Source organism: Lissotriton helveticus, chromosome 4_1, assembly GCF_964261635.1.
Source record: "Lissotriton helveticus chromosome 4_1, aLisHel1.1, whole genome shotgun sequence".
Lineage (NCBI taxonomy): Eukaryota > Metazoa > Chordata > Amphibia > Caudata > Salamandridae > Lissotriton > Lissotriton helveticus.
Genome location: NC_136063.1, coordinates 91226214 through 91298302, shown reverse-complemented (window position 1 = coordinate 91298302; position 72089 = coordinate 91226214).

Genomic DNA, 72089 nt, shown 5'->3' with positions numbered 1-72089 from the left:
TATTTATTTTTTTTGCCCCGCGGGGCCCTTTTAAAACCTCCACATCAAACCTAGGGGGTCAGCGAGGATCTACTATGCCCCCTTATGGTCATTTGCCCCTTCGCTTTGGCCTCCTCTTGTCTCTCGATCCTACCGAGAGACAAGATGGCGGCCGCTACGGACTGTTTGGAATGTTTACAGACGCCGGAGAACCAATCAGCTTCGCTTCACAAAGCTCCGTTGCGCGAAAAGTACGCGTACTGGAGCGCTGCCCGGTCCGCTGTTACAGATATATATCTTTTTTTAAACGTTAATTTCTCAAAATCCACTGTAGCACATATATTGAGACCTACAAAAGGCACATCGGGCTACCAGTCCCTACAATTTTGCCAAGTTTCGTGCAAATCCATTCAGCCGTTCGGGCTAAAAGTGAGGCCAACCGCCCTATGGAAAACTCAATGTTAAAAACACGTTTTGGGACCCCCCTTTTTTCTCGACCCCCCTGGACGAACCCCCCCCCCAATTTTCAGGGGCTGCTCAGAAACAAAATGTGCCATTTTCCTGAAAATTTCAGCCAATTCCGTCCACAAACGCCAAAGTTATTTGACATAGAATTTTCAAAAATCCCATAGAGAAAAAATCCTAACTATATGTACCTACTGGCGACCGCCAGTAGGTAATATATATGTATATATATATATATATATATATATATATATATAATTTCCAGGAGTATCCTAGGTCAGATGACTAGGGTTGATTGGCCTTTGTGCCTTTGTGTATTCCTCCACAATGACACAAAGGTAGATTAAGTGTCATCAGGTTGTACAAGCTTGCCAGGATGAGAGGGGTATATATATATCTATCTCAATATATCACCCAGAGCCTCTCCTCATGGAAAGAAATTGAGCCGCACACACCGCAGGTAAGATTCCCTAGTTTATTAAACAATTTGTGAAGCCCCACTGTACTTATGCATTTCAGCCACACTCAGCCTTCTTCAGAGGAGGGGTTTTGAACATCACATGGCCTCCTGCACACACCTAGACCCAATAATTGCTCCAATAATAATTACCCTCAGGTGGGTGCCCGGATGAGCATCAGTGTCGAGCAGTCACGCAGGATGAGTTGACGCTGTGATTTTCTCCTGATAGTGTTAAAATACAACAGGCGACTCGAGACAACCCACAGAAGGGGTGGTCAATACGTTCCATTTGATACCTCAGGGCCGGTATGTGACCTGACCTCAGGACACCCCGCGCCCCACGGCCACCAGCTGTAGCGTGTGTGTCCCCTCGCTGCTGTCCTCAGCCTCGCTGAGCCCGCCCCGTCGACCCCGCCCCCCGCCGTCATATCTTGCGTGTGAATTACTTTTTGAGCTGCTTGTATCGTTTTCCCTTTCTGTACTGTGCCCATATTGTGTGCCTTAGCATTGTTTTGTGCCGTTCTCTGTGCCCCTGTGCCCCCCGACCCGCTCCCCGCTTCCCGCCGCCTGCGTGCGGCCACGCCCCCTTTACCTTCTGTGCCCTCCCCGCTCCCACCTCCCAGCTGCTCCGCCCTGCCTCCCACTTGGCCATAAATGGCGACCGTGCAGCGCAGGTGAGTGTGACCTGACCTCAGGACACCCCCGCGCCGCACGGCCACCAGCTGTAGCGTGTGCGTCCCCTCGCTGCTGTCCTCAGCCTCGCTGGGCCCGCCCCATCGACCCCGCCCCCCGCCGTCATATCTTGCGTGTGAATTACTTTTTGAGCTGCTTGTATCTTTTTCCCTTTCTGTTCTGTGCCCATATTGTGTGCCTTAGCATTGTTTTGTGCTGTTCTCTGTGCCCCTGTGCCCCCCGACCCGCTCCCCGCTTCCCGCCGCCTGCGTGCGGCCATGCCCCCTTTACCTTCTTTGCCCTCCCCGCTCCCACCTCGCAGCTGCTCCGCCCTCCCTCCCACTTGGCCATAAATGGCGACCGTGCAGCGCAGGTGAGTGTGACCTGACCTCAGGACACCCCCGTGCCGCACGCCCACCAGCTGTAGCGTGTGCGTCCCCTCGCTGCTGTCCTCAGCCTCGCTGAGCCCGCCCCGTCGACCCCGCCCCCGCCGTCATATCTTGCGTGTGAATTACTTTTTGAGCTGCTTGTATCGTTTTCCCTTTCTGTTCTGTGCCCATATTGTGTGCCTTAGCATTGTTTTGTGCCGTTCTCTGTGCCCCTGTGCCCCCAACCCGCTCCCCGCTTCCCGCCGCCTACGTGCGGCCACGCCCCCTTTACCTTCTGTGCCCTCCCCGCTCCCACCTCCCAGCTGCTCCGCCCTCCCTCCCACTTCGCCATAAATGGCGACCGTGCATACGCGCAGCGTTGACGCGCAGCGGGCGCGCCGATTGTGCGCCGAAGGCGCGCCAAAGGTAAGCCCGTCCGCGCCCGTCCGTGCCTGGACCGTGCCCAGCGCCAGGACCCCTGGCCCCCACCTACGAAAGACGACCCGACTGACCTACACCACCACCGAACTCAACGCGCTCAACACCCTTCAGCTGCCACCCCTGCAAGTTCACCTGCATCCGGACCTGCACCGCACCCGCCAAGCCGAGCACCAGCAGCAACCACCTGCAGTGCATCCTGCTCAACACCCGCTCCATCCACAGACACGCCGTCGAGCTCTGGAACCTGCTCGACACCACAGCCCCTGACGTCGCCTTCATCACGGAAAGCTGGATGAACGCCTCCTCAGCGCCCGACATCGCCATCGCCATCCCGGACGGCTACAAGATCATCCGGAGGGACCGCGTCAACCAGACAGGAGGAGGCATCGCCATCATCCACAGGAACACCATCCGCGTCACGACCAACACCGACGAAACCCTAGCACCCGCCGAACACCTGCACTTCCAGATCCACATCAACCCCAAGACCACACTCAGAGGCACCCTCATCTACAGACCCCCGTGACCACGCACACAATTCAGCGAAGACATCACCGACTTCATCAGCCCGCACGCTCTCCCCTCCGCTGACTACATACTCCTCGGGGACCTCAACTTCCACCTGGAGAACAACAATGACCGCAACACCACCACCCTGCTGGACAACCTCGCCAACCTCGGTCTCAAGCAGCTGGTGACCACCCCCAACCACTACGCCCAACATACACTCGATCCTGTGTTCTCATCCAGCAAGGACATCACCTTCAGCCACGCCACCGGACTCCACTGGACGGACCACAGCTGCGTCCACTTCAGCTTCAGAAGGACCACGATCCACCACCACCAGCAACAGGTTGCACGCAGAAGCTGGAACAAGATCACAGCCGACCAGCTCGCGACCTCCCTGAGTATGAACCCTCCCACCAGCACAACTAACCCAAGCCAGGCGGCCACCAACCTCGCCCCCCTGAAAACCCCGACTAGCAGACCCTGCAGCAAGAAAGCCCCATGGTTCACCGACGAACTTAAGAGCTCCAAGAAGAACTGCCGAGCACTCGAGAAAGTCTGGCGCAGAGACCCAACACCGAACAACACGACTGCCCTCAAGCTCGCCACCCGAAAACACCACCAACTGATCCACGCCACCAAGAAAACTGCATTCAAGGAACGACTGGACAACAACGCACACAACAGCAAGGAACTCTTCAACATCGTTAAAGAGCTCTCCAACCCCAACGCCGAAAACAACGACATCACCCCCTCGCAAGACCTCTGCAACTCCCTTGCCTCCTACTTCTACAACAAAATCGCAGACATACACAACAGCTTCAGCACTCAACCGACGCACGCCACGACTGAACCTCCGCCCCCCACCACCACCCTCCGCGCCTGGACCCCGATCAGCACCGAAGACACCATCCGCATGATGAACTCCATCCACTCCGGAATTCCGACCGACCCCTGCCCTCACCACGTCTTCAACAAGGCCGACGCTGTCATCGCACCCCACCTGCGGGACATCATCAACACCTCCTTCGACACCGCCACCTTCCCGGAGAGCTGGAAGCACGCCGAACTCAGCGCTCTACTAAAGAAGCCATCAGCCGACCCCACCGACCTCAAAAACTACCGCCCCATCTCGCTGCTCCCGTTTCCTGCAAAAGTCATCGAGAAGACCGTCAACAAGCAGCTGGCCGCCTTCCTCGAGACGAACGGATCTCTCGACCTCTCGCAGTCTGGCTTCCGGGCCAACCACAGCACCGAGACCTCCCTGATCGCTGCCACCGATGACATCCGAGCCCTGCTCGACAACGGAGAAACAGCGGCCCTCATCCTCCTAGACCTCTCCGCGGCCTTCGACACTGTCTGCCACCGTACCCTAGTGCGGCGCCTCAGCAACATCAGAATCCAGGAGAAGGCACTGGAATGGATCGTCTCGTTCCTCGCCGGAAGGACACAGAGAGTCCGCCTCCCCCGTTCAGATCAGAAGCCACCGAAGTCATCTGCGGCGTTCCTCAAGGCTCCTCGCTAAGCCCAACCCTCTTCAACGTCTACATGAGCCCCCTCGCAGCCATCGCACGCCAACACAACCTCAACATCATCTCCTATGCCGACGACACCCAGCTGATCCTCTCCCTCACCAACGACCCCACCACCGCCAGAGCAAACCTACACGAAGGGATGACAGACGTAGCCAAGTGGATGACGAACAGCCGCCTGAAACTGAATTCGGACAAGACGGAAGTCCTCATCCTGGGATCTTCACACTCCGCCTGGGACGACTCCTGGTGGCCCCCCGCCCTGGGCAGCGCACCCAAACCAACAGACCACGCCCGCAACCTGGGCTTCATCCTGGACTCCTCCCTCTCCATGACCAGACAAGTCAACGCCGCCTCCTCGTCGTGCTTCAACATCCTGCGCATGCTACGTAAGATCTTCCGATGGATCCCCACCGAGACCAGAAAGACGGTCACCCAGGCCCTCGTCACCAGTCGTCTGGACTACGGCAACTCCCTCTACGCCGGAACCACCGCCAAACTCCAGAAGAGACTCCAGCGGATTCAAAACGCCTCAGCACGACTCATCCTGGACATCCCCAGACGCAGCCACATCTCCGGACACCTGAGAGATCTGCACTGGCTCCCGGTCAACAAGAGAATCACCTTCCGTCTCCTGACCCACGCACACAAAGCCCTACACAACCAAGGCCCAGGATACCTCAACAGCCGCCTCAACTTCTACGCCCCCACATGCCAGCTACGATCGACCGGCCACGCCCTCGCCTCCGTCCCCCGCATTCGAAGAGCCACCACAGGAGGAAGGTCCTTCTCCTACCTGGCCGCCAAGACTTGGAACTCCCTCCCGACCCACCTCCGCCTGACCCAGGACCACCTTGCCTTCAGGAAGCAGCTCAAGACCTGGCTGTTCGAGCAGTAGCGGACCCCCCTCCCCTAGCGCCTTGAGACCCTCCGGGTGAGTAGTGCGCTATATAAATGCTGTGATTGATTGATTGATTGACATTGGCCGTTTGGGGTCTTGAAGAAAGGTGTGTCCAGCTTGAACGCAGAGGCTAAATAAATAATTAATGCCCTGATGAAATTGCCATTAATTTACATGGCAATGAAACATGTTGGCGAGTGGTGTGTGGCTTTATATGTAACAGCCACGCCCAGCATTTTAATCAGATAAGGCTGCACGAAAGAACAGAATGAAGGTCGCATATACGTGCTGGTTATCTTATATTTTTTGTTTGTGTGTTACACTGTCTGTATTGTATGTTTTACACACTTTTTTTCCACTGCACTTTATTTGTACCGGTGTCCAGGAGCAGGTGAATAATGACAACAGGACACCCAGCATTACAGCGCATCAGCCCACAGGGGTTTTATTTTGTTTTAATTGACTGCTACATTGAAGAACTCACTAGAGACTAATGCTCATGCACTACAGGATCCAGAATGCAGCAGGTTGCCGACACGCCCACAAGGGCAGGCCCTTTCAGTGCATGATAAATCTTCACGCTATGCAAAAGCCATTGAGAAAGGGATTACATTCCCGAAACTGGTCTGGCTAAGGAAAGAGGATGACTGTTTCTTCTGCATCTCCTGCTGCAGCTGTTCCTTAAAAGAAATGGATGCAAATTTCCGATCAAGTGGCTGCTTCCTATCGAGGGCTCAAATCTTCGTTGGGACACTTTATTTGTATATACACATTTATGTTTGTTTGGACACATTTTATTTGAAGCTTGATGACTGCCGATGATGAGAACAGGGCAACTCATTTGAGTACCTACCGAGCTCCCCGTCGGTAGTTCGCCCGTGAGGAGTCATCTTGCTTACACACAATTTTTTTCACTAATACACTTTGTAGTATGGTGTTTAGAGGTCATGACTGTCTGACAAGGAACTGTGGCTCATTTTAAATTTGGCACGATTATGATGTACTTTCTACCCCGGGAATCTTTGAGATTGGGGAGTTATTTGAAAAGAAGAAAACTTTTTTCGAAATATTGTACATCATTTAAAGGAATTAAGAATTTTGCCTCAATTGGACCAGGTCATTGCAGTTTGAATGACTTTGTGAGTGGAGGGCGACCTGGGTCCACTCTTCCCTCTGTGCTCCTTCAATTGCTACCACCAAATTCTGTGCAATACAGAAGCACAAATAAACCCATAAAAGAGGCTGTTCAACCCAGTCACCAGGTCTTCAGTCAGATGTGGCATATTAATGAAGCAGTAATCAAAATTAGACAATGCTATTACTTCTGGTTCTTAAACAAACACTACCGACTCATAGATAGTGGGACTTGTTTCCATATAAATACTATGAAGGGGAGCTTTCAGAACTCACCTTCCGATCTCAGAAATGACCTTTGGCCACAATAATGCGCAGATGCAGGTATGTTACTTTTACTTGCACTTGTACTCGAACACCATGTCAGCTTCGCATAGCTCCTATTCAGGTGCAACAGGTCATTCATGGTTCAGCTGGCAGTATTCTCTGTGAAAATCCATGTATTACTCATCAAACTAATTGTGTGTTAGAATTTAAGTTAAAAGGCTGAAACACAGGACTGGTGTTGAAAAAAGGGATTCTTCCCAATTAGTGCTGGATTGAAAACTCAGCACAGCCCTAGTTGGAGAAGGAGGTAGCCAATGCCCTGGCTGTACAGAGTCTATGGAGAAATACTTTTAAGAGTCAAATTAATGGCATTCTAATTACTTATAGTTTAGTTTATCAGGCGTACAATTGTGCCCACCCATCACAACAATGCACGCGTATCTCCTTGTCAAACAACTGAATTCAGTCCTTGCAACAAAAAAAACAGGACAAACCCAAATGACAAATCAAGGAAGTTGTTTCTTCCTGCTAGCATTGCAATGCTGTTTTGCTTTGGATTTTCTGCTGCAAGTATGAACATCTACTTTGCCCACAAGTTAAACTTAACACACAACATCAACTGTGAAGACATTCATTCGACAATTGCAATATAATGTAAATCGTCTTTCACTTTTGCAACAGACCTTAACGAAAGGCTTTGAGCACATATTACTCAAGATACACCGCATCTGTAGAAATGCCAAGGTTGTCTTTGCCCCTTGTTTTTACCTTCCTTCTGTGCTGCTCAGCTCCTGGCAAAGGTTCCCTACAAGTACACTGTCTGCACACGCTAGTAGGCTGGAGCGCAGAAACACCTGGACTCCTACACCGATTGGTTGCTGCAACACAGACTATGGCCTCTTTGTTCTGTCAGTTTCTATGCCAACAATATATAATAGCAAATAACTATCCAGCCCCCTCATTCTATTTCAAAGAGACATGGTTGGTACTTATGATGTAACAAAGGTGTTCTCCCATATGTGACAAAAGGCCCATCAGCAATTACATTGGCATGCAATATAGTTCCTTCAAAAACGAAGGTCTTATCATCAGATTGTGACCTTCTGAAAATGATTTCATTGCTCAGCCGAACGGCACCTTAGTCAAGGCTTAAAAATGGAACTCAGTAACCAATCAATGGGAAGTGGGAGCTTACCTTAAAATGCTCATGAAGCAGAGGAAAGACCGTGAAGTCAGGTAAGAACTTCTTCCCTCCCCCCCCCTTTCCGGTTTATCTTCCTTATGGATCCTCGCCTGAGACTCGGGCCAGCTCATGAGGGCATAGTCAATAACTGGGTAGTTGTAGGTCTGTAGTACCACATCTGGATCGTACATCATCAGGCAGGTATTTACAAACAGATGAACAAGAGAACAAGTAATCTTACTTACCTGATGAAATCACCAAACAGTAGAGAAGGTCTTCTATCTCATCTGCCCCTCACACCCATATTCATCTACTGTTCTTATCTTTGGTCTCTCACATCAATTGCCTAGGATTGCACCTAGTCAATATTATGGTCTCTGTACTTACTTGAGCACAAATCATGTGTGATATCAGAGACTAAAAAAAAACCTAAGTAGACAGCAGAATTTGTGCACTTAAAATACAATGTTATGTAGCTTCACCTTTACATTGTTTTCTGTAAACATTTGCACTATTAGAGAATTTGTTATTAATATATTTGCTTATATTCTTTTAAATCCAGACATTTGTGGAGATTGGGCCAGGCCAGTTCAGTGTGCTGTTGCGTACTGTAAAGGAACAAATTTAACTCAAGAAAAATATCAAAAGTACTTGCGAAAACAAGTAGAATATATGGTAGCTATGCATTCAGAAATATATCATTTTATAAATCTTGGTGGGAACAACTCGAAAAAATGATGACACTTCCAAAGACACAGCCAATGAAAATGTTACCCACGTCTAGCTTAAATGCATCGGGTGTCAAACTAATGATAACTGATGGCAAACAAGCTTGCTTTTGCAACTGTTCTGGAATGTGTGGATACAAATCAATGACATTATAATTTAGTCTTAGAACCTGCTTACCACTGTAGGTGGTATTTATCGCATGTGCAATAATACCACATGGTATGTTATTTATTGGGTGCGATACATACTATCTATTACTAGTTGGTGGGAAATAACATGGATATTTTTGTGTTTACCACACCAAAATCTGCATTATAAGGTAAATACCATGCGGTTTTCCCCTGTTAAACTTCGGCAGGTTTGAACTGCATTTAAAAAACCTTTGAAATTCACTGAAAAAACAATAGGTTTCAGGTACAATATAGTAAGAAATGAGCATTTAAAAAACCATTGAAATTCACTGAAAAAAAACATAGGTTTCAGGCACCTTATAGTTAGAAATTAGCATTTAAAAAACCTTAGAAATTCACTGAAAAAAACATAGGTTTTAGGGAAAGTTATAGTTAGTTTGACATTTCACTCATACAAAACCAGAGAAATTCCCCCGTTATAGTTAGTTCAGCTGACTATAACTCGTGCCACCCTAATGCACTGCTGATGATGTCACATAATACATCACTCATTAACCCATTGTATTCACCTCGAATGTAAAGCTTTAGCATTTAGAATGCTCACTTTTGTCACTGCCTCTAAGGCAGATACAGGAGTTATGACCATAATGCGCTTCCCCTGTGCTAGAGCTCTTTCTTTTGTTACAGCGGTTTGCACTGCAGAAGTGAATTTCATTTCTGCTTGAGTGTACAAATGTGATTTGTATGCAATTGGTACTTTTTCACCTTTGTTAAAAGTTAAGTAGGTGAATCCACATTGACCCGGAATGATTCAGATCACTAAGTTGCGTACGTTTACGCGTGTTTGTAAATGTTTAGTTGCTAACATGTCTGTTTGGAGTGAACGCAAAATTTCTGTGTGTTCTTTTTCCCAATAAGTGATTTTAAAAATCAGGTTTGATTAATTCATAGAGAGTTTTAACCCTTTCTGCGTAGTTTAGAATGTAAGTTCTTCCAAAATTCAGAAAACCTAGAATGGACTGCAAGTTTTCCAGCGTATTAGGAGGTTGGAGCAGCGCATATTTTTCTAAAAAGTTGGCTGCCAGGCTATTGCCTTCACTTGATAGTTCATGTCCTTAAAAAAGGATGTTGAGATGGGCAATTCTTGATTTTTTAAAGTTGAATAAATACCCCTCAGAGGCTAATCCAAGTATAATGGTGTTCATCCTGTTCAAGTGCCTTTCCAAGTCATCACCTGTCAGATATATATCATCGACGTATGACAATGCCTCGTCATCATAAGTTTGTAGTAACTCTGTTACCCTTGCTGAGATTAACCCAGGACTGTTCTTCAATCCTTGAGGGAGACGACAGAAGTGACTCTGTATCCCCATTATTGAGCAAGCGGTCAAATACCTACTTTCTGGTGCAATGTTTTGACAAAACAAACAATGTGATATGTCCAAAGTGGTTTTATATTTTTTAGGCACAATGTTATTCATTAATGCTGTACTGTGTGCATTTTGCACTGCAAATATTTTGCAACAAGAGTTTAATTGTCTGTAATCCAAAACTAGATGATATGTATTGTCAGGTTTGGAAACAGGAAACAAAGTATTGTTCATTGATGAGGTGCATGTTTCAATCACCCCTTGATATTCCAGTTGATCTAAAATCTCCCTGACCTGTTTTTTAGCTTCTTGCTTAACTGGGTACTGCCTTTGTGTAACTGTATTTTATGGTGAGGAGAATCCTCATCCCATCCTAAATGATTTTTGTATAATGCTGGGGCTTGGGCTACTGCCCATTTCCTGGCATAAGTATATTTTAAATATACTGGAATATGGTTAGAGAAGGCTGGCATGGTGATGTCGGCGCCATTTGGGCACTCCCTGACAAGTTCTGGTGGCCAGTCTTGTTCAGCTAGAAGTACATCATAACCCTTAGAAAATCGCTCCCAAAAGAGTGTTTTCACTTTTATTGGTATGTCCCCCTCCATCTGGAGTGTTATTTCATATACCCTATGTGGAGAGCTAACCCTGGTGTCTGCAGTTTCAAAATGAATGTCTTCATTCAAGTCCACTGTCTCCAGAAGCCCCTTCAGGTTCTGGTGAGCTATTGTTTCTTCTGCTGCACTGTCCAACATTGTCTGAGCCCATTCTCCGTTCTTGAGTTGTGTACTCAAGATCCTCGGCATGTCTGATTTTTAGACATGCTACCTCTTTTTGGTGTACTGAGGTTTTGGTTTGCTTTTCTGAATCGTCTTTGGACTTCACGTGTTCTACCTTGTTGTCTGACCGTCCTCTTCTTTTGTATGTCTGTGATGATATCTGAAAGGTACGAAAGAAAGGAACCTGTTACACTATCTTGATATCTGTCAGGTTTTCTCAAATTATCCCTATTCCTGAGGTTATACCTCCTTTCAGAGGGCTCCTTTTGTGGAGGCCTACCTCTGGAATGAGAACGCTTCTCTTTGGAAGTTAGTTTGCTATTTTCCCACTTCTTTTTAGAAGATGTAGGAGTGTTTTTAGTATAGACCTTTTCAGGACTTTCAGATAGTTTTAATTTCACGAGTTTCCCACCCAGACTGTCTCTGCCTAATTTTTCATAGGATTTTCCAATTATTCTGGCTTGTTCTTGTGGTTGTTCTGTCACATCAAATTCCCTTAATTTCTGGCAGATCGCCATTGATGCTGCTTCTCCTTAATATTAGTTGTAGAGACCTGTATGAAATATTTCAGTAGTTTCATACATAAATTTAGATCAGGCTCTGCCCTGTATTCATTTTGAATCTGTTTCAGGACATCAGGTATTACCGCCATAGACAGAACACCATGTGTTTTAGTGTAGATTACAGCGAAGCATGTAGCCCAAGTGGTGAACTCCTCCACATGTGGCGTGATCCCCATTGGTAAACAGATTGTTAAAATTCTGTGTTTCTCATCAGGGCGAGTATTAGGAAAACTTCTTCCATTTGAGTAATTTTCTGAGCTATCCAGAAGGGTATTTGTTCACGTTTTTGTGTATTCCCCTGGTGAAAGGTTTTTTGTGGAATAACCATTGGAGGTTGGACAGTAAGAGTCGGCATGACATATTGGACCAATTGTCTATAGATTTTGATGAATTCTTCAAGTTGAGGAAGTAAATATACATCTGTCATGTCTTGTATTTCAGGATGAGGTGTGTAACCTGCTAAAACTGGCCATGTTGCTCCTGGTCTACCTAGTGGACCGAGCCTGGTAATGTGATTTAAATGTTTTAGGGCGCATTTAAACCAGAGCTCATGCTCCTGGTATTTGAGTGGAATTTCAATATCCTTGAAAGGAATATACTCATCCTGTGGATAATCTTCTTTATAGAAGGGAAACATACGTATTACTTTATTTGCTTCTGGGAAGACTATCCATGAATAGAATACCTCTGTCTGGTGACATTCATGTACCTCTATCACAAAAACTGCTCTACCAACTCTTGATGATAGGTCATGTTTAATACGTTTTATAGTGATAGCTTTCCTTAAATTTGGAGGAATGATTATAGCATTCTTGTCGGTTTCTTGAAAACCTGTAAAATTAAAAGCTGCTTTGGCGTTGTCGCCTGTAGCTCCACCGTCTTCGGTATTGTTGTCGTTATTAGATATTGTTTAATGAAAATTGCAGAACAAGTTTCAAGGAAACAAAGATAAGGTGCACATAGTTTGGAACACTGTATCCTTCAACGTTGAACAAACCAAAAAGCTTTTATGATTTTTCGTCCTACTCAGCTATGGCGGCTATTATCCCTTACCCACTCCAGACGTCTATAGGAGTATTATGAGTAAAGGGGTTTCTGAGAAAAGCACCACTGAGTTACTTCACTATCTAGTGTTAAATGAGTGCCTTACCAAACCGTTGGGCACCATGTAGTGTGGTTCCTATATCCCTAATAGGCTCTGCGCATTGGAATAATAGACACTATAATTTTGACATAGGACTAAGGTCAGTATGTCTCTATCGAGTACATTAAACTTAATTACTTGTGTGTGCCAGCTAACTCAGAGGTCACTAGAAACTTTCTCAAATGAACAAGAAGGGATTCGTTTCTGACAACCGCATAAACATGATAACGTTGTTTCTCTTGGAGTCGGAACAATATCTTCAGAGTCGTGGAAACAATAGATAACTATTTCACTCTGTCAATCGTGCATGCTTCGTTTCTACAGAGGTGCAGAGAAATAGATAAACTGGCGTTTCAATGAAAGGGGTTTATTGGTAAGTCTTCTTTCTCATGCAAGAGATATGAACTGCTACAATCGTAAGACAGAATGCAAAGTATAATGCGTACAACATAAACAGTAAAATAATACTGTAACAGCATGGTCTGTTGCTATGACATATATAAAAATACATATATAAATAACACAGGCTAAAATACTCAACTGGTGCTTCTAAAATAATCCTACCCCAGTTTATCTAACCTAGGTCAATTACAAGGGAAGAAGTAGGTGCTGTTTTAGCTATAGTTTAGTTTAGTTTTGCCAATAATTGCCAAAGGTTTCTCTAGGTTCTAATCAGCTCCATACCTTAGAATGAGAGAGGTTGGTATTTTCCCAGGACTCGATTCTCTAACACCCTGCAAGGGGGGTCAGAAACACTGGAGCTGGATTCTTGGCAAGAGGATGACAGCGTATGCTCACTGTGTCAGTTGGGGAGATGACTTCCGTCCAGACTTGCTGTTGTGAGCCACGTCGTGCAAGTAGGTTATCGAACTGCACTGTGCCTTGCCATAACAAGTAAAGGTATATTTATACCGTGAAGGTGTTTAGGAATGCCAGTTTTTATGTAACATTCGGGCATATGAACGTCATGAATGAACCCCTAAGGAATAGATGTTCTTGCATAATAAATGAGTTCTTGGAGAAATCAATATCCAGGCAAGGGGAAGTCCCTAAAGCTTAAGAGTCTGGTTTTCCAAGCCACACCTGTATTTGGATGGAATCGACTATGCCTAAATAAGGACTGGATTTCTATGCATATATAAGGGCAATGTGAAATGTACCTATATAAGGGCATGAATCTGGAAATTCATACGGAATCTAAATTGATACACAACAAAGCCTGAACGCTTTCTCACCATGCTACCAGAGGGTTATGCTCAGGTTGATTTACTGACTTTTGTGGTTCACCCTGACAGGATACTGACCCCTGAGAACTAAAAATATCCAGCTTCTTACATGCACACTAAATAACGTACGACATGACATAATAAGCAAACGTGTGCTAATGGAAACAGGGCATGCAAAACAGGTGCTGGATCTGTTCGGGCACCTTATTTCCCATTCATTTACAAACAAGTGCAAATTTGGTCCAAGTGCCCCCACCATACACCGAAATGACTAATACTTTAAACTAAACAAATTGATAAAAATACATAGCAGTAACTTACATCGGGCCAACAATTCCACGAAAGTCCTCAACCATAATAATGGCCCCGTGTAGTTGGGTCTGGCAGCAGTCCATTCGGTTGTACAATACAATGGCGCCGATTTCTTGTTTCTGCTTCAATTCCACTTTCCACCAAGGATTCGTCGCAAGGCCTGTGCGGGTGCAAGGGGATATCCTAGGGTCCTGTTGAAGGTTCCCATCATTGCCCTTGCTAGCGCTTTTCATAGGATCATTATGAAAGGTAGAGATTTGGCTGGCGTGCCCGTCCCGTGCTAGATTCGGTCCTGGAAGAATCAAAGGCATCAAGGTCTGTAAGAAAGAACTCAGCATGCTCCAAGACCCTCATGTAATTTCTAGATACATTTCATGAAATATGCATATAAAAAAAGGCCAATAAGACTAAACAACCATGAAATCATGAGATTGAGGCCATAGTAGAAGGAAATATAGGGATCTGGGAAACATGCTTTCTTGGAAACCCATGAAGCGCCACAAACATAAAACTCTAATCTTCTTCCTGTAAAAAGTCAACTAAAGCTCAAGCATAAATTTCACGCAAATCAAAAACTTGGGGACTAAATCACAGTCAGAAGTAGTGTAGAGCAATGGCTGCCATGACATGACAGACCATGGCTGCAGTCCTGCCAAGTACCACGCATCTGGCATTAGAGTAACGCATTCCAGTGTGGTACTCTGCATTGCTGCACTGGAATGCGTTGTCATGCATATCTGTGTCTCAGGACTGAAAACTAACCCCTCCCACAACAGTTACTATTTGAACCGGTGCCCTACACCTTCCTGAAGTTGGAGCTGGGTATAATGCAAGCCAGGGTAAAATGTAATTTATTGTTGCACAATGTTGCTTATGTGTCCAGCATTTTGCTTTGTGATTGTCACGCAAATTGCCCGAGATTAGGCATTATACCACACAGCATATTTGAGATTCGTTCTAGTAAAAATCCTATGATGGCAACAATGCAAGTGTACTGAACACGAAGTGCTGTTGTTCATTCACATCATGCACAATTCTCCATGATTTGTTTACGTGAAATGCATCCTTTTAAAAAAATATATATATTTATTTGTTTTTGTCACGCATACCAAACACCCCCCCCCCCACCCCTCTCCCTCCAGGTCAGACAAGTAGACATACAAAAAATTCTATACATGATCCACAAATCCCCACTTTGGCAGTTTCATAAACATTTTCCTTAGCATTTAAGCCATTAACTATACAAGTTGATCAAAAGAATGTATGCCAAGGGAAAATGTACATCATAGAATATAAAGTAAAATATTCTTTTGGGCTTGACATAAACAGATTCTTAAAAGAGTTTAAACATTTACTAGACTGATTAGTCAAAACCATGCATGTGTGCCAAAGGGGAGTATTCATCCCGAATCATACAATACTCTTTTGGGCTTGACACCACTTTATTAAGGGGGCCCAAATTCTCGGCCCCCATTTGCATCTCTTCTTACCCTTTCTTTTATAAATGGCAATTTGTAAATTGAAGATAGCTAATAACCTCGCCAGCCATTGCTGAAACGAAGGAGCAATCGGATCCAACCAGGCCGATGCTATGCAAATCCTTAACACAGCCATGGCAATAAAAATGAATTCCACCCCTAATCCGGGAAGATTGGAGTCTACGGTCCCTAATAAGATTATTTCATCAGATACCCTAACAGTTCTTTTTAATATAGCCAATAAAAATTTCTCGATCTCGTGTTTAAGCAGGATTAATCCGTCACATGTGGAGAAAATATGTACACAATCAGCCTCAAATAATTGACATCTAGGGCAGCATGTCCCTTTACCAGACCCCCATTTGGCAATTTTATAAGGAGTGTAGTATAAAAAGAAGCAAGTTTTATAAAATTGCGCCTGCAGTTTAGTGGACATGAGACATGTTTGTGACATTGATTAGGTTTTGTGAAATTCATCCAGAGTTATGCCTATTTTCCCCTGCCACTTCTGAGCAGTTTTCTAAATGTCATCTGGAAACAACATATTCACTGTGGAGTATATCCCTCAAATGGTGTTTTTGTTACTATGGATTAGGGTTTGTACCAATTTTATTTTCTCTGGGATATCCCCTCCCGCCGCTCTTCGTATAATATAATCTTGCATTTGGAGATATTTGAAAAAATCCCTCCTGTCCATCTGAAAATGTTCTCTTAATTCTTCAAATGATAACATCCCCACAGTTGAGAAGAGGCTCCCCAGATGTGTAATTCCAGCCGTATCCCATTTCTTCATACAATTGTCCCTAAAGATCTCTGGTAGGTCGGGGTTATCCCATAAGGGTGTGTAATATGAGACTCACCCAATGCCCAGAATTTTCCTCAATGTTTTCCAAGTTTTAAAACCACTGAATAATGTCTTAAATTTGGCCATCTTATGGTAGCTATCGTGGAGATGCCGCCATTGATAGCCAAGACATTGATTTCCTAAGATTAGTTGAAATATAGAAGGCTGGACTTCCCCAGATCCCCCTTCTGGCCTTATGTTTTGCAACAATTCCTGACTATAGAACAGGACAGCAGCCCAATAATACGCTTTAAGGTTTGGAAGAGCAAGCCCACCTCTTTCTATTTTAAGGGTCAGAAATTGATAGGCACGCCGGGGTTGTGCGTAGGCCCAAATGAAACTAGAAAAAGTACGTTCCATTGATTTAAAGCATTGATCGGGGAATTCTAAACAGATAGTTCTAAATAAATAAAGGATTTTAGGGGGAAAAAACATTTTCAAAGCGTTAGCCCTACCTATTAGAGAGAGATGTAGGTTATCTAACTGCCGCAGATCTTTTTGCATGACAACCAGCATTGGTTTCACATTTAATTCCACCAAACACTCAAGTTTAGATGTGATGGAGATACCCATATACATCGCCTCACTAACCACCAAAGGGTCGTTCATCTCTATTTTTACTTATTCACAACAATCTGAGTCTTCCCCTGATTGAGTGCGTATCCAGTAATCCCTACAAATCTAATCGCCTCGCTGGTAATAGCAGACATAGCAGTTTTCGAGTTTGTGGGCACAATTGCTATGTCGTAGGCGTAAGCCAAGGTTTTGGTGGTATAGCCCTGTGATATAAATGGCTCCATCTCACTATTTCTTTCCAGTCTCCGAATATAAGGGTCAAGATACAGTGCAAAAAGTAGGGGGGAGCATGGGCACCCCTGCCAGGTTTCTCTAGTTATAGTCAATTCCTTTGTAAGACTACCATTCACCATTACCATAGCCCTGGGGTTGACATATAATTTTTGTACTGCTTGAATAAACCCCGTAGGGATACCCACCCTAGCCATGGCAGACAACAAAAATTGCCAAGAGACCCTATCGAAGGCCTTCTCGGCGCGAGAAGAACCATCGCCATAGGGTTTCCTGCAACTTCTGAATGGTCAAATAGGGTAATCACTCTTTGATTGTGATTAACCGTAGATCTTCCAGACACAAAGCCATGCTGATAATTAGCTATAACTTTGTGAATGATAGGGGAAGTTCGATTTGCTAGAAGCTTTGCCAAGATTTTGGAGTCTGCATTTATGAGCGTGATCGGCCGATAAGAGCCGATCACGCCTAGCTGTTCTGGCGGTTTATTTTTTTTCGGAAAAATTACTATCTTTGCGCTAGAACATGACTTGGGTGGATGGCCACCTTTGAAAATATAAATAAATAAATCCAATAAGATACCCTTCAATTGGTTCAAAAAAACAAAAAAAAATTCGGATGGTAAGTTACCTAAGCCAGTTGCTTTTCCTCTCGGTAAATTTTTAATTATAGTCACAATTTCTTCTATATTAGTATTTTCTTCTAGTATATTTTGATCTATTTGGCTAAACCTAACGATATCACTACTATCTAGATAGTTTTGGATCTCTGCAGCATTTCCTCCCCCCTCCTCAGTGTACAGGGTACTATAAAATTGCAAAAAAGCCTCTCTAATCAATTCTGGGTCAGTAATTAGGCCTTTCACTGGATCTGCTATTTCTCGAATCAGGTTAGCAGAAGCCTGCTGTCTCATACGGACAGCTAACTGGTGGCCAACCTGCTCGTTAACCTCGTAAACCAATTCTTTATTGGCTGTAGCTTTTTTCATGGCTTTATCGGTAAAAATGACTGTGATAGCAGACTTTGAGATAACAACTAGATTCTGTTGTCTATCAATTTCTTCAACCCTTAAGTTCCCCATAGTTGCCTTTATTAATCCTTCCTCTGCCAACCTGAGTACTCCCTGCAACTCCCTCATTATCTCTTTGGTGATTTTATTCGCTTTTAATAAAAATTGCAGCGTTTCACCGCAAATCCCTGCTTTTAGGGCATCCCACACAACTTCGATAGAAGTACTCCCCAGGTAATCTTTTAAAAAATTAGAGATCCATTCTCACATATGTATACAATAGCGGTGGTCCGACAGCAGCGATTTCTCAAAGGTCCACGAGTTTGGATTTGGGTACCCTTGTGCTAAAGTTAATGTACAGCGTGACATGCATCCTTGCATCCAAATTGGACACAAATTCTGGCTCACATTTGGGAATTATGATGTAATTGTGTATAACTTTTTGGCCATTCGATGATATTTCAGCAAAGGAAAATATGAAAATTTCAAGCTGGCCAAATTATGATGGAAGTACTCCCTTTAATATTGTTGTGTCTAACATGACTAATCAATCTTGGAGGCAGTAGCCCTGAGTATTCAATATACATTCACACACAGCACATTTTTTTAGCTCTCATTCTCTCACCATCCTTCCCTCAAGTTTTTATAGAAACCACCAGTAGTGCACTAAATTTGCATGAGTAGAGCACTAATTTGCACACCAAAATAAACTTGCATGACATGCAACAGACATTACTATTTGGAATGGAAGAGGTAGAAAGTGTAGAGCAGGGGTTCTTAACCTGTAGTCCAAGGACCCCTGGAGGTCTGTGAAGCCTACCTAGGGGGTCTGCGATTTTTACAGAATTAAATAATATTAAAATGAATTCATTAATATTAATAAACTGCATACAAATAAAGAGGCAACATTTTAAATTGGAAAACTCTTTCTATATTTCATTGTGAATTAAACAAAATATTTAACTATGTGAGCATTTGCTGGGTGTATACCTGTTTTTGTATTTTGTTTATTGTTATGAAGTTCAAATTATAGTAATTACTCAGGCTGGGGGTCCCCTGGTTCCAATAATGACTCAGTGAGGGTTCTAGGATTCCAGTAATGCTTCACTTTGGGTTCACAGATGTCAAAACCTTAAGAATCACTGGTGTAGAGCATATCGCATAGTATTACATTCACATTAATAAAGTGAAGGAGTGACACAAAAAGAGAAAACAAAAATGGAGAGTCAGGCATTGTACAATGGCCTTTACAATTGTTTGAGGAAGATTGGTTCAATTTACTTAGCCTACATGTTGCTTATTCAGACTGAATGATGCAGTGTAGGATTTCCAGCAGGCCCTACTCCAAACATGATTTAAAGATTTGAGGCTTAAATGTTCTTTGGCCTACATAACACATATTTTTGCTTTTCACCGCCGAACTGTCAATTATCTGAAAATCCTGCCTGAAAGATTTTCAAAAATCATTGGTGTCAGTTTGTCAGACATTGTGGGTACTGCAGTGATGCCTTCAGCAACGCCTGTAAAATCAGTTACTACGCAAGGAATATAAAATTGCAAAAAATCATTATAACTTTCACTTTTTCCCTATAAATCAAACATGGAAAGGGGAGACCTCTCGGTCACCCCGAACATATGGCCGGGTGCCCCGACCGCCCGGGAAACCTTCTGCAGGTGGGGGGCGTAGCCCCGGCTGGTATGCCCGAAGTGGCGTGGTCGGAGCACGCCCCCGCCGCATAAGAGGGTTGTCCTAAACCCCCGCCCCGAAGTCCGTGCACTTTGTGGGCGGGAGGGGGATGCCGACCCGCCTACCCGCTGAAGGTTAAAAGGCGCGGGGCCCAAGCAGGTGTCCTCTTGTTCCCGCGCTCTGAAGGTTGCACCACTCGTCGCTCGTGAGCCCTCAAGGGAACAAGCAGCAGTTTTTTTAACGTGGTAATCGTTGTTCTTTCTGTGTCAGTTGTCGGGGCGTGTCCTGGGATCCGAGGAGCCAGAGAGAAGAGCAGAACATCGGATATGCCTGGAAAGAAGAATGGGAAGAGCTCCGAGATGGAACGGATGCTTTGCACACTGGTAAATCGAGTGTCGGCGATGGACAGTAAATTTGGTAAAATGGACCGAATGGATCGCAACTTAGCGGCGCTCCAGAAAAAAGTGGAAGCTGAGGCCGAGACCTAAGAGGGTTGTGGGGCCTGCTTTGCCAAAAGTTACTCCGGGGGGGATAAGCGTAAAAAGATGAAAGGGAAAGGGGTTCCTAGCGAGGCCCCGGTCCCGATGGAAGTCCCGCTGGTACCAGTAACCCCATCGGCCGACCCGGTGCCTGCACCGGACGGGGGATTGCCAATCCCTGTGATTATCACACCACTGGATAAGGAGCAGGTACCCCCCGAGCTGGCGATGCATCTAGCAGCGGTATTGCTTTGGTTGAAGAAGGGAGCGGGGGGATCCGCGGCCGCGGAAGATCCAGCTGCAGAGGCCAGGCCAATTATCGACGAGCTCAGGCAGGCAAGGGGCTCTGGGGAGGGGAACATGCCTTCTATTCCTCTTCAGGTGGCGAGCCCGGCCGCGGTCGAGAACCAGAATAAGGCGACGGACAAGACCGGAGATACGGCGGAAAATGGTAAGAGGTCGCTCCCAATAATGGGGGAGAGTGCTGTACCGTCAAGGCGGGAAGGCCTGGTGCAACGTGTCCCGATGGCCACGAAAGAGATGGTGTGGGCCAACAAATGTATTAATATGTTTTCATTGTTGACGGACAATCGAGAATTAGAGTATGCCAAAACCCAGAAGGAATTCTTACACCCAAGTGAATGGAGGGCCAAAATGGCGGAATTCAGGGTGGAGGAGTCTATGATGACTTGGATTAGGGCCTTTTCTGTGTTTGTGGCAATTATAAATGAGCGAACACCAGAGTTGTTGGGAGACCTGGCTTGCTACCAGAGCAGGATCATAGGCTACCATGAGAAATATGGGGGGACGCATGGAAAAGGTACGATGTGTCGTTTAGAAAAGCAAAAGAGTTTAATGAATCATTGACTTGGGATTGTTTGGACACTGTATCTTGGCATGGGCAGTTCACGCCAGGCTCGGCGGCAGGAACAGGGTCGAGCGCGAATGGTTTTAAGGCTGTTCAGCAGAAACAACCACAGCCCTTTCGGCCAGCCCACGGGGGAGACTCTCAGTCGAGATCGGGTTGGAATGGAAACAAGCGAGGGGTATGTTGGGTTTTCAGCAAGGGAACATGTAGTAGGCCGCAGGGAACATGCAGGTTCAGGCATGCCTGTGCAGGTTGTGGTAACACCTCCCACCCTGAAACTAGCTGCCGATCCGGAGGCAATGATGCCGGGGGAAAAGGGGGTACTAAGCAGGATTGACACGGTGGCATGGATGATTAAGCAATCGCCCGTGGAGATTTTGGCTATGACCCCCAGGCTAAGCAAATACCCTGATCGAGTGTCCGCCGGGATCCTGCGGGATGGTTTCTCGTATGGCTTCAGGATCCCGGCGGGTGACTTTCAGGGGACCCCATTGTGCAGGAACCAATTGTCCGTTACGCACAACACGACTGTGGTCGCCACAAAAATTGCAAAGAAAGTTCGCCTGGGGCGGGTTGCTGGACTGTTTGGTGAGGTACCGGTTGCCAATTTTGTGTGTTCCCCGTTAGGGGGTAGTTCCCAAGAAGGAGCCGGGCGAGTTCAGGCTCATACATAATCTGTCTGCACCAAGAGGGGCTTCCGTGAATGAGGCAATCGATCCAGGCATGTGCAGTATGAGGTATGCATCGTTCGATGACGCAGTGGTCATGTTGAATCGCCTAGGTCCCGGGGCACTGTTAGCAAAATCGAATATTGAATCCGTGTTTAGATTACTGCCGGTTCATCCCAAGGATCAACATTTGTTGGGTTTCGCATTCCAGGGAAAGTACTACATGGATATGTGCATGCCGAGGGGTTGTTCAATTTCCTGTGCTTATTTTGAAATGTTTAGCTCGTTTCTGGAGTGGGCATTCTCAAGGGCCTCAGGGCATCAGCATGTGATGCATTATCTTGATGATTTCCTGTTTCTCGGCCCAGCGGGCTCTCGGGACTGTGCACGGGCATTGCAGGAATTTTGCGTGCTTATGCGGGGTTTCAGGGTTCCGTTGGCGCCAGGTAAGACAGTGGGGCCGACTACCTCCATGGAGTTTCTGGGTATTGAACTAGACTCCGTGGAAGGTTGCTTCCGTTTGCCAACGGAAAAGATCGCCAAATTCAGGGCCTCCTTGCAGCAATGTCTTAAGAACGGCAAGGTGACACTGCATCAACTGCAGCAAACAGTGGGACAGCTAAACTTTGCGCTAAGAGTTATGACGATGGCTCGCCCTTTCTCACGATCCATTGCCCAGGCCATGGTGGGCCTCAAGGAAGGGCACCATCGCACGAGGCTGTGGGCAGATGTTCGCCAGGACATGCTCATTTGGCTAGCATTCCTGGCGGATTTCAACGGCCGGGTAGTCTGGACCAAGGCCCCGGCCTCATCAGCAGAGTTAGGTCTATGGACCGACTCTGCGGGCAGTGTGGGGTTTGGCGCGATCCTGGGGAATCGCTGGTCGCCCCAGAAGTGGCCAGCTTGGTGGGCGGCAAGTGGCTTGACGAGCAACATTGGTTTCCTAGAGTTGTTCCTGATTTGGGTAGCAATATTGGCCTGGCCAGAAGAGTTCCGAAATAACTCGGTGATATTCTGGTCTCATAACATGACTGTGGTGGAATGCATTAACCAACAGGCAGCACGCTGCAAGTGGATATTGCGATTGTTGAAGGAAATTGTGTTGAAGTGCTTGAAGCTAAATGTACAATTCAGGGCAAAACATGTGCCGGGAGTACTGAATAATGCAGCGAATGCGCTCTCTCGTTTCAAAATGCAGGCATTCAGGGATTGTTTACCATCAGCGGAGCTAGCGGCAGTGCCATTTCCCGAAGCACTGTGGCAAATCGGCGCTCCGGATTACAAGACCTCGTGGCAGCCAGTCTAGTGCCAAGGACAAGGAAAGCTTATGAAGGGGCGTTCCGCTCGTACTGTGCCTTTTTGGGCCCCACATGGGAGCATAGGTGGGGTGAGGAGGGCCCCTTTACCCAATTTTTAGTGGCACTTCATGAGGAAGGCCGGTCGGCGGCAACCGCCAGTCGGTATAAGGCCGCCATATCGTTTATGGCTCAGCTTCAAGGGATCGGGGACCCGACAGACTCCTTCATAGTCAGGAAGGCGCTGCGCGGCTGGCGGCGCCTAGAGGGGCGCAAGAAGGATACCAGGCATCCGATAGGATTTGACAGGTTGACCATCTTGCTGGCCGCACTGGAGGTGACATGCTCCTCACCTAGTGAGGTTGTCCTATTCCGGGCAGCATTTGCGCTGGCATTCTATGGTGCCCTGCGAGTAGGCGAACTAGTGGCTGCCAATAAAAGGGATACCGAGGGGGGTCTGTGTAGGGACCACACGCAAGTGAGGGGGGATTCCCTGCTCATCACGATTGCCAGGTCCAAGACAGACCAGGAGGCCCAGGGGAGTAGCATTGTGTTGCAGCGCGCTCCGGGTAGTCCCTGCTGTCCAGTGACGCACGTTGAGGCCTACCTACAGCAAAGAGTGGCGACGTGGGGGGGGGGCCTTGCTGCGGCATACGGACGGCACCCCGTTAACAAAATTTCAGTTCCAAAGGGTGCTGGCAATAACGATTGCAGCTGCGGGCTTGAACCCGAGTGATTTTGGGACTCATTCATTCAGGATTGGGGCCGCTACAGAAGCGACGGCTGGGGGTCTGCAGGCAGACAATGTTAAACAGTTGGGGCGATGGTCTTCGGACTGTTTTAAACGTTACGTGCGGTTGCATATGTTGTGATTCATTGAAGATGTGCACTCACGCTGGTTGTCTTTTGTTTGGATTACAGTTTCACGAGCCTGTGACGCAGGGCGGAAACTGGGACCGGCCCAGTATCAGCAATCCACCACGTCAGGAGCAAGGAATGGACGACGAGTGGTCTGGGTCGTGGGCCACTCATACGTGAGACGGGCCGCGTAGATATTCAGAGCAGGTGATGCGATTCACACATCTGGGGAATATGGTTTCAGGGTGTCTTTCCACGGGAAGGGCGGTTTGTGTATTGACCAACTGCAATGTTTTGTCGAAGAATTGTTAGGGCGGCACAGGTCACCGCCATCAGTAGTCATAGTGCACATTGGGGGCAATGACTTGGTGAGATTGGGCAGACTGGCCTTAATCGAACACATACTTTCAGCAGTTAGTTGGTTAGCGAAGACACTCCCGGGGTGCACACTATCTTGGTCACACATGATTCCGAGGAGGGTATGGAGGGGTGGGTGGTCCACGACAGCATTGACCATTCGGTAAAGAGGGTCAACAATAAGATGGAGAAATTGTTTCATTCTGACCACCTTCAAAGTATACCTCACAGGTGCATCTGGGGGGATCACTGTTATTCAGATGATGGGGTACACCTGTCCAGGGCGGGGAATGACATATTGATAGGAGACATGACCTATAGGAGTTGGGGGGGCAAGATGGCGGCCGTGACTAGCGGCTGAGCGGCAGCACTGGACACAGTGCGGATATGAAGTGACTGTTGCACGAAGCAACCTCGACATATCCGGGTTCTCATTTATGCCTGCATCTTTGAGTACTAAAGAAAAAGGAAAAGCGTCAAAAATGTAAAGCTGCCTGTCTTGCCGGACCACGGTGCACTGTACCAGCTGGGTTTGACCGCGGTACACAGCCGTCAGCAGTACATCGCATTACATTGGCACAGACACCTACAACTGCTACAAAGTAGCGAGTAGCGAGGAAAGTAAAAACTGCTATCACGCTTGGTGTTTACCTTTTCTGAGCCCGTGGTAATGGTAATGCTTGTCGGCGAATTTCATGGCAGGCTGCCCCACTCGGATCTGCGGTGGCTCTTGACTGCAGCTTCGCTTGGAGTCGGGCTGGCTCGCGGCGGTGCTCGCGGAGTTCGCGGAGCTTGGAGGCGGGGCCACACAAAGCCGGCGAGACCCGGGAACCAGAGCGGGAACGGCAGCAGTTCAACCAGACCTGACAGACCCGTCAGACCCGACAGGCCGGCGAAAGGAGGAGGAGAGGCTCGGTCTTGGGCTCCAGTCAAGGTGAGGCAGAGGGTCTCTCTGCTTATTGTATTCGCAGTATCTATGGCTCCTAAAAACAACACAGGGGTTAAATCAAAAAAGAAAGGCTTGGCTGACGCTAGCATCACAGACAGCATTGTAAGCATGGACACAGTGGCAAATACCGGGATGGAGGGAACTGCGTCAGAAGCTGGATCAGGGCGGGCAAAGCTGCTACCGCTTACAGGGCAGAACACCCCTAAGGAGACGCGCCCCCCCTCAGTCAGAACACGACAAGCTACGGCCACTGCAACAGTCAGCGTGGTGGAAATGCTGAATCGTAACGAAAGAAAAAAAAAACTGAAGGATATCGAACCAGCCTCAGTAGCTTCTGGGCTGCCGGGGTCATTGGTACTGCCTATCTTACCTGTGTTGTCTGAGCTGCCTTCTCCACCTGTACTGACCATTACTCCGGCCATTATCCCAGTAGAGGTTTCTGATATAGTTCTAGCACCACAGCCAGCAGCGCAACCAGTTCCTAATCTCCAGCAACAGCAGCCTCATCTGCAGATACAGCATCCTCAGTCATGCCAGGAGGGGGAACTCGGGGAGGAGGAACTCCGGGAGGACGTCGCAGGCGGGGGCATGATTCCGATGACACAATCAGAGCCTCTAGGTGCTGTATTGGGGGCTGACGATTCCGGTATCACCCGTAACAGTGAGGTCACCACCCCACTACCTTCAGAAGATGCAATGAACCCTCCAACACAAGTATCAGTGGCCCTACCAACTAGCAATGAGGGAGATCAAGGAGGCCCAATAACAGCTGAAGTATTCGAAGAGAGCACCATCTCTGCCATGGCCCCTGAGGAACATATGGGCCTACCCGCCAACTCTAAAGTTAATGCAATCTACCCCGGGGTCACTCATGATGAGAGGGAAAAGGTGAAGACCCCCAGCGAGTGCTTCTTCTCTGTCACAGAGGAGGCCAACTGGTCAGAGGAGGATGACGAGCCACACAGCTCAGATATTGACGGTAGTAATCCGGAAACTGAGAGCGATAGTGAGGCAGGGCTTCCACCATCTATCATCAAAAACGTCCCTCCACAAAGGGCCCATACAGCACTAACTTGGGATCACTCTCCTACGACATCTCTTCAGGGGAGCTCTAACCCGGCTAAGGCTAACGCGAGGCACGACGATACTACACAGTTGTCAATGATGGCGATGATGGAATCAATCCACCAAGGGATAACTGCACACAGAGAGGAGACCCGGTCAGACAGCCTTAAATCCCAAGCTGCAATAAGAAAGATGAAAGCAGTGGTCAGAAAGCTTTCAAAAGCCTGGGTAAATGTTGGAGACAGGGTCACAAATCTCGAGGAGAGGGTAGTTGCTACAGAGGCCGAGGCGGCCGCAGCCACAAATAAAGTGGAAACACTTGGAGCTCAAGCTATCGACGTCCAGTGGAAGCTGGAGGACCTAGAGAATAGGCAAAGAAGGAACAATCTTAGGGTCCTGGGTATTCCGGAAGGGGCAGAGGGTCAGGATGTCAAAATGTTCATCGTTAAAACATTTGAGAAAGCTTTTCCAGACATCGCCGGCTGGAACTGGGCCACTGAAATCCAGAGAGCACATAGGACTCCCTTCAGACTGAGAAAAAGCGCCAGAGAAGGCGATAAGCCTATAGCAATCCTGATCTACATAGGCAATTTTCTCCTTCGGCAGTCTATATCAGAGAAAGCCCGGCCAGACTCCAAAAGAACCTTTGAAGGAGGGTCCTTCTTCGTCAGGCCGGATTTCTGCCATTCCACCGTGGAACGACGATGGAGATTAAGAAAATTAATCAAACCTTTTCAGGACAAGAAAGTGCAGGTCTATCTCATCAATCCTGCTCAGTTAAAGATAATCCACCAAGGCAAGACCATATTTTTCTCCTCGGAAATCAAGGCTCAGGAGTTTCTAGACTCTCTATAATATGTTTCATTACTTATATAAGCCGATAAAGGCTAAGGTTCTAATCTCTGTCACTGGCTGAAGCCTAAGGTTTAGATTAGTTTAAGCTCTAGTTTGAATTGCAGAGGGGAAAGTGTGTCACGTTATGGAGAATTCAGGGTACACTCAAGGTTGAGGTTGAGGTTGAAACTGATTTTTCTTTTTCTACTTTTCTGGATCGCACTGTGTCCACTGCCGGGCCGCACCCATCACACGCACAGACTCAGTCTGCGCGCCTCACCCGGGAGTGAGTTGGGGTCAGGGGGGTGGGGAGGGAGGGGACTCCTGAGGGAGGGGGGGGGGAAGGGGAAAAAGCAACAAAAAGAAAGTTCATGCAATAAACACGTTCATTGATATATTTGAGATTTTGATAGCAGTGATATTTGTCGCTGGTAGATTTAGGATAAAATGTGACTGGTTAGTATGCTGGCTTGTTTCTCTCCAGGGGTATGTCAAGAATTAAGATAGTCAGCCTCAATATAGGAGGGCTGAATGATTGGAAAAAGAGGGAAAAGTTTGAGGAGTATGTTAAATTAATCAAGGCTGACATTTTGTGTATTCAAGAGACTCACCTACCATGGAAAAAGAAACATTGGTTGAATATGAGGGGGTATGAAATCTTGTCTTGTTCCTCACAGACTTCTACTGTAAGGAGGTAGCAATTATAGGCCGGGTAGGATTGGGGGGGGCTAAAAAATCAAAAGCTGATCCGTTGGGCAGATGGGCAATATGCGAGCTGAAAATAGGTATCACTCTATGCTCAGTGTATGGTTCTAATTTGGACGACCCAGGGGTGATGGACCACATCGAGCGTGAGCTCACTAACTGGCCGTCACCCATGGTATTCTGCGGTGATCTTAACATTTCAGCAGATTTCACAGGTAACACCCCATATAGTGGCCGCAAGCCCCGAGTATTCAGGGCGGTGTCCTCTATAATCCACTCTTACGGCCTGAAGGATGTCTGGGGTAATCAAAAGAAAGATGATCCTGGGTTCACATATTTTTCACACCCATTCAATAAATATACAAAACTGGATTATTTTTTAGTATCAGCGACACAACTTAGCAATGTCGAAATTTCAATGCTCCCAAAGCTAATATCCGATCACAATCCCCTTGTCTTGAATTTATCTGTTAGCAAACCAAGGGAAAAAATGAGACCATGGACCTTTAATAGAAAGCTCCTAGTGGACAGCAATTATATAGCGCATATCAAAGGGTGGTCCCAATCTTTCTTTGACGCCAATAGATATAGCGCATCCCGCGGTATGGTCTGGGATAGCTTTAAGGCTGGTCTAAGAGGGGAGACAATTAGTTTTTCGGCACGGCTGTAAAAAAAAATGAAGGAAGATAGGGAGTGTCTCTTGGCCAAACTGGCGAAGGCAGAGGAGCAACATAGGAGAGACGTATGTCACGGGGCCCAGGGGTCTCAGAGCCTAGAAAGTTTAAACACTATAAAAGCAGATATCCAGCGGCAATTGGCAAAAAAGGCGGCAGCGGAATATCAGACCCGTAGAGCAGGTATGTATGAAACAGGTGAGAATGCAGGTAGGGCTTTAGCGCTTCGAATAAGACAAGCCACCACAAAAAATATTATCACTGAAATTAAAGAAGGTGAGCAGACCTATAAAAAGCCAACAGAAATCCTAGAGGTCTTCAGGCGTTTTTATCAGGACCTCTATAAGGAGGAGGCTGATACGGCCTATCCGGGTACAAACTGGCAGGATACAGGTATTAATCTGACGTCCAATGAGAGGGAATCCCTAGAGCAGGATATTACTATAGAGGAGCTCCTTCAGGCACTGAAAGATCTATCCGCAGGTAAGGCAGCAGGGCCTGATCTTATACCTCTGGAGGTCTATAAATGCCTGAGGGAAGAAACGGCCCCCCTCCTGCTAGACCTATTTAACGGGGTGATTAATACAGGTAAGATACCAGAATCCTGGACCAAAACCAACATTGTGATATTTCACAAAAAGGGCAAACCCAAGGAGAGCCCGGGCTCTAATCGGCCTATATCACTTATCAATAGCGATAACAAACTCTACGCTAAAATATTGGCTTCACGGATGGGGAGGATTATCGCGGGCCTCGTCTCTCCCTGGCAGCATGGCTTTATCCCTGGAAGGGGTACCACCGACCATATAAAAAGAGCCATAACTCTATTTGACATGCATGCTCGGGGGGAGGGGGGATCGCGATGATCCTCCTCGACGCAGAGAAGGCGTTCGATCGGGTCAGGTGGAGCTTTCTCTGGGAAGTGATGGTCGGTAAAGGATTTGGTCCCCGATTTCTGCAGGCTATCAAGGCCATGTACTACAATCCAATAGCTAGCATTCAGTTAATGGGTGAGGGCTCCAACTTGATTCATATTTCAAGAGGGACGAGACAAGGGTGTCCGTGCTCACCTATCCTATTTGCACTCTATATTGATCCCCTGATTTGCCGCATTATGAGTAATATCTATATAAAACCAATTATTACCAATGGTCTCGAAACCAAAATCCTCGCATACGTGGATGACATAGCTATCACCACTGTTGATCCTGCTAGTGCTATGAGGGAAATAATCAGCATCACCTCTGATTTTGGGAATGCTTCTGGATACAGACTCAATGTGGCAAAAACACAGATCTTATGTTCAAGCAAAATAGTCAAAGTGGATGATAGATATGTGGATTCAGTAGTTTATTTGGGAATTACAATTAATGCCCAGACACAGGAAATTATCAAAGATAACTTCTCACCATTACTGCTGAAAATGAAACAGGATCTAAAAAGAATTGATACTCTTCATCTATCAATTATAGGTAGGGCTAATGTCATCAAAATGGTAATGTTCCCAAAAATGTTATATAAGTTTAGGTCAATCCCCTTTAAAATAGATGACATTGTGATCAGGGAGATGGAGGCTATTTTTATGAATTTTCTTTGGCAATACGGCAAGGTGAGGAGATCAATCAAATTTATGTCTCTACCCCAGGAACAGGGTGGTTTGGGTATACCTAATCTAAAATTATACCACTGGTCTTGTCTCCTCACAGATATGGCTATACTTTTCTTCCCTGCTGATACGATACACCCCCAGAGCGGTACCCCATCCATATACCAGTTAGCAATAGGGAACGAGGCGTTTGGTGTATTACTAAGGAACTATGATAAACGCTTTTTCAAGTCCCCAGGTTACAAAATACTGGAAGATATTCGGGTGGTATGGCTGGCAATACAGAAGAACCAGAGCATTCCGAAGTTTAATAAACATACCCCACTTTGGAAATCAGGGCTATTCCCGTACTTAAGCAGAGACGGCTCTTGGAGACATTGGGAAAGTCAGGGAATCACTACATTGGGCCAAGTTATGGTAAAGGATGCTCTAAGGCCTCTCGATCTTCTGAAGTCACGATATTCACTCCAAGGCCCTCAAGAGTTTAAATATATACAACTGACTAACACAATTAAATCCAAAAGACCCACCATCGATATATCAAAAGAATGTACACTTTTAGATTACATGAAGGGAGGCGGCCGTCGCATAAGGAAAATGTATGCATTATTCCTGGGAACGTTGCCAGATGATATGCTCACGACAGAGGCTACCTGGGCCGGGAAACTGAATGACCCCGATATTGATCTAGACAGAGCCATCCGTATGGATAAAAGGTTTTTACGATCCTCAAACCTAAGAGCACAACATTTTAAAACCCTATTTAATTTATATTATACACCGGCAAAACTGTTTGATTGGGGAAAGAGAGCGGATAACAATTGCCCTAGATGCGGTAAGGGCCCTGCTGACCTGCTCCACATGTTTTGTAGCTGTGAGAAATTAGGGCCAACCAAAAACGAAATCGTAAAGTTTTTAGAGGGGCTGCTAGCTGTCAGGATCGACCTATCCCCTACACTTTTAATATTCGGGTATGACGCCAAATTGGGTTTAAGCATAGAGTCTGAGGCACTTGTGTTTATAGCAACAGCTGTTTTTAGAATATTAATTGCTGCTGCATGGAAGGACGCTGGTGCTCCAACCTTTCAGATGTGGATGTGTAGGCTGTTCGGGATCCATAACATCGAGTCTGAGCTGTACGCACTGAAGGGAGCGAAATCTAGGGGCATGGGACTAAGTATTTGGGCGCCCGTGGCGGCATGGAGGCGGTTAAAAAGCACGCGCTTATAGCTTTTTTATAACTATGTAGATATTCCCTCCTGTCCTTTACATATCTACTGTAACTTTTCCCATACTATCGGTTCTTATCTGTTGTAACATCCTGTATGCATATTTATTCGGAGTTTCTTTGTCAATGTGTTTATTTTTCTTATGTATCTGATATGCTATTGTCATGAACTCTCAATAAAAATTAAAAAAAAAGGAGTTGTGGGGGGGGGCCAGATAGTCGGTCAACTATCTGGCCTGTGGCGGTAAGGTCATGATCGGTGAGCAGTGATTTCAAGGTCCCTAGTGGGGGCGCCACCCAGTATGGATGGGAGAGCCCGGGGGAGGCGGACATTGGCCCCTCCCACGGGGGGGCGGCACCCAGTACGGATGGGATCGCCCAGGGGGAGACGGCCATAGGCCCCTCCCAGGGGGAGACGGCTATATGCCCCTCCCACAAATTTCCCGGGGGCCGGATATCCGCTGCGGCGGAAGAGAGTGCGGGTAAAGGGGGGGAGTCCACGCTGTCCTTCTTACGGTTACCCCGCACGGGAACTCGGACGACCTTAAGATGGCGCCGAGTGGAAGGGGGCCCCCATGACAAGGGAAGTTACGGTTGGCTATGAGGGTAGAGCCCGCTGCGCATGCGCCACTACAAGAGGGCGGAAATTTGGTGATAGGGATCTGACACCGGTTAAGACCTTGCCGTTGGCCCTTAACGATAGGATGTACAAAATTCGTATACAATGCATGATGCCATGATGTTCGACTCGGCTAGGAAAATCTTTGTATTAGAGATTTGTTAAGGTTAGCCTCGATACCTGTCTTCATCAAGTGTAATGAAAGTTGAATTTTGTACATGATAAATGAAACGTTTTTATTTAAAGTTTTACATTTTGTTTCATATTTTAATAAATATGGCCGGGGGGGTCGCGATGCCCCCCTGCCTTCCAAAAGCTCAAAACTGTGTCTGTCTCCTATCATTGGGTGATGGTGGAAGGGGTGGTGGGCATCCCGGACCATATGGAAAGGGGAGACCTCTCGGTCACCCCGAACGTATGGCCGGGTGCCCCGACCGCCCGGGAAACCTTTTGCAGGCGGGGGGCGTAGCCCCGGCTGGTATGCCCGAAGTGGCGTGGTCGGAGCACGCCCCCGCCGCTTAAGAGGGTTGTCCTAAACCCCCGCCCGGAAGTCCGTGCACTTTGTGGGCGGGAGGGGGATGCCGCCCCACCTACCCGTTGAAGGTTAAAAGGCGCGGGACCCAAGCAGGCGTCCTCTTGTTCCCGCGCTCTGAAGGTTGCACCACTCGTCGCTAGTGAGCCCTCAAGGGAACAAGCAGCAGTTTTTTGACCCACCCACCAGCCCCTCTTGCAGAAGTTTGGGAATAAACAAAGTGGTAATCAGCATTTGATTGGGACGCAGAAAACGTCGTGTCCAGACTGATTCCTAGATTGTCTATGCAACTGACTACCTGTCGATAGGCCTTTTTTCCTTTGTAGAATTGTAATAAACCGTATCATAGGACCTTTTCTCCTTTGTAGCAATGTTTATAGTATATTGGGGACTTCCGCTCTACAATGACGGGGGTAGCAGTGTGAAAAATACCTAGCTGTGATATAAATTTTGCATAGGTTTTTCTTTTTCTCTATTAGTAGGTTCTTAACTGTGGTATTTATTAGTCTTCGGTCGGGCGGTAAGGTCATGATCGGTGAGCAGTGATTTCAAGGTCCCTAGTGGGGGCGCCACCCAGTATGGATGGGAGCACCCGGGGGAGGCGGCCATTAGCCCCTCCCACAGGGGGGGCGGCACCCAGTACGGATGGGATCGCCCAGGGGGAGACGGCCATAGGCCCCTCCCAGGGGGAGACGGCTATATGCCCCTCCCACGAATTTCCCGGGGGCCGGATATCCGCTGCGGCGGAAGAGAGTGCGGGGAAAGGGGGGGAGTCCACGTTGTCCTTCTTACGGTTACCCCGAACGGGAACTCGGACGACCTTAAGATGGCGCCGAGTGGAAGGGGGCCCCATGACAAGGGAAGTTACGGTTGGCTACGAGGGTAGAGCCCTCTGCGCATGCGCCACTACAAGAGGGCGTACATTTGGTGATAGGGATCTGACACTGGTAAAGACCTTGCCGTTGGCCCTTAACGATAGGATGTACAAAAATACGTATACAATGCATGATGCCATGATGTTAGACTCGGCTAGGAAAATCTTTGTATTAGAGATTTGTTAAGGTTAGCCTCGATACCTGTCTTCATCAAGTGTAATGAAAGTTGAATTTTGTACATGATAAATGAAACGTTTTTATTTAAAGTTTTAAATTTTGTTTCATATTTTAATAAATACGGCCGGGGGGGTCGCGAGGCCCCCCTGCCTTCCAAAAGCTCAAAACTGTGTCTGTCTCCTACCATTGGGTGATGGTGGAAGGGGTGGCGGGCATCCCGGACCATATGAATAAAGTATTTGAGATGTCACATTTATTGATTATTTTTCTAAAAGCAAAGTGGTTTTAAGGTATGGCAAATTATGCTGTTGCCCAAGGCCCCCGTCTTTCACAGGGATCCCTGATAGAGTCAGCTCTGTTCTGCAGAGTCTTGTCCTGATGAACTTGAATACGTTTTAATTAGATTGTTTTAAATACTGTTTTCCTTTATTTTATATTTAATGTTGGTGCTGTACAGATATTTTGCAAAGAAATGTTTTTATGTTTCATGCAACATCCATAATCAAGTTTCTTTAGATCAAAACAAGACCTCACATGTGAGAAAAAGGAGGGTGTTACAGAGTTTTTTGCAGTACTATTATGAGTTGCTGCTGTGTTACAATATTAAAAACACAGAGCACTTTCCCTAAATATTAGATGGACCAATGTGCCTGTGCACTGTCAGTGACTTGGCCAAAGAGAGCATGAAAGAGCTGACGTTGGATCATAATTTCAAAGCTGTTTTGAACTAGAGTTCCCAAAATAAGTTTTGCACAGGGCCCCCAAAGTCCTTATGATGATAAACCTTAGGGGGCACAGATATGGAGTTTCAAAGTGTTCAAACTGTGGAAAAAAAGCAAGCAGCACTGTAGGTGGCTCAAATTGGGAGGCTCACCCCAGACCTCGCCATTAAAGGCAAGTAATCTGCTCCGGGAGACAAGCGGACTTCCCTAGAGGTTCCCCTTCCCGAGCACTCAAACATCGCCATGACCGTACCTCATCTGCAGTGGATGGCAGGTTATTGTCTAGACCAGTGGTTCCCAAACTTTTGACTCCTGAGGACCCCCATTGAGTCACCACTGGAAGCCGGGGACCCCCAAGCAATTTGTATGAGTTAAATTTCAAACATTAAAACAGTAATTCGAAAAAATACACAGGTGTGCACACAAAACAAATACTCAAAGTACTAAGGGCCTCATTTATGAAAAGTGACGCATCGCTGCGTGAAAACAGCGATGCGTCACTTTTCACTGCGCCCTCCTTGCGACACCAATGATGCGTCATATTTACAGTATGACGCATCATGGCGCAAGGAGTTACAGATACGTCAGTATTTCTGACGTATCTGTAAGCGCAAAAGTGACGCATTGCTGGAGTGTGTCAATAAAGTGACGCAACTCCAGCAATGCGTCCTTTCACATGGGGCAAGCCCCATGTGAAAGGGCCTGCGTCAGTCTTACGCCTGCTGTGAGGCAGGCGCAAGATTTTTACGCAACGGCGTCCTGGAAGTGATGCAGTGAAATCTCATAGATTTCACTGCGTCACTTCTACGAAGCTTTTTGCGGGGGAACGCCCCCCTTGCTTACATTATACCTGACGCAGGTATAATGTAGCGCAGGGGTTTACAAAGTGACGCATCTGCTTAGATGCGTCACTTTGTAAATATGGCGCAAAAAGGTGCATTTTTTACGCCACTGGTGCGTCACAAAAAGTGACGCACCGGCGGCGTAAAATAAATAAATCCACATTTGTAAAGCGCACAATCACCCGCAAGGGTCTCTAGGCGCTGGGGTCCGTTGGGAAGATTAAGCAAGCTATTGCCCAGAGTCACATGGTGCTGGGCTAACCTAGCACCGGCGCCGGGGATCGAACCGTGATCCCCAGATTCCAGCGTCAGTCGCCCTGGCCGCGGCGCCACACCTCTTCCAAAAGTGACGCAAGGCCTCATAAATGAGGCCCCAAGGATTTTGGGGCCAGATGTACGACCATTTCATTTAGCGCCTCGCAATTGGCGACACATTGCGAGTGGCAAATTGCAAGTCGCTAAATGAAATGTACAACAGTGTGTTTAACACTGTTTGGGATTCCCAATGGGGTCGCAAATTGCGAGGTTCATTAATATAAATGAGCCTCTCGCAATTTGCGAGCCCATTGGGAATGCCAGCCCTCCCAGAGATGGTGGCCTGCTGGGCTCTGCAGGCCACCATGTCTCGGACTGCTTTTAAATAAAGCAGTTTTAAAAATAAAATGCAGCCTGTTTACCATGCATTTAAAAAAAAAAGAAAATGAAACGTTTTCGTTTCATTTTCTAAGGGCAGGCAGAGGTCCCTGGGACCACTGCTTGACCTTAAAAAATAATGTTGCATGCATTTGCAAGGGGGAAGGGGTCCCCAGGGGACCCCTTCCCATTTGCAAATGCATTACCATCTACTTGAAGTAGGTGGTAATTGTGACTGTTTTGCAACCGCAAAACATTTGTACATGGTTTTGAGACTCACTATTTGGGAGGGAATGCCCCTTCCAAATAGCAAGTGGCAAAACCTATTTAGAGAGTCGCAAACAAATTGCTATCTACATAGCCCAATAGGTTTTTGCATGCGCAAACGGGTTCGCAAACACGTTCGCGCATATAAAAACAGATCGTACATCTGGCCCTTAGTATTTTATATTTAAGTAATAGTCCCTCTGTCACATGTATTTCATTTGTTTTGTAGCATCTCTCATACTATTGTAGGATGTCAGAGCACTTTACATCACACATATAGAGACATTGAATCATACATGTAAATCAGTGTGTATATAAAATGTTTAAAGAGTGCTTGGTCTGAAAAAGCACAAACTCAGGATTCAGAGCATAACACAGTGGCTAGCATTGACTTTAACATTAAAATGTATTTCCACCCAAATATATCTTTTTAGCAGCATCAGGATAATGAATAACTGGGACAAAATATAAGTTACTAACTGGTACCATGCAGTTTGCAAGCAGCTCTTTGATGACAGTTTATAGGTCCCTCTGCTAGATTACGATTGTCACTTATGAAGTGCACAGTAATAAAGGAATCTCTGTGACAAAAGCAGTAACCACGCACCTAGGCACACAAAATGCTGCTTTTTAAGATGCATGTTACACGTTCTTTGCAGTAGGCACATTAACCCTCTGTGCTACATTAGTTAAATCAAAGCTGCCACTGAACAAAACTCTCCTTGCTCTCGAGCAGGTACATTAATCACTGGCATTCTCTTGACACTTTTATTGTTGCTGGAAAGCTGCTAATTATACAAGAAATTTTTTTGTGCTTTTAAAACTGTTGCCTACGGACCCCCTGGGAATGTGTCACGGACCCCTGGGGGTCCGCGGACCACAGTTTGGGAAACACTGGTCTAGACCCCTGCCAGGTTCTGACATGGGAGGGGAGTGCGGAAGAGCTTGCAGATGACGGGAGCAACCCTGCATCCCCTACACAAGATGCAATTGAGCCCAGGGAGTACATTTGGATGCTGGACCTTGAAATAAGTGGAAGAATCTCTCCACGCCAAATCTTTTGTGCATGCTAACGTGCAGGAAAGTCCACTTTACAGCGCTGATTGGAGGCCTTGACACCAGTTTATATATAATTCTTGAACATAGTTTGCCACAGTGTCAAAATGGTCAGCCGATGAGTGGTCCCCAAGCCCTCTCACAAGGAAAGAAAGTGCTGATGATAGAAAGAGAACCAATCCTCCTCGGATACCAGAGTGGAAAATAGGATGAGCGGACTATCACAAAAGAAGCGGCCATGTTGAAATGTTCTCTAGCAAAGAAAAGAGGGCACTGATAATGGAAAGAGGACCAACACACCTCGGATAACAGAAATAAAAATAGAATTTAAGTGGTTACTTCCGTACAAAGAAGCGACCATCTTGAAACATCCTCCAACACAGGGTATGGAATGTATTTGATGCACAGCTACATTACACGTAGTAATTATCTCTGATTAGTGCAAGCCTTTTCTAACATCACCTCCCCTAGACAGCCCTCTATAGATCTAAGGAAAGGTGCTGATTAAGCAGGAATAATCATTCATTTTTTAAATCTGCATTTGCGCTTCGGCCAGTCATTGCAGAAATGTGCTTGAAATCAGCAGGATGATACTACTACTCTATAGTATACAACCCAACTTACCAAAACCGCTACTAAAACCTTCAAACACAACCTCCTGAGAAGATACCTATAGACTCTGATGTCTGACTCTTACTATGACATGGAAAAGGGCATCATTGTAAATGACCTAATTTTCTTCACCAAGAAAAAAGCAATATAGCGAGCAGCCATAATAAAATTATTCATCAGTCTTGAAACAAGAATCATTCAGTAGGGTACTAATTTACTGATCGCTCCTTCACAAAGTCTTAGAGCTGATTTAAATGTTACAATCCATAGGAATGGCACTGTTCGGATCGAAGCAGCCAACAAGGATCTCAAAATCGTTGATGACTTCTTTACCACCCTAAAAGCTAAGATCCATGACAATACTCCCTCAATTCACCCTCATGCACAAACTAACACACGTCTTACCAGTGTCCATTCCAGATCAAAGTCAGATTTAAGAGGTAGGGTCCCCCTGCTTACAGTGGTCAAGACAGCAGGTACCACCTTATGCGTGTTAACTCCGGCCCTAATCTCCCCAACTTGATATCCATCCTGCACGATGCTCAATGCATCATACCTCCTAAGTATAATGGAGCTCTGCTAAGCCCGCCTTCTCTAAATCACAAGAATGCAACACTTATCACATCATCATCTGTACAATGTCCCCATTCAACACCCCTTATGTCAAGCACACAGGACAGAGAGAGGTCATTGCTTACCCCCCCAAAGGCCCTCAGTCACACCTCTGAGCGGAAAAGGTCCCATGCTAGCACCTCCATTTAGAATAACACATCCGAGGAGGTCAAAATCCTACCCCTCCTCCATGGTCCCCGAGCTTAATAGCAATCCTAGCTCAGGTCCCTGGGATGCCTGGCCGCCTTCTCAGTCGACACTAACAGACCTAAAAGCACTGAATCACAAAACAATCAGTATATCTCAGAACATTCATAAAGCGATTTCCAAAATGAAGAGCATCTTACACCTCACTGAAAACTCTCTCTCGGAAATCAAGCGCATTAAAAAATGAGTACTCAACCTCCAAAGCAAACCAAACCATCAACCCATGTCACTGGAAAATTGAAAATATCACCCTTAAAAACAGCATAACTATTTATCTTCTACTATCCTATGAGGCTACTCTCGATCCTTCCAGTCTCCCCATCAAGGAAGATGAAAACAAAATTTCAATGGTCACAATCAACACAAATACAATGTCCACAATCAAAAACAGAAGGGAAAACAACAATAACCCAAGGAGAGTATCTTGAACCACCTCTATACACAATGCAATCCTGGGAAATTCCACAACTTCGCTCTCAGGACTTTTACTCAACTGCTGATCAGCTGATCAGCATGCCTTCGACATTGCCAAACTCATCCTTAGCCAACAGAGCTTCATCGCCCTCCATGGATCTATTGGTCCTTCCAAAATACAACATTGTGAGACTAGACACACAATTGAAAAAAGGGGAGGTATTGCTTCCATTCACTGGTTTGACCTCTCTGTTACTCAACATCACTCAGATTGTCTTGATTCCTATGAATACCTCGCACTTTCTTAAGAAACTAATCTAACCAACAGTACAAACCGCACACCTTTTACTACTCACTGGTTGAGAATGACCCTTTCGTCGACCACCTCACGAAAATCATCACTGCAAATGTTTCCCTCCATTCCAACAATAATTTCCTTGGGCAGTTTAATCTACATTAGAACTACCTTAACAATAATCAGGTTAAAATCTTTAAAGATTTCCTAGTGGACCTAACATTTACTGAAGCCTGCACTTTGTCAACTCACACGAAAGGCTCTACATTAGATTGGATCGTTTCAAAGTAAAAGGCTGTCAGGTTATCTTCAATTGCTCCCTGCGACTGGTCAGACAACCACTTTGTTACCTTCTGTATACAGGGCATAATTAACCCCATTGCTGCTGCCGTCGGCCGATGAACGTTCGGAGCACTACCTGGCTGGTGCTGTGAACGTTCAACGGACGTCGCGGCCCCGCCCACTCTTTGGCACGCCCAGCACTGCGCCAAAATAATGGCCGCAGTTAAGGCGTTATGGAAAGTCAACAGTCAGTGAAACCAAAATATTGCATTAGGCATACAAAAAGCTTAGCCCATGAGAAACTGGCAGCATAATGCAAGATGGATCTTCCCCATCCCGCTAAGCTTTTCAAATGTCAGCAAATTTACAGGTCACTACAACTCAACAATGTCTGATATACTTGACTCACTAGCCCCATTCAATTTGAAGGAATACAGGCTAGAGACAAGAATCCTTGTTTTAAAAGTACCTAAACTAGGAAAGGAGAAATCTGAGACTAACAGAAGAGAAATGGGGACAATATCTTTCATTTCCCCAGAAACAAACTTCTTAGAAAAACAAGAAAGGCGTTCAAGAAAAACATTCTCAATTAAAAAAAAAAATCTTTGGATTGGAGCTGGAGAATGCTAAAAATAGACCTTGTAAACTTTTTGAAATGGTAAAACATCAATCGAACAAATTGGCCAAATCCTCTAAAATAACAAAAAAAATCCCTGATAAACTGTGATGAGTTCTCATCTTTTATCTCAGCCAATATCAATGAATTGGAAATTGATCTGAAAACATCCGTTGGCAGCACAAATCAATGAACCTACACACTCCCATCTGAAAGTACTCAAAAATGAAGATCACTGGTCTTCCTTCAATCTATATGATGTCCGCCACATCTCCAAAATCCTGTTGTCAATAAACAGTATAACCACTTCAATAGCCCGTTCCCCTCTAACCGTCTGTCTTCAACCAGCCAAGTTATCATACCCAGCTGGACCAAAATAATCAACATGTCTTTAACACAAGGTTTCATACCTGACTCTCTAAAATAGGACCAAGTCATCCCCATTCGAAAAAAAAAACGACACTGAACACTGATGTGCCGGACGATTTCAGACCAAAATCTAAAATTCCACTTCTAGCGAAAGCGCTTGAAAAATGCGTGTAACAACAATTTACCCAACACATCCCAAAATATAATCTGCTGGATGTATGTCAGTCGGGCTTCAGGTCAGATCACAGTACTGAAACCACAATCCTCCTCAAGCACTAGACCAAGAGTAAACTTGCTTCTTAATTCTTCTGAACCTATCGTTGGCGTTTAACACAGTTAACCATGAGAAATTAGTAGATCGACTCGAAAACAGGTTGGGTTTTGGAAGAACCGTTCTTGAAAGGTTTAAATCTTTTTAATTAACATCTATCTTCTCCCTCCCTGATTACAATCGGAGTTCCGCAAGGCTCAACTCTCTCCCCCACTCTTTTTAACCTATATCTGGAACCTCTATCTGTAATACTGCATAGCGCCAATATCTCTTTCCAAATGTATGCAGATGACACACAATTCTAAATCAAAAACTCATCCCTCAAGTAGATCAATAATGAGGCACTAAAGCTAACTGTGCAATGGTTAGCCAGTAATCAGTTTAAACTTAATGCACAAAAAAAACTAATTCTTACTAATATCTTTTCCTAAAGGTTCCCTGACATTTTAGAATTTAGAATAATTCCTTATGAAGCCAGAATCCAACTCAAACTGACCTGTATCACACTCACAGCATTACATGCTGAGTCACCTTTGTATCTAGCTGTTTTTTGAAGGAGGCAGGCACTCCAGTAGCACTAGGGATCTGGTGCTAAAACTTACTTTCATCCGAAAGGAGAAAACCTACAACAGAGCGTTTTTCAGGGCTGCACCTAGAGTCTGGAATTCACTGCCACCAAACATTAGAAGAATCCCAAACACATCAAGATTTAAGAAGGAAGCTAAGATTGTTTGAATGGGCAAATTCCTTCCATAACCCTCTTTCATTGCAAACACCTAAACAGCGCCTTTACTTATTCAACGTCAATCTTCGGGAGCATAACCACAAGCTACACAAGCCTTCGTAAGTGTAACTTAAAGGATTATGTGCCCCCTCTCTCGGAGAGCCACAGTTCCACCTTGGCTACTACTCAATTGTATTTGCAAGTTATACCATGGTGTGTGGTGTTTCTGATGTTGCAATCAGAGTTTCTCAAGGCTCAACTCTATCCCCCACTCTTTTTAACCTATATCTGGAACCTCTATCTGTAATACTGGATAGCGCCAATATCTCTTTCCATATGTATGCAGATGACACACAGATCTAAATCAAAATCTCATCCCTGGAGGAGATCAAGAATGTGGCACTAAAGCTAACTGTGCAATGGTTAGCCAGTAATCAGTTTAAACTTAATGCACAAAAAAACGAATTCTTACTAATATCTTTTCTTAAAAGTTCCCTGGCATTTTAAAATTTTAGTATGGACCAAGTTAATCACCGTGCTGAACTGGACCACGCTGGACAAGAACCAGAACATGTGGTCCCACATCAATGGCCAAAAGGGCAAGGTTACACCTGAGCTACCTCAGAAAACCTCAACAATTCCTATATACGTCAGACCTTAAAAAGGCACTGTAGGCATTAGTCATCTCTAGGATTAACCCACTCAGTGATCCCTAGATGTATACACACATCTAATCACTTAACTATAGATTCACTCATACATCCTGTCAATGAACAATAGAGCACTATCAAAAAATACTTATACACCTATATCGACGTTACACACCAGCACACATCCTATACACTTATGAAGTCATCCTACTCACTTATGCAAACAATGGATCATACTTACATACTTACTTAGCTACACACTTATACAAACACCACTTCATCTATTCATAAAGATAGTAACTCATACTTAGTGTATTATAAAATTACTATTACAAGTATACAGTTATCCATACAGTCACTCATACAATCACTGAGTCTTATGTATACTTATTTATATACAACTGACACATACACTTCCTTTTATTTTTCTAGTTTGTTGGACATGTACCATTGAGAGATATGTTTGCTCATCATCCACACCTATAAAGATATTCACTCACCCAAACAACTGTTAGAACATGTAGTTTTAACTTAATATACCTACTGAATCAACTATTCACTCATCTTTGGGCAGTCACACCCCCCCACCGAGCCACACACACACATTCACTCTCCCATAAAAATACTCAGTTAACTAATCAATAACTTTAGACTTTCACATAGCTAGTAAATAACTGGAGAAGCATTTTACACAACAACTGACAAAGTGATACATATATTCAAACAGTTTAGTCACTATCCACTATATTTAGTGAGACACTATAAATTAGTCAAGTAAACAGTCAATTACACTGCTACTAGATCCTCCATCCAAATATTTATATGTATATATCCACTCATTCTTCAATGCAAATTGCTATATATATAATACATATTTAAATAACGAAGCAAACCACATACACTGGATGAGGTAATCTGTGATCTCATCAGTGATGTCTTTTGAGATGTCATCAGTGATGTCACTGACCATGTTGTGAATGATGTAATATGTGACATCATCAGCAGTGGATTGCAGGTGCGCGAGATATAGTTAGTACAACTAACTATATCGGAGGAATTTCAATGGTTGTGTACGAGTGAAATGTCCAGATAAGTATAACACCTATAGTTTTTTCAGAGTCTAGGGACAGGAATCGAGAGTTGGAGCTGAATATATATAAATTTATATATATATATATAAATTATAAAAAAGGGGGTCCCCAAACATGTTTTCCATATGCAATTTTTCATAGGACCTTTTGACGCAGCCTCAGCCCAAACTGCTGAACGGATTTACACCAAATTTGGCAAAGAGGTAGTCCTTAGTTCAGACTCGTGCCGTTTGCTTAAATGGTGTAAATCTGTTCAGTAGTTCCTGATAAAATGACATTTACAATTATATACATATCAATGGTCGCGTAGGATCCACACACCCTGCCGTGCAAGAGCTGTATTCTAATTGGCTGTCAACACTCCAAATCAGGAAGTGTTGGCAGCCATCTTGTGCCTCGGTAGAACGGAGGCACAAGAAACCTAAGAAACAAACGTGCAAAACGTGAAAAGGGGGCAGGGTAGAAACACCCTGATCGACTAGGCCTGCTCAGGGGGTATGTATCAGTGATGTCATTTGAGATTTCATCAGTGATGTTATCAGTGATGTCACTGACCATTTCATGAGTGTTGTAATATGTGACGTCATCAGCAGTGCATTGCAGGGGTGCGAGTTATAGTTAGCAGAACTAACTATAACAGAGGAATTTCTATGGTTTTGTATGAGTGAAATGTCCAGCTAACTATATCACCCCTGAAACCTATGATTTTTTCAGTGATTTTCTAAGGTTTTTTTAAATGCTAATTTCTAACTATAACGTGCCTGAAACGTATGTTTTTTTTAGTAAATGTCAAAGGTTTTAAAAATGCTAATTTCTAACTATAACGTGCCTGAAACCTACGTTTTTTTTTCAGTGAATGTCAAAGGTTTTTCAAATGCTAGTTTCTAACGATGCCTACAGGGATGCAGAAGTTGTCCTGTCCATGAAAAGGTGAGCAGTGAGGCCTGGGTGCGCATCGGAGGGAGTCGAAGGGCTGTAGCAGACTGGATACAAAAAAGCGACGCAGTGATTTAGACAAACACAGTCCTATATTGTGTATCAAATTACATGTGCATTTTTTTTTCAATAGTATGAAAGTTTTTATAATCGCTCAAACGTCCAGAATATAAACTATACAAATAGTTCTTTTAACCATCAACAGACTCAGATGACACTGTATTGTCTTTCATTGAAGAATATGGTTTAAAAATGTAAGGAGATTTTATAACAAAAAATTCATATAAGCAAATTTTATAGATATAATCATATAAAGTAGTTGAGAATGGTTTTCGCATAATATTTTTCAAAGAGCAAAATAGTTGATAAAGCTAATTTTGTATTTTGTATTAGGGAAAATGATAAAATGAAGTGTTTTGTTTTTCTGCAAGGAACAACAACATAATAAAATTCACTATGGAAGATGAGCAGGAGATATTACCTGCGATTTTTTAGATGAAACTTTAGACGAGAACTTTCTTGAAGCGTTAAACGACATTGAGTTTCATGAAATGACTTTTGAAATTAATGATGAAGAAAACTAAATTTCTGACGAAATCATGCTGGAAGTTCTATTAAATTATTAAATGTTACAAAAATAAATTAATTATTAAAAAATAAAAATGGTTTGAGAGACTCTTCTTGCAGAATTGTAAACATTCAGCTAGTATTTAAGTTCTCATGGTACAAATGGGTCTTAGGGCATGGACTGCTTCAAACCTTTATAGATTATGTATGTACTGTTCTATGCGCCAGCAAACTTGTGTTTTATAAAAAAAAATTCCAGGTGTATATCTTTTGACTTACAGTAAAGTGTCTTTGATTGGTGATTCTGTATTGTACAGAGCTATTCAACAGAATATCCTTCAGAATGCACTGTGCTAAAAATGAAGTTATTTAAAATTCAGTAGGCAGTCTGTTTGCAGAAATGTAACCATTTAGTCACTATCCAAATATTCATGGAGGACAGTACGTCTTAGGCTGTGGACTGGTTTAAACCTCCATAGACTATCCTTACAGTCTTCTATGTACCCCACAAATTGGTGTTTTCTATATTGAATTCTCCAGTCTGTATTATTACATTCTCATCAATCACTCTCACTCTACTGTTTCAGTATTGTATTGCGCCATACAGCACTATGTGCTTATCTATAAACAATTACAACATTGGAATGTTGGGAGCTCCACTGATAACAATCGAGTGATTTTGGCTTATAGTGACTGGTATAAGCCTTGGAGCTCCAACATTCCAATGTTACTTTGTTCACTGCTCTGGCTGTGAATAAAGGCTTTAGGGAGCCTGAGGGGAATCCAATCCTCTTGCACTCCCTGAAGGCTTTGTTCTTTTTTGTTAGAACATTCTGTCTTCTAATGGTAGAATGTTCTAATACTCTTATAGCCCTTTTGTAGCTGAGCTATACTGGCTATTAAAGTTCTTCTTCCTTGTTAGAGGCCCTCACCTTCGACTCGGGCCTTTAAAGCTGGAGAGAGTCTTTAATAGCCTGTATAGCCCTTTATGGTGAACTATAAAGCTGTATTGTAAAAGTGAAGATGCTATATATTCAACCAGACAGTTGACATTCAATCACCATGCAACTTGTACTCGGGAAGGTACGCGTAGTGTACGCATACTGTACAGAGTACAGTATAGAATACGGTAAGCTTCTATAGATATATGTATGATTTTACTTATTATTTTCTGAGGAAAGTTTCTAGTCACTTTTTGTGATGTTCTGTGGCACAACTGTCAGCGTAATATTTATCAGACAGCACAAATGTACTTTTTTTTGGTGTACTGTTGCTTGTTAAATATGAGACCTTTTAATGTAGTATTCTGTGTAAAAAGGGTGTACAATGGGTGTTGCTGGTGGTGTTTTCAGCAACACCCATGGCCTTTTGAGACTGCTCTACATTTACAAGAAATTGTAAATCTGAGGCACTGCATAAAACTTATACCTCCCCAGGAGAGGCATAAAGAAAGTACAATGGGGAAAAATAGTTGTATTTCTCCCCGTTTTTTTCTTTTCTCTATGTGTGCTGCTTTCTGCATCATATGTAGAAAAAGTAAAAGTCTCGAGATTTATTTTGTAGAGAAAGGTTTGCCTATCTCTACAAAAATAATCATCCTTGCAATGTAGACACCTTTGCTCCATTGTGCTAAGCGTTGTACATTGGTGCAGGCAAATCATTGTGCACTAGCGCAAAGGAAAAGGATAGAAATATGCTGCATCTTATAGATATGGTACATTCCAGTCTTTTTCTTTTGCCATAGGGAAGTATCGCAGGAAGGCCTGCTGCACTTTACTATGGCAAAATCTCATAAATTAGGCCTATGTGAGTAGGGAATTACTGATGGTGCAAAGTAGGATTACTGATGGTGCAAAGTAGGCCTAAGGGTACAGAGTGCTTCAAACTCCTACCGACTGTGCATATATTTTTGTATGCACCTGTAAATTTTCCTTTTTATGTTTCATTTTGCAGTTTCTATCTTTTCACTTGCAGTAAACACTCTGTTACTCTTGGTATACTTTTCCATTGACTCATTGAAGAGTGTGTAGTAAAGCATTCACTACATTAAAACAGTAATTCATAGATGTAGAATAAGTGGTAGATCCCTAAAGATATGACAGTTATTGTTTACTGTGACATCACCACCATGGAAGCACTATATTTACAATGTTGTGCACTATGAGGCAAAAGTGGCGCAGATATGTGATGTGTCTGTGCTGTGAAGATGCTGCATTTCTTCATTTGCATTGAAAGCAAAATGCATTTGCAGCAATGCTGTTTGGGCGCTCTGCTCATAATGCTGTAACAATCCTTACACCTGCTTGAAATAAGTGCAGGGTTTTGACACAGTATAAGTCCAAAAGTGACTGATTGAAATCGTATACATTTCACTTAGTTACTTTTAGGAGGTGTTCCTGCACCAGAACATCCCCTATCTACGCAAGAAAGCCTCCTTTTGGCGCATGGCTTTACAATGTGACGCACCTTCCAATTACGTCAGATTGTAAATAGCATATATCATGGTACATCTTTTGCAGCACCTCTGCATGACAAATGTGATACAACGGTTGTGTAAAAGAGGCACAAGGGGGTTGTAAAAACACAGTTAATATATACAACTTCATTTATTTATTTATTTATTTTTAGCATTTATTAAGCGCGAACAATTGCCCGCAGGCGTCTCGGCGCTGTACATTTGTTTGCTCTCCTGTAAGGTCACATGAAATTGTTTAAAGGTTAAATAACCAAGTTTTCAGTTTCTTCCTGAACGACATCAAATTTGGGCTGGATCGTATGGATTGCGGGACTGTGTTCCATAGTTTTGGCCCAGCCACTAAGAAACGTCTGTCTCCCCAATTGACCAACCTGGTCCGTGGCACAGCCAGGTTGTTCTGTTTTGCTGAACGCAGTGTCCGAGAGGGAATGTATGGGACAAGATGGTCTTTCAAAAATTGTGGCGCTTGATGATGTAGTGACTTATAGACAATACACAGTGTCTTAAATTGAATTCTATTCCTGACTGGGAGCCAATGAAAACTTCTCAATGTCTCAGCTATGGGCTTGAATTTAGGGGTATTTGAGAGAAGTCTGGCTGCCGCATTTTGGATTCCCTGCATTTTCTTAATAATCCTGGCTTGAGCGTTGGCAAACAAGCCATTGCAGTAATCCAGTGCTGATAGGACAAGAGCGCTGACAAGTGTCTTGCCTACATTTTTGGGAAGGAAAGGGAGAATCTTCCTGACCAAGCGTAGTGTGTAGAATGCTGTGGCGGCAGTCTGATTGGCATGTGCCATGAAATTTAACTTGTCGTCAAAGATGACGCCCAAATTTCTTACTTTTGTAGCAGGTTCAGGCACGGCTCCAAAGGATGATGGCCACCATACTGGGGACCAGCTAGGACTGAGATGGCCAAAAGTGACCACCTCAGTTTTATCGGAGTTTAATTTCAAACAGTTTGCCGACATCCATTGTCCAATAGCCAGCATACCTATTTTGAAACTCTCCGCTACTGTTTCCCCATCGTTTCTGACACCCAGAATTAGCTGAGTATCATCTGCATATGAGGTAAGGTTCATCCCGTGCGCTTTGATGGTCTTTGCGAGGTCCGACACATAGATATTAAAAAGTGTCGGACTAAGGGATGAATCCTGAGGTACCCCACATGGCAGTGACAGTTCAGCCGATTCAAATTGACCCAGGGTAACTGCCTGGGATCTTTCCGTCAGAAAGGATGCCAGTAGATTTTTTGCTTGGCCTTGCACGCCCATTTTTTTGACACGGTCGACTAGGATCTTATGGTCAACCGTGTCGAAGGCGGCCGATAAATCTAGAAGCACCAATAGTGCTGTGCCACCTTGGTCTCTGATTAGTCGAATATCATCTGCTGCTTTTATGAGTGCTGTTTCAGTCCCATGAAACTTACGGAATCCAAATTGTGTTTCGTCAAGCAGGTGGTATTGCTCGATGAATTCCGTAAGTTGGGTGTTCATGGCCCTCTCAACTATTTTTGCAAGGAGCGGTAGGTTAGCTATAGGCCTGTAATTCTTCGGATCGGTTTTATCAAGGCCGGGTTTTTTCAGGAGAGGTTTTAATAAGGTCTTTTTTAATTGGGTAGGAAAAATACCAGTGTGGAACATTATATTGCATATTTGGGTTATGACTGGTGTCACAGTGTCCATTAGTGGGCGAAGAGTGTTCAGGGGACAGGGATCTAACGCCGATCCTGATTTGATGGTTTTAACAATGTCATGGATTTGATCTTCAGTGACTTCAGCAAAGCAAGATAAATTATTGCTTGGGAAAGGGATATTCACCTTATCGGTGTTTTGATTATCACCAAGGTTGAATACTGAGAAAATATCATTCACTTTGTTAAAAAAGAAAGAGGCCAGTGAATCACAAAAATTTTGTGAACATGGGGGGTTCAGGTCTGGGACACCTCCCGCCAGCTGTTTAGTTATGTCGAAAAGCTTCTTATTTGAATTTTTTGCGCTTTCGATTTGCTCAGTGTAATATTTTTTCTTGGTTTCTATAATCAAGAGCTTATAATGAGTTAAGAGCTCTTTATACATCATTTTATTTTCGTTGTCATAATTTTTCCTCCACTGTCTTTCTTGATTTCTACATTGTTGCTTAAGTTTTTTAAGCTCCTCTGTATACCATGGGGCTGAAGGGGAACTTCTATTTCTAGACATCCTAATTTATTGGCGGCCTGGTCCAACCATGCTTGATATTGTTCAGTAGCGATTTCTGGGTTATTAGACAGAGTAGGCTTTGAGTTATCTAACACTTCCTTAAAACTGGGAATGTTAATGTCTCTCCACACTTTGAACGATTCTTGTTTAGGGGCTGGTGTTATCGCGATAGCTGTTTTGTTAATTTGTATCGTGGCCAATACCAGATGATGATCGGTCCAAGTCATTGGCAGGACATCAGTCACTAGCAGATTCTCAAGATTGGTAAATATTCCATCTAGTGTGTGTCCTGCGTTATGAGTGGGTCCCCTCACCAATTGAGATAGACCGAAAACCTCCATTTCTGACTGCAAGGAGATAGTGTCTTTGTCTTCACTACAGTCCAGATGGAAATTAAAATCTCCTAGCAGTGTTATAGATTTATCAGTAACAGAGGTTTCCAGAAAGGCGGCGATTTCTTCAAGGAATCCCGAACGGATTTCTGGTCTTCTATATAATAGTATGCCTCTAAAGTTGTAGGAGGGGGATAGGTATATATCAAATTGAAAAGCCTCACATGTAGTGGAAGGAATTGCTGTGGTACGAATTTTTAATGTATCACAAGCAATTATGGCGATCCCACCTCCTCTCTTACCAACTCTGTCCAACCTATAAGATTTAAATCCTTTAGGGATGGCTATCGCGAGATCTGGTTCTGAAGCTTTATCCAACCAGGTCTCCGTCAGGAACATTATATCAATGTTCCTGTCTATGAGTACCTCGGCCGTTTCTTGACTATGTTTAGCCAGCGAGCGTACATTGATAAGGGCTATAATAAACTTTTGCGTTGTCTGTTTAGGATTGTCCCATCTGACCGTTTTATTTAGCAGGGGGATGGACGTCTGACAGTGCATGCAATGTAGTGCGGTTATAGACGATATACAGTCAGGGTTATTCCTGCTACATCTTTCCATAGTTTGTGGACAGAGGTCAGTTAACATGGAGTGAGAGTATTGGAGGCACGCATTTGCAGTGGAGCCAGGGTAGGGGGCCCTAGGCCCGTGTCCGGCGCGGACGGGCGCAGACGGGCTTGCCTTTGGCGGGACGGAATGGCCTCGACATTTTATACTCTATAGAGGAGAGGGTGGGAGGCGTCCTGCCACTGGACCGCCAACCCTTCCTCCCTCCAAGATGGCGCCTTTCCCCGTGTTGTAGCCCCTAATCGGCCATGCCGGGAGGAGAAAGGTGAGAAGAGTGTGTCTCGGTGCAACGTAGTCTTGCACCCGAGAGCGCGGTAATACAGTGCAAATATAAAAGCGTCACTAATAAAATATTTACAATTTTAAAAATTGCCGCTTCTGTCACCATAAAGAAAAGAAGTAGAACCCCCGGCTTTCCGCCTCAGGGGAGAGTAAAACTAGTACACAGAGTTAAGATCAGCCCTGTTTAAATATCCTGGAGGGCGGGAGGCGTCCTGCTACTGGACCGCCAACCCTTCCTCCCTCCAAGATGGCGCCTTTCCCCGCGTTGTAGCCCCTAATCGGCCACGCCGGGAGGAGAAAGGTGAGAAGAGTGTGTCTCGGTGCAACGTAGTCTTGCACGCACGTTCACCAATAGTGAAAATTGAAGCATAGATTTGTAACATATTTATATACATATGTTACATTCAAGTGCTTCAGAGGTACTACAGTATACTATAGGTAAACACCCTCTAGATTAATGCTGTAGCACATCCTTATAGTTTTGCACTTTCATATTCATTCATTCATTTATGAACTACACATTCTTTCTGTTAAACTTTTACAGACAAACATAGAAATATAGTTCTTTTTTTACCAGTAGAGGTAGTTCTAAAAATAACTGGGTTTTTTCATTGTTATTTTGTATTTTTTTGTAGTTTTTTAAACAATTTTTTACATCTTTTTTTTCCTAAGCAAAAACTAGAAAAATAGAACTTCTCCAAACAAAAAACTGTGGACCTCTATAACAAAATAAAATAAAAAGAAATTGGGGCATTGGTGAGGTTCTTGTCTCCTTACAATGAGGTCCACTGACAGTTCCCCATAGCAAAGCAGTTCATTGGAGTGTATGCAAAGGAACTTGATTTCAGCAAACTTGGGTTTGCTGAAAATGACAGTGTCTTGTGGTGTTTTTTTAATCAGGTTTGCGGGAGGGATACTTCCCAGGAGCACTATTTACTTATAATGTGGTGTGTACTTTTCTGTTGGGGAAGTGTGGTTGCACAGCAAAAATTTCAGTTTAGGTTTGAAACAGTTTTTATTTAGCAAATACAAATAAACTTTCTACAGAAACTGATGCTGTAAATATGAAAGGGGTGACAATTAAAAATCTAATTTCAGAAAATATCAGTTAAGGGTGGCCATACCCTCCTTTTTTCTGCTATGTGTTGCCCCATATTCTTGATAATGTAAGAGGGCATCAGTTACTTTTAGATAAAGTAGAATAGAAGTGCTACAACAAACACTCCCGCACTACATTATCTGAGGTCAGGAGAACAAGTAAAAAACAGTTAAATACAAGTAACTTTATATTACATAGAAATGTATGCATTATTATTTTTCAAATTTGTATTCTGTAGAATTCAGGAACGTTCTGTCGTAGTGCTTAGAGGTCGCACAGTGTTCCGCTAACAAATCACATACTCACTTAAGAATATATAGGATGGTACTAATATAATATAGAGAACTGGTCCTATATATTCTTTAGAGAGAAGGTGAATAGGAACCGTAAATGAGAAGAATAGAAATTAGAAAATAACATTCAGAAATGTAGGGTTTATCAAATATTTAAGGTAACCAAGAATGTATGAAAGCTATATTTTTTATTCTGCAATTTCGTAAAGTATGCTCCCTGAAAAAATTATCTCATCAAGTACGTTCTAATGTTGCCTAATCTGTATTACAGATGGCACCGAAAAATCTCCTATTTGTCTTCTGTAACAGTAGGACAATCTATTACAATATAATGATTGATACCATTGTTGCAGTAAAAAGAAAAGGAAAATAAAGTTATCTATTTAACAGAATATCCATAACGAAATACTTTCGAGGGGTAATTATTTTATTTTATTTTCTGAGCTTCTTTTCTCCTGGAGGTCAAAAAGATTGATCTTCATGGCGACGGGTCATAAACTCCTCTGAGATCATGACTGTGAAAAATTATAATATATATATTCACAGCATAGGATCAAAAGGGGGGAATAGACTAAAAACTAGAAGCTGGTGACGTTGCTTATATATCTTTACTCTTTGTGATGGCAGGTCATGAACTCCACTGAGATTAGCATAATTGTTAATATTATAATATACATATTAACAGCATATAATCCCTAGGGGAAAACACACTAACAACTGGAAGGTGGTGACGTTGATTGTAAATGTTTAGGGTCTGACAAATAGCCACAAATTATAACTATCTACTGTGCCATAATGAAACAACTTACAACTCCGGAATATGTTTGTTGACGCAAACCAAGAATCTGATGTTAGCAAAGGGCACTTGCATCACAGATTGGCGATGCAGAAATAACTCACGAAAATGAAACTAATCGCACAAAAGGTGTTGTTTATATAGTTTTTGGTTGTTTAGTAGTTTATGGAAGGAAGATTTGGATCCGCCTATGTAGATGTCATGTTTTACAGTTTACACGTGCTCACGTTTTAACTGTTTTACTTGTGCACGTGTTGGGAAAAGTTACAAACTGTGAAGCTGTAAAGGTTTTGATTTCCTTAGTAACACGTATAAGGTCCTTATTATCTACATATGTTGGAGAGTTTAAAAAGTGTTTACCCGGTAAACTGTGTCCTTTGCATTGTCATGATTAAAAACATCTAAATAGAAGATATTACAAAATAATATTGTTTCAATAAAAGAAAAAAAGAACGTATTAATATTTGTTATCACTATGCTTTTTAATTAAAAAAATGCAGCATTTGTAAAGCGTAAGGCTACCCCCGGAAAGGTGTGCAAGCGTTTGGGGGCGTTGGGGAGATTAGGTAAGGTGTTATCTACAGTGAGATAGTGGTGGGCTAAGATGCTGATGGAGTTTGCAATCGAACTGTGAACGCTGTTCTTGAAAGAAAGGTATTATAGGTGCTGCGTCATACTTTTACCACACTTATATGTTAATTACTGCTAGTTAAGTTGAAAATATTCTTAAAATATAAGTAGGGCTCCTTGATTTATGATTTTAATGATTTCTACAGATAAATACAGACAGAAAAGTATTTTCCTCTCTGTATTTATGTTAACGTGTGGATGAATACGGAAATTGGGTTAGTTTTTGAGAGTTTGTAAATGCCGTCAGTTATGAGTAGTAGGCCAATAGGTCTGTCGTTCTAAAAGTAAATGGGTAAAAACAATAAAAGACTTCTAGTAAAGAGCCTTAAAGAGCAATATATATCCTCGTATAAGAAAACTTGCAGATTTTAATATAAAGGTTGTGTATAGTTTATCATCTAAGAGTGTTTACATGCGTGAAAATGGTCAGTCTTTGAGCCATGAGTGCATATTTATCAGTAAAATGAATGTGGAAATATACTAATTTCAGATTCATTTTTTTACAAAGCTTGAAATATATATTGGTAAATACACATACAATGATTAGGTTATACTAAGGCATTATCTTTTAAAAAACCTTTGAAATTCACTGAAAAAAACATAAATTTCAGGCAGGGGATAGTTAGGAATTATCATTTAAAAAACCTTAGAAATTTACTGAAAAAACCATAGGTTTCAGGGGTGTTATAGTTAGCTGGACATTTCACTCATACAAAACCATTGAAATTCCTCTGTTATAGTTAGTTGTACTAAGTATAAATTGTGCGCCCGCAATCCATTGCTGATGATGTCACATATTACATCATTCATGACATGGTCAGTGACATCACTGATGACATCTCAAATGACATCACTGATGACATAACTGATGACATCATCCACGTGACATTCAGATACACCTCATCATACACTAGTATAACCTTTCATCACTCACTGTAAAATACAGAGTACTATATTTGAATCCACTGACACACCAATACAATTTTCGAAAAACCAACTCGGTGATTCCTAGATCTACACACACATCTAAACACTTGCCTATAGATTCACTCATACATGCTAACAAAGATCAATAGAACACTATTAAATATACTTATACACCTACATCGAAATTACACACCAGTACACACCGTATTCACTTATGTAGTCATCCTACCCACTTATGCAAACAATTGATCATACTTACATTTACTAAGCTACACACTTATAAAAACACCACTTTATTCATATAGAAAATAACTCATACTTAGTGTGTTATAAAATCACTATTACAAGTATAGAGTTTTCGATACAGTCACTCATACAATCACTGAGTCTTATGTATACTTATTTATATACAACAACTGTCACATACATTGCCTTTTATATTTCCACTTTGTTGCACATATATCATTGACACACCCATAAAGAGAGTCACTCACCCAAAACAACTGTTGTCAGATACAGTCTTAACCTTATATATGTACTTAATCAACTATTTACACATCTTTGGACAGTTACACACCCGTCCAACTACACACACATTCACTCTCTCATACAAATACTCTCTTAACTCTTAACTCACATACCTAGTAACCTACTTATGCAAGTAGTGTATACAACAAGACACAGAGTGAAACAAATATTCACACAGTTAAATCACTATCCCATATAATTAATGAAACACTTTAAATTACTCACTTAAACAGTCAATCACAGTAGTAGTAAATCCTCCATCCAGACACTTCTACATCCACTCAGACTTCAATGCAGATTCCTATATATATAATAATTATATAAATAACAAACCAAACCACATTCACTGGATGATGTCATCAGTGATGTCATTTGAGATGTCATCAGTGGTGTCATCAGTAATGTCACTGACCATGTCATGAATGATGTAATATGTGACATCATCAGCAGTGGATTGCAGGCGCGTGAGTTATACTTAGTACAACTAACTATAACGGGGGAATTTCAATGGTTTTGTATGAGTGAAATGTCCAGCTAACTATAACACGTGTGAAACCTATGGTTTTTTCAGTGAATTTCTAAGGTTTTTTAAATGCTAATTTTTAACTATAACATGTGTGAAACCTATTGTTATTTCAGTGAATTTCTAAGGTTTTTTAAATGCTAATTTTTAACTATAACGTGTGTGAAACCTATGGTTTTTCAGTTAATTTCTAAGGTTTTTAAAATGCTAATTTTTTTATTATAACGCGGAAGAAACCTATGGGTTTTTCAATGAATTTGAAAGGCTTTGTAAATGATAATATTTAAATGTATTAATTATTTAAAAAAATCTGTTTTCAATAAATTTCCTCATTTTTATAATAAATATTTACATATTATTTTGTTTTATTTATATTTCATATACTAATGTAACATAATAACACAACTAAATACAAAAATGTTTTTTTATTCATTAATTTTTTTTTTACAAATATAAAAATTAAATTGTATATTATTCTTTTTTTTTAAAAAATAGTCTTACAGTACGCGTACCGTAAACGCACCATCATTTGTACTGCGTTTTGACGTTACCCGGCGCATCAGCGCTTCCGTGTGACGTCATCTACGTTTGTACGACCACCCGTACACACTCCTCCAAAAGTTTTATAATGTTAAAAACAATATATTTATATATTTCTTGTAAATTTTAAAGGTAGACATTATCTGGGATAATCAAGAAAATGTTTTTGGTTAACTTTTAAGAACAGTATATTACTTTTTAAATTACGAACATCACGATCATATGTGCAGCGTACACGCACCATAAGAGCATCGTAAGCGAAATGTAATCGCTCAGTAAGCGCACGGTAAGAGCGCGTACAGTCATGTGACATTAAAAGAAGAGATTTCATTGGTTCATAATACATCCAAGTACAATTGTTGAAAGACCCCTCACATTTTGTTCATTCTACTTGCATTTTCAGACAAGCAGACAAGTGACACTGTCCCGTGGTGACCCAAACAAAAAATATTCTTTTGGGACTGCAAGCATGGATCGGCATGTAAAAAACTTGCATCCCAATAACTATGCAAGAGAAGTCACACGCAGCCGACAAGATGATGTACCACCTGCAGTAGCGAGCACCTCCACTGCATCACCTTCAGGAACCACTCCTACACATGTGATTGTTCCCAAGTTTGCTGAAATCAAGTTCCAATGCATACACTGCAATGAACTGCTTTGCTATGGGGAGCAGTCAGTGGACCTCATTGTAAGGAGGCAGGAACACCACCAATGCCCCAAAAAGTATATTTTTTCATTTTTTATAGAGGTCCACAGTTTTTTGTTTGGAGAAGTTCTATTTTTCTAGTTTTGATTTAGAAAAAAAAAAGAAAAAAAAATTGTTAAAAAAAATACAAAATAACTAAGAAAAAAAACCAGTTCTTTTTAAAACTACCTCTACTGGTCAAAAAAAAGAACTATATTTCTATGTTTGTCTGTAAAAGTTTGTCAGAACGAATGTGTAGTTCATAAATGAATGAATGAATATGAAAGTGCAAAACTATAAGGATGTGCTAATACATAAATCTATAGGGTGTTTACCTATAGTATACTGTAGTACCTCTGAAGAACTTGAATGTAACATATGTATATAAATATGTTACAAATCTATGCTTCAATTTGCACTATTGGTGAAAGTGCGTGGATGAATTTGTAAGTATTAAGGGCGTTTTTACAACCCGCTTGTGCCTCATTTACACAACCGTTGCATCACATTTGTCATGCAGCGGTGCTGCAAAAGATGTACCATGATTTATGCTATTTACAATCTGACGTAATTGGAAGGTGCATCACATTGTAAAGCCGTGCGCCAAAAGGAGGCTTTCTTGCGTAGATAGGGGATGTTCTGGTGCAGGAACACCTCCTAAAAGTAACTAAGTGAAATGTATAAGATTTCATTCAATCACTTTTGGGCTTATACTGCGTCAAAACCCTGCACTTATTTCAAGCAGGTGTAAAGATTGTTATAGCATTATGAGCATAGGGCCCAAACAGCATTGCTGCAGATGCTTCTTGCTTTCAATGCAAATGAAGCAATGCACCATCTTCACAGCACAGATACATCACTTATCTGCGCCACTTTTGCCTCATAGTGCACAACGCTGTAAATACAGTGCTTCCATGGTGGTGATGTCACAGTAAACAATAACTGTCATATCTTTGGGGATCTACCACTTATTCTACATCTACTAATTACTGTTTTAATGTAGTGAAGGCCTTACTACACACTCTTCAATGAGTCAATGGAAAACTATACCAAGAGTAACAGAGTGTTTACTGCAAGTGAAAACTGCAAAATTAAACATAAAGAGGAAAATTTACAGGTGCATAAAAAAATGTTAGGGCACAATGATTTACCTGCGCCAATGAACAAAGCTTAGCACAATGGAGCAACGGTGTCTACGTTGCAAGGATGAATTTTTTTGTAGAGATAGGCAAACATTTCTCTACAAAAAAAATCTCAAGAGACTTTTCCTTTTTCTACAAATGATGCAGAAAGCAGCACATATAGAGAAAAGAAATAAACGGGGAAACATAAACAATTTTCCCCATTGCACCTTCTTTATGCCTCTCCTGGGGAGGCATACGTTTTTTGAAGTGCCTCAGATTTACAATTTCTTTAAATGTAGAGCAGTCTCAAAAGGCCATGGGTGTTGCTGAAAACACCACCAGCAACACCCATTGTACACCCTTTTTACACAGAATACTACATTAAAAGGTCTCATATTTAACAAGCAACAGTACACCAAAAAAGTGCATTTGTGCTGCCTGATAAATATTACGCTGACAGTTGTGCCACAGAACATCACAAAAAGTGACTAGAAACTTTCCTCAGAAAATAATAAGTAAAATCATGCATATATCTATAGAAGCTTACCGTACTTTATACTGTACTCTTTACAGTATGCGTACACTAAGCTTACCTTCCAGAGTACAAGCTGCATGCTGATTGAATGTTAACTGTCTGGTGGAATATATAGCATCTTCACTTTTACAATACAGCTTTATAGTTCATCATAAAGGGCTATACAGGCTATTAAAGACTCTCTCCAGCATTAAAGGCCTGAGTCGAAGGTGAGGGCCTTTAACAAGGGAGAGGAACTTTAATAGCCTGTATAGCCCAGCTACTAAAGGGCTATAAGAGTATTGTATGTATGTATGCATAGGCATTCTAATACAGCGCATTTGCTGTCACTCGACAGGCATCCTGGCGGTTAGACTGTTATGACACATACATGTTGTTACCAGCATCCGATCCATTTACAGCATCCTAGGGAACAGGTAAGTTTTCAAGGCTTTCTTAAAAGAAGGGAGGTCTTCCAGACCCCTCAGGCCCAGCAGAAGGGCACCTGAAGGACCGACCACCCATCCGGGACCTCAAAATCTTGGGTACTACTGCCAAATAGGCTGAGGCTGACCGGAGTGTTCTACACGGAGTATACCAAGAGAAAAGGTCCTGCAGAGGGGACGGACCCTGTCCATGAAGAGCCCTGAATACCAAGCACGGAGCTTTAAAATCAATTTGTCAGAAGCAGTACCTGAATATCCTGATTCCGTGGGAGCGAACAACCAAGACTTCAAGTTGAATATTTCCAAATTCCCAAACACCCCTGCACTCGGAATAATCCAAGCCCAGGAATGGAAGGGAAAGGGGAAGTGGATAACAAAGAGAGAGACTGCCACACTGGTGTTTTCTTCTGCTTCCTCAAGTATTCGTAAGCTGGAGGACACCTGTAATATTTAACAGAACATTACTACCGTTCAAGCAAATTGATTTAATTAACAAAAGTTTACTCTCTGCTCTACCTCACTCTAATACCTGTTATTGTGTGGATTTTTGCCCCTCTCAAATGAAAGATTTCTATTACTGTTGTGAAAGTCTTCGCTTCTGATGGAAGAATACTATTCAGTAGATTAACCAGCCTGGTAGAGTCTTATTAAAGGTGGTAAATAAAAGTATAAACTATATGCATATATTCTATACTCCTATCTACTTGTAGTTGACTGAATAGATCATGCCTTGCAGATGACGAGACTTGAATATAGCTTCACTCTCTGGCGCTGACAGTTACTTCACTGAGAACCACTGGAAACTAGGTACACTGTTGTTTTCGGTACTTGACTTGACTTTTGGAATTCACTCGATAAAGTTCAATTCCTGCGTAACACCTTTACTCAAAAAGAAATGTTCAACTGCTGCTCAACAACTTCGGTAAATTGCGTTCAGTTGACTCTCTAAAGAATACGCTGCTCATTCCATTTACATTGGAGATAAAAACTTCTTACCGCTCTGCTCACTGACTCTGAGCGGTGTGACGCTTGCCAAACGAAGGGTTCTCTGAGAATATGACAGCCAAGGCCTGCCCAACCGAACTCCACGGAATACCTCAGGAAATGGAGCTTCGGAGGGAAGACATAACTGTTCAAGATACCTGACTGATGCCGAGTTCGAAGTAGACGAACGCCTGTAAAATCTTGTGACTGGGAATAGAACTAGCTAAGTAAGAGCCCTACGAACTGGAACAAAACTAGGGACGTCTTACTGCCTCAAAATTTCAGTTGAAGTGCGCTGCAGAGAACGTGCAAGAGCATGAAATGGCGGCCTAGAGAAAGAATCTAGAACGCTAACCTGAAATCTGAATGGAACAATCAGGAAGTGTGAACCACCCTTCATCCCAATCACAAGCTTGAGACCGCCTTTGAATTAACCCCCAAATTGGAAACTGAGGGAAGGGGTTGCCGCGAACCTTGTAAATTGGCCTCGAAACTGGCATGGACCTGACAGTACCACCCACCAAAACCCCCTCCCGGGGCTTCTGCGGATGAGTCTTGTGGAATTCTGAGACCAATCTCGGTGCATGTACATAGCTACTGGGTTCCCAAGATCGTTCCTCAGGACCATAACCCTTCCAGTCCACTAAGTAAAACAACTTCCCTCTTCTCCATTTTGAATCCAGAATCCTCTTGACCTCAAATTCTTCAGTGGATTGAACTTGAATAGGAGCTGGGGGTTGTACTTGTCTGAGATTGGGTGGGTTTCTTTTAATCAAAGAGACATGAAAGGTTGGGTGAATTTTCAAAGACTTAGGCAACGCTACTCTTACACTCACTGGATTCACCATTCGAATAACTGCATATGGACCCACAAATCTCGGCTGAAACTTTCGATTCCCACTCAACCGCATGTGTCGAGTGGAAATCCAAACCTTATCCCCAGGCTTAAAGACGGAACTCTCTCTTCGCTTCTTGTCTGCCTGAACCTTATAAGCCCCCTTAGCCTTACAGAGATTAGAGGAAGCCATCTGATAAGATCTTTGCAAATTTCGAATTACCTCTACAGCCGCAGGGACTTCTATATCCACCCTCCCAACCAACATATTGGGATGGCGACCAGAATTCAGAAAGAATGGGGAACAACCAGTGGCAGAATGGACTGAATTGTTATACGCAAACTCTGCAGTGCTCAACAAGGATGGCCAATCCCCTTCCTGGTCCATTAAATACATGCGGAGATATTGTTCCAAATCCTGATTCATTCTTTCCGTCTGTCCATCTGTTTCTGGATGATAGCTAGTGGACAGACGAGGGTCAACACCCAATCCTTTTAAGAAGGATTTCCAAAATTGGGAAACAAATTGCGGTCCACGATCAGAAATGACAACTTTTGGAATTCCATGCAATTTGACTATGTGTTCAACAAACAGAGTGGCCAACTGAGATGCAGTAGGAAGAGTCTTTAGAGAAATGAAGTGGCTCATTTTAGAGAACTGATCTACCACCACCCAAATCACAGAATACCCCTGACTGGATGGTAAGTCTACTATGAAATCCATGGATATGGTGTGCCAAGGGGAAGGGGCTACAGGTAGGGGCATGAGTAGACCCTGCGGGGATTGCCGAAGACTCTTGCCCTTAACACACTGCTCACAAGTGGCGATGTACTGTCTCACCTGAGTGTCCATGCCTGACCAAAGAAATGTTCTCTTTATCAATTCCAAAGTTTTCTTGGCTCCTTTATGTCCTGCCAACTGATGATCGTGAAACTGCTGAATGATTTTGTTTCTAAGACTTTCACTTGGGACGAACATTTTTCCTTGTAAGATTGGTTTCCCATCCTTCACTTCTCGGTTTGGACCTTCCATCTCCCAATTTGTAAACTCCTTCTTAGAAAATTCCTTTCTAATCCGATCTTCCAACTCATCCTCGATCGTGATGGCCACAATCTTCTCTTCTGCAATGATAAAACCCTCCACCTTGGAAACAGATTCTTCACCCAAACTCAAACGAGAAAGAGCATCTGCCTTTCCATTAGCTGATCCAGGCTTGTAGGTCAAAACAAAATCATAATCTGCAAAAAAGAGAGACCATCGCAATTGTCTTGGAGTAAGAGTTCGGGCAGATTTTAAAAATTGCAGATTCCGATGATCTGTGAAGACGGTGATCACGTGTCTCGCTCCAAACAAATAGTGTCTCCAAACCTTGAAGGCCTCCTTCACAGCCAAGAGTTCTTTATCCGCAATTGAATAATTAATCTCTGCTGGTGACAGTTTCCGGGAATGATAGGTCACTGGATGGAGCTGACCCGTATTTTTCTGACGCTGAGACAGAATTCCTCCAATTGCCAAATTGGACGCATCCGCTTCTATGAAAAAAGGTTCCTTTAAATCTGGATGTTGCAAAACTGGAGCTGTAATGAAGGCCTCTTTTAAAAGCTGAAAAGCCTCCTCAGACTCACGTTCCCAGGTGAATCGCACATCTTTCTTTAGTAACCGAGTGATCGGACTCACTTTTTCCGAAAAATTCTGAATGAAACGTCGGTAAAAATTGGCAAATCCCATTTCCTTCACAGACCTGGGAGCTGGCCAAGCCTTGATTGCCTGAAGCTTAGAATCATCCATGGAGACTCCCTCTGGAGAAAGTATGAAGCCCAAAAACTCCACTCTTGATGAATGAAAAACACACTTCTCCAATTTCACAAACAGATGATTCTCCAATAACCGCTCCAAAATAGCATGTACGTGAGAAACATGCTCCTCAAGACTGTTGGAAAAAATGAGGATATCATCGATGTAAACCACAGCAAATCGGTCAAGGAACTCTCGAAGCACATCGTTAACAAAGTGCTGAAAAGCTGCTGGGGCGTTACAAAGCCCAAAGGGCATCACTTGATATTCAAACAACCCCAGTCTGGTTCGAAAAGCGGTCTTCCACTCTTCACCCTCAGCCATTCGAACCAAATGGTAGGCCCCTCGTAAATCCAATTTGGTATATTCACAAGCATCCTTGACCTGATCGAGGAGTTCAGAAATGAGAGGTAATGGGTAGCGATTTTTCTTTGTGACTAAATTTAATGCCCGATAGTCAATGCAGGTCCTCAGAGTTCCATCCTTCTTTGGAATAAAGAACAGAGGGGATGACACAGGGGATTGAGACGGTCGAATGAATCCATTAGCTAAATTTTGTTCAATATACTGTTTCAGGTGGATGTTCTCTGGTTCTGATAAGGCATAAATTCGACTGCACGGCAAAGAAGCCCCTGGCTCTAATTCAATCCGACAGTCGTACTCTCGATGAGGCGGCAATTTCTTTGCTTCTTTTTCATTGAAAACTTCCTTCAAATCCAGGTACTCATCTGGGATTTCTGGAAGTTCCAAAGCGCAAATCATCTGAGTTTTATTAGCCAAATTTGATGACATGGTGGATCTCGGGGTCTCCGATAAGGACTGGAAACAATGCTCATGACAAAAATCTGAAACCATTTCCACTGTGCGTCTGGACCAATCAATCTGTGGATTATGCTCCGTGAGCCAGGGCAATCCCAGAATGAGCTGGAACTGCGGAGCATCAATGAGATTGAATCTGATATAACTCCGATGTTCTCCTGGCCCCAACACTGTTATCACTTCAGTATCAAAGGTTATGGGCCCCGAAGATAAATTTGTGCCATCCACAGCACAAACTGGTTCTGGTCTCAATTTTTTCTTGAATTGAATTCCTAAAGACTTAGCAAACTGGATGTCACAGAAGTTCCCCGTCGCCCCCGAATCCAGCATGATAGAAACTTCCTCCAAACACGCTTCTCCAAAAGAGATTTTACTGGGTAAGATCAAATGTGGGGCTGCAGACTGTAAAGTATTAGCCAAAAATTGTGGTTTTGGAGTTGTCTCTCCACTTGCTCCCACCAGTGCAACTCCGTCTACTGGTGGAGCCTGTCTTTTACCCACAAGCTGGTTTTTGGTTTCTTTGGACATTCCTTGACAAAATGGCCCGACTGACCACAGTACATACACAGCCTTCCCAGACGTCTCTTTTCTCTTTCCTCCTTAGTAAGTGGACCACGAATCGTTCCCACTTGCATTGGCTCTTCACTGGAATGACCTTCTTGATTCTTGACTGGCTCAGACCGAACACGATCGAATCGCGGTGGGAGAATTCGGATGTCCTTCCGCCGTTCATTACGTCTTTCAGCTTGCCGCTGGTCAATCTGTAATACTAGATCTATAAGTTCTGATACATCGGTTGGCCTCTTTGGAATTTGAGCCAGTCCATCCTTCAACTCATCCTTCAATCCTCTATAAAAAATTGCCGCTCTCTTCGCCTCTGGCCAACTGGTTTCTACAATCAACTTGTTAAATTGCGCCAAATAAGCCACCAGATCCCTATTTCCTTGCTTTAAATCCAATAATTCGTTATCTGTGGTTTGAGAAATCGTTCTTCGATCGAAAATTCGCAGAAATTCAGCCTTGAAGTCTTCAAAATGGTACAACACTGGATCATTACAGGAAACCAGAGGCAAGGACCACGCTGCAGCATCGCCACTCAGGTAGGACAGCACAAACGCCACTTTAGACTGATCCTCCTTGAACAGAATGGGTTTGCAAAGGAAATGCAAGGAGCACTGTGTAAGAAAAATCTGTGCCTTATGAGGATCTCCCTAAAATCTCTCGGGGGGGGGGGGCAACGGAATAGTGGGGGACATAGCATGCACTACCTGTGTTGTTAACTCAGAAGAGGAAGATGGAGAAGGCGTAAAAGTTTGTGACTTAATACTCCCAAAATTTGGACTTGGACTCACTGAAAGCTCACCTATCCTCTGACGCAAATAACTTGCTTCCTGATTGGATTTACTAACCTCCTCCCTGGTATCACTCAACTGTTTCTGTAACCCCTCTAAAATGGAAGCCAAGGCCTTGACGTCTAAACCTTCAGCCATCTCGCTCAGACGGAAGATAATTTCGGGCACTTCAATCTGTCAGAAGCAGTACCTGAATATCCTGATTCCGTGGGAGCGAACGACCAAGACTTCAAGTTGAATATGTCCAAATTCCCAAACACCCCTGCACTCGGAATAATCCAAGCCCAGGAATGGAAGGGAAAGGGGAAGTGGATAACAAAGAGAGAGACTGCCACACTGGTGTTTTCTTCTGCTTCCTCAAGTATTCGTAAGCTGGAGGACACCTGTAATATTTAACAGAACATTACTACCGTTCAAGCAAATTGATTTAATTAACAAAAGTTTACTCTCTGCTCTACCTCACTCTAGTACCTGTTATTGTGTGGATTTTTGCCCCTCTCAAATGAAAGATTTCTGTTACTGTTGTGAAAGTCTTCGCTTCTGATGGAAGAATACTATTCAGTAGATTAACCAGCCTGGTAGAGTCTTATTAAAGGTGGTAAATAAAAGTATATATAATTATTTATTTGAACTGGGAAGCTGACTGTGCCCTTTTTCCTTCCACTGAGCCTGCCTTTGCTGCCTGGGACGCCTCGCCGGACCCGCTTCGCGGGTCCCGCAGCGCAGTTCAAACCGCGCCACCACCACTGTGAAGGGGGTAGTTTACCTCAACCGGCAGGGTTGCGAGCACCGGCAGGGACTCCGAGGACCAGGAGTCCCTGCGCGCCCTAATTGGACCAGCTGGGATGCTCTCCCTGCCGGCCCCGCCCGCCCGCCTGCAGTGTAAAAGGGCTCCCTTCTAAGAAGCGTGTGGGTTATTTATTTGAACTGGGAAGCTGACTGTACCCTTTTTCCTTCCACTGAGCCTGCCTTTGCTGCCTGGGACGCCTCGCCGGACCCGCTTCGCGGGTCCCGCAGCGCAGTTCAAACCGCGCCACCACCACTGTGAAGGGGGTAGTTTACCTCGACCGGCAGGGCTGCGAGCACCGGCAGGGACTCCGAGGACCAGGAATCCCTGCGTGCCCTAATTGGACCAGCTGGGCTGCTCTCCCTGCCGGCCCCGCCCGCCCGCCTGCAGTGTAAAAGGGCTCCCTTCTAAGAAGCGTGTGGGTTATTTATTTGAACTGGGAAGCTGACTGTGCCCTTTTTCCTTCCACTGAGCCTGCCTTTGCTGCCTGGGACGCCTCGCCGGACCCGCTTCGCGGGTCCCGCAGCGCAGTTCAAACCGCGCCACCACCACTGTGAAGGGGGTAGTTTACCTCGACCGGCAGGGCTGCGAGCACCGGCAGGGACTCCGAGGACCAGGAGTCCCTGCGCGCCCTAATTGGACCAACTGGGCTGCTCTCCCTGCCGGCCCCGCCCGCCCGCCTGCAGTGTAAAAGGGCTCCCTTCTAAGAAGCGTTTGGGTTATTTATTTGAACTGGGAAGCTGACTGTGCCCTTTTTCCTTCCACTGAGCCTGCCTTTGCTGCCTGGGACGCCTCGCCGGACCCGCTTCGCGGGTCCCGCAGCGCAGTTCAAATTGCGCCACCACTGTGAAGGGGGTAGTTTACCTTGACCGGCAGGGCTGCGAGCACCGGCAGGGACTCCGAGGACCAGGAGTCCCTGCGCACCCTAATTGAACCAGCTGGGCTGCTCTCCCTGCCGGCCCCGCCCGCCCGCCTGCAGTGTAAAAGGGCTCCCTTCTAAGAAGCGTGTGGGTTATTTATTTGAACTGGGAAGCTGACTGTGCCCTTTTTCCTTCCACTGAGCCTGCCTTTGCTGCCTGGGACGCCTCGCCGGACCCGCTTCGCGGGTCCCGCAGCGCAGTACAAACCACGCCACCACCACTGTGAAGGGGGTAGTTTACCTCGACCGGCAGGGCTGCGAGCACCGGCAGGGACTCCGAGGACCAGGAGTCCCTGCGCGCCCTAATTGGACCAGCTGGGCTGCTCTCCCTGCCGGCCCCGCCCACCCGCCTATCACATCTCTTGTTATTTAAAGGAAGCCAAGATCCCGCTGCGCGGGAGCGCCCGGGGCTAAGCCCGGGAAAAGGGCGGGCCCTCTGAGGCCCTCGTAGGCCAGCGTAGGCTGGGCTGGGCCCATCCTCTAACGTCTGCAGATCGGAGCCCCTTGTTAACAGGTTTGCCCAATGGCCATGACATCCGAAGAGGGGACACCTGGGAAGAAGGGAAGACTTCGTAATGGGTCACTGGACAAATATTTCCCCAAGGTCTTGACCGAGGGGGACAAGGAATTGACCATGGCTGAGCGAAGGGCTGAGCGGCGACGCTCAGTTGAAAGCCTGAAATACAGATCCCTTACTGACATTGCTCCTTTCTCCATGACCCAGGAGGGGGACATAACTGATATTGGGAGGGACACCGTTAGCCAAGAAGGTTTCCCCCTTCTGCTGCATGATTGTACCCCCACCCCTTGTATGATCCTAGATCCTATTGTAATTGATTCTCCCACTCATAGTCCTTGTGGCAATACTATTTCTTCGAAGACTAGGAAAACGAAACCTAAACAACTAGTGGTAGCCCAGATACACGGCCCACCACCGAGTAAAAAAAGGAGGAAATTAAGGGTGGGGTTAGGCAAAGCAAAAACTCCACACTCTGATTTTGGTAAAGGGCCTAAGCTATCCACTACACATGTAAGGGCAATAGGGGAGGTGCCAGTATCATTAACACCTGATGCACCACCACCAGAGGTTACTCCGCCCGTTTTGGTCCCAAATATAGTGGGCTCTGATATCAACCAGGGGCCCATAACACCAAATAGACTATCCCCCCGTCTCTAATGGGGAATTTGGAATTTCTATTGAGGTCTCTTACCCATTAATGAGAGCATTAAGAAAGTTGAAATCAGACTGACACTAATAGAGTCTGCTATAAATAGTATGGTTACGTTATCCAAGGCCCAGGGGAGCGGGGGGGGCTCAACTCATACCTGTTGTTAGGCTTCCGACCAATCAGACTGTTAAAACCCCAGTCAAAATTCCATCTGCTCCACTTCAGTTGCCTAATCAGATGTCACAGCCTCATGGTAGGGATGTGACTGGTATTCAAAAACCAAACCCCCTAAAACATACAAATATTCCAGCAGTAGGGACAGAGGGTGACTCTCAAAGGGTAGCGCCAAAGCCACCTGTAGCAAATAAACGAGAGGGTCAAGGGGAAGGGAGACATACTAGATGTGTAGTAACTAAGCTCCCACAAGTGGAGATTCCCCCACAAGCTGTGCCCTATGTAGTAGTCTTGACGGGGGTTCCGCCATTAGCAGAGAATAAGAAGGAGGGTTATGCCCAATTGAAAAATAAAATAATTCATTGGTTGAGGACTTACAGGCCCATAGCCCAAAATTTGGATGGAGATATAGTACATGTTAGGCGGATCACTTGGTTGGGCAGTAGACGTAAAGACATTGAAGGGGATCTAGTGGTGGTCAATTTTAGAGACCCTCGGGCAGTGGATTATATTCTTAACTGGCCCACTGGAGGTGGGGGAAACTGTATCTCACCTAGGGCTTTAACCTATTTCTACCCGAGGTCGGCTTTGCACCCCCTAACCACCGGAAAGAGTTCTATCCTCCGAGGCCTATCCCACAATTAGTATATAGTAACATCTATCCTCTGTATGGCCAGTATCCCTCCCAGGCCAATGATCAGTTTGGCTGGACTACGATACCACAGAGACACAACCCAAATCACAATGGCGGGATGGAGCACTTAAGACCCTTCACCCCTCTGGACACTTGTAATAGGTTCTCGCAGCTCTCTGGTATGGAGGACTGCGATTGATGTTCACAGTCTAAGGAGGAGGGTTGTGGACAACAAGGTGTGGAACCCTCGCAAGCAGGGGGAACTGACGACAAGTGCCAGGAGGGTACCCCAGTAGATCTTAATAAGATTAGCATCTGTTCGAACGTGACTCCCCTTGAAGCTTTGGGTGTGTATAATATTGCTGGCTGTATAGCATCCCCCAAGCAATCTAGTTGTGTGGGAGATACTTGTATGAACAAGGTGGGTCCTGGGGGGGGGGGGGGAGAGGGTGAGCCTCTACTAGCTCCTAAGGGCCGCCGAGTAATACACCTGTTATCTTGGAATGTAGTAGGGCTAAAAAGGAAGATGGATATTCCACAATGGCATGAATTCATCGAAAGTTCGATGTCTGTCTGTTCCAGGAAACCTGGTCTCTGCTACCAATAGATAAATCGGGTTATACTACCTTTTTTTCCCCAGCAGCAAGTAGAGGGAAGGGCAGACCAGCAGGAGGTCTTATTATCTGGATAAGAATTGATCTGGACTGGGACATGGCTATCCACGACCCTGAGTGTAGTGATATACTGCACCTTTCATCTAGGGGCCATATTGAGGGGAATAGGCTTGATCTATTTAATGTGTATGCTAGAGGTGCTCCGGGGGATAACACCTCTGCAACCATAATGAGTTTAGATTCTGCTTTAGCTAACTGCCCCCCTGCAGCTAACATTATTGTGGGTGGGGAATTCAATTGTACGTTCGAACCCCTCCTTGGAGATGATCCCCTAGGCACTGAGGAAGAAGATTGCAAATGGTCTATCCCTCTTTTGTTAGTACCACCCATTCGAAAATGGTCCGCAAGGGCAATCCAAATGAATGCCCTCACCAGGGAACACAAACTAAGAGCTCTTAATGGCAGGACCTTGTCTGACAAGACAGGTGCAATGACTTTTAATAGGCTTATGGGCCCGTCCAGAATAGATTACATCTTAATGGACGTTAGTATGTGGTCTGACCTTATCGATATGGAGGTGGTGCCTACTCTGGATAGTGACCATAATCCTCTATGCAGTAAGTTTAAATGGGGGAAATGTAAAGAGAGGGGGGCGAGTGCGCTAATGAAAATAACTATGGAGATTATCCCTTATAATAATAATCGAAGATTGAAATGGGATAAGGCTCATTTAAATGCAGACCAATTAGGGATCATTAAATCCTCCGTTGAAGATCTGTATCGAGACTTGGAGGTAAGGGAACGGGAGGATGGTAGTGCCCCGAACCCTACCTTCAGCCTTGATTCTGTTTATAAAGCCACGATAGACCAAGTGAGTTATTATTTTATTTCCAAAGGGAAAAGTTGTAGAACGAACATCACACCGCCCATCTCTAGCAACCCGTGGTATTCGGCCCAATGCAAGGGGAAAAGGAAAAATTTGACAGCTGCCCTACTCTCAAAGAATCCAGTACTAGTTAGAGCGGCTAGGAAGGATTATTTGAGAGTAATAGCACTGGCCAAACGTGATTGGGAGGAAGAGCACTGGAAGGATATAACAGATGCTGTGAGCAAGAGGGATATGATGTTATTTTGGGACCTAATTAACAGAGCTAGACAGGGGAAATCCCAGCCTCTAGCTGCCCATATAACTAGCCAACAATGGTTTAATCACTTCTCAGCTCTATATGGTGGCAGTGAAGATACAACCTGCCCCATGTTAGTTAGCGGTGGGGGAGGGGAACCCCTCGGGGAGAGTGAGTGTCCATTTACGGCCTCTGAAGTAGCAGTGGCTATTAGACACCTGACCCCAAAGAAGGTGGACGGCCCGGATGGGATTCCAGGGGACCTCTTGATTGCAGATCCCTTGACCTGGGCCAACCTTATTGCTACTATAATGAACTTGATAGTAAGGGGCCACCCCGTGCCAGACTCTTGGAAGGGCGCTGAGGTGGTCACTGTGTACAAGAAGGGGGCAAGAGATGACCCTGCCAACTACAGACCCATCAGTCTGATGGACATAATCCAGAAAGTGGTTGGCAGGGTACTCATCTCAAGGGTGGGCGATTGGATGGAGGAGGAAAGTATTCTCTCTCATCTCCAGGCCGGATTTCGCCGGAAGGTGGGCACGATGGACCAGGTCTTTCACTTTTTTGGCATCTATTGGAAGACAGTTACCATCAAAAAGGGCAGCCTTTATATGGCCTTCATAGATCTCAAAACGGCTTTTGACCTGGTCCCTCGTGCTAAACTGTGGGAGATCCTGGAAAGTATGGGCTTCCCCGGTACACTCTTGAGTTTAATTGTAAGGCTCCATGAGGGGACTTATGCAAGGATCAGATGGGATGCCCAGGGTCAGCTGACAGATAGGGTACCCGTGAGGAGTGGCGTCTGCCAGGGATGTGTCATGGCTCCGACCCTCTTCTCCTTGTTTATGAATGGAGTTGTGGACCATCTAAGAGGAGAAGAGACGGATGCTCCATCCCTGGCGGGGGAAAAGATCCAGACCCTACTCTTCGCCGATGACACCTTACTGATAGCCAAATCCCCGATAGGCCTGCAAAAACTCTTGCACCGATTTAGTTCATTTTGTATAGATAGAGGCCTAACCATCAATACCATGAAAACCAAATTGATGGCCTTTTCGCCCTCCAAAAAATTTAAAAACAACTTTCTGCTTAATGGGGCCCCCTTGGAGTTGGTTGACGCATTCGACTACTTAGGGGTCCGGATAAATAGCCGAATGAATTGGAAGGATCACCTGGCTAAAATGTTACTGGGCCACAAAAGAGTATCTGGGGTGACACTGCGGGAGTATCGGGAATCAATTAGCAAACCAGTGACACCGGTTATGGCCATTTATTAGGGTCAGATACTTCCGGCTGCATTATATGGCTCCGATTATGGGGGTTCGAAAATGCTACTGAGTTAATCTTAGCAGAAAATAAGTTTCTGAGAGATGTGGTGGCCCTCCCTGTTTCCACCCCGCTGATTCCCCTGCGGCTAGATCTTGGTAGACGAGCCCTAAAGGACCTAGTGAGGCTGCGCCCACTGCTCTTTTGGGTTCGTCTAAGAAGGACCAAGGAGCTGGCCAAATATGCTGAAGGGTTGGATGACCTAATCTCACTTGATATCGACAACAAAATTGGATGGCTGAATAACGTGAGGCACTTAGTTTTACAATTGGGTCTGAGAGATGTATGGGAGACTCAAACTCCCCCGCCCAAATTAGTGATCAAGAAGCTATATTGGGATTGGGTGCAGGCCGAGGCAACACGCAGCATGGCTGGGGGTTCACTTACGGAGCGTTTTCTGGAGTTCAAGTGGGCTAGAAAACTGGAACCCTTTTTTGATCTTATAACCAAGCCGCTAGATAGAGCCCTATATTTAAAACTAAGGTACGGGACCCTCCCGGTGCATGAATTCACCACAAGGTGGTCTAACTATGGTGGCCCATCGCGATCATGCCCGGGTTGTGCGGCTCCTAAGGAGTCTGTGGCC